Source organism: Macaca fascicularis, chromosome 12, assembly GCF_037993035.2.
Source record: "Macaca fascicularis isolate 582-1 chromosome 12, T2T-MFA8v1.1".
NCBI classification, from domain to species: domain Eukaryota; kingdom Metazoa; phylum Chordata; class Mammalia; order Primates; family Cercopithecidae; genus Macaca; species Macaca fascicularis.
In genome coordinates, this window is record NC_088386.1 from 79,460,224 (window position 1) to 79,526,433 (window position 66,210).

Here is a 66,210-nt window from a genome sequence, read left to right on the forward strand (position 1 = left end):
CTCGGCCTCCCAAAGTGCTGGGATTACAGGCTTGAGCCACCGCGCCCGGCCAAAAGTCTCTGTCTTTTAATTAGAGTGATTATATAATTTGTATTTAATCAAGTTCACTTATGATGGAGTTTAAACCTATCATCTTTCTTTTTGTTTTCTTTCGCTTCTTCTGTTTTTTGGTCCTCTTTTTTCATGTTTTTCACACTTCTATGATGTGAATATTTTGATTTCATTTAACTTTCATTAAAGAAATAGCAACTATACTTCTTTGTTTTAAGCAACAAGTTTAAAAGTTTGTTTAAATAAGTAACATCCATTTTATATTTACTATGTAATTACAATTTCTCATTATCTGTATTCATTTGTTAGAAAATTTTATCCAGCATCATTTTTTCTCTTTAAAATTTTCTTTAGCATTATTTAATACAAGTTTGTTAGAAATGAATGGTTTAACACTGTTTTAAGGTGGTTCATTTTGCCTCTACTTTTAAAATGCTCTGTTGAATGTATGCTTCCAGTTATTTAGTTTTTTCCAGAATTTTAATAATATTGCTCTATTATTTTTCTAAATCTCATAGCTTCTGATAAGAACTCTGCCATCATTCTTATATTTTCTTTTATGTATAATATGTTCTACCAACCTCCTTTGATTGTTTTTCAGATTTTCTTTTTTCTTTTTCTTTTTTTTTTTTTTGAGATGGAGTCTCGCTCTGTCTCCCAGGCTAGAGTGCAGTAGCGCCATCTCGGCTCACTGCAAGCTCCGCCTCCCGGGTTCATGCCATTCTCCTGTCTCAGCCTCCTGAGTAACTGGGACTACAGGCGCCCTCCACCATGCCCAGCTAATGTTTTGTAGTTTTAATGGAGACGGGGTTTCACCATGTTAGCCGGATGGTCTCGATCTCCTGACCTTGTGATCCACCCACCTTGGCCTCCCAAAATTTTGCGATTACAGGCATGAGCCACTGTGCCTTTATTGAGGGTTTTAGAAATATGATTACATATCTTAGTGTGCTTTTTTTTTCTCCTTAGAGTTTTTTGATTGTCTCAGTTTGTGGCTTTGTAGTTTTTTTCTTCAAGATTAGTAGCATTAAAAATTTTTGGCCATTATTTTTTCTGATTATTTTGTGCTCTCTATTCTCTTTCTTCTCCATGTACACTACTGACACATATTTATACTGCGTAATATTATCCTGCAGGTCATTGATGCATTATTCATTTCTTTTGTAGGCTCTTTTACCTCAACATTTCATGTGGATACTTGATAGTCTCTTTTTGTCATGCAAGTTGAGTATTCCTAATCCAAAAATCTGAAATCCAAAATGCTACAAAATCCAAAACACTCCAAATCTGAAACTTTTCAGCACTGAAATGACACTGAAAACAAATGCTTATCCAGGCATTTTGGATTTGGGATTTTCAAATTAGGAATGCTCAACCAGTAAGTATAATGTAAGTATTCCCAAATCTGAAAGAAATCTTAAATCCAAAAACCACTTCTGGGTCCATGCATTTTGCATAAGTGATGCTCACCTGTATTTCTTTTGAATTATATCTCTGCATTTCACTTTGAATATCCTCAAGTTTCCTAACCATCTCTACTTCAGTTTCTAATATGTTATTAATTCCATCTAGTATGATTTTTATCACACATAGTTTTCATCTCTAGAAGTTTAATTTTAGTGTTTTAAAAACTTGTTCTCCCCTCATCATATTCATGGGTTTCTCTATCTTCTTGAAAGATAGTTTATATTTGTAATAGTTGATTTTACTTACTTGCCTACTAATTCTATAATTTATGTCGTTTCTGAGTCAGAAACTATTCACTAATTTTCCTCCTGGTTATGAGTTATATATCGTTTTGTTTTTTGAATGCTTATAAAGTAGTTATTTGATTCCAGAATTATTAATTTTACCTTGCTGGCTGTAAGCTTTCATTTTTTCTATAAATATTGCTGGGCTTTATTCTGTGGTACAATTAAGTTTCTTGCTTTCAGCATAATCTTTTCAGGATTTGTTTTCGAACTTCCTAAGAGTGAGTCTATAATAGCTTTTAGTCTAGTAGTGTTTGGTCTCACAAATGAGGAAAAACAGTTCTGAGGACTCTATTCAATAATGTCTAATCTATTAGGAGAATGTTTTGCTGCAGCTGATGGAATCATGTACATTTACTTTAGCTGATGGGATCTGTGTACATTCCAGTATTTGTATTGTGACATTTTATTGTTGTTCTTTCCCTGGCTTTGGGTCACTTTTTTCACATACATGCACGAAATAGTACTCAGCCAAAGGCTTGAAGGGACCCTTCTGCAACTCCTGGAACACACACTCTCTCTCTGTGTCTCTTTGTGTAACTTTTTCCTCTTGAGTATTTTGTCTCTCTCATGCCAGCCAGGTTGTTCTCTTAGAACCATATTTTTTCTTTATAATTTAAAAGGCTGCTTCTTCCACTCTGTGCTGTGCCCAGAAACACTCTTCAGACAGTAAGATGAGTTAATTGTAGATCTCTCTTCATTTGTTTCTCTTATCTAAGGGATGACTTTGCTGCCAGTTGTCCAATGTCTTAAAACTATTGCTTCCCATATTCTGCCGCATTTTTTAGTTGTTTAAAATGAGACAGTGTCTCATAACTCAATCATAGCTCAGAGTGGAATTTTCTAAGGGTGTATGTTAGACACCATTAATTTAAGTAAGGTCTAGTTTTTCAGTTTCGTTTTTGATGTTAACGTTTTTGTCTCTTATTTTTTTCTTAGAAACTATGTGTAATCTAAGATTCTAAGGGTGTTCTCATATATTTATTTCTATAACTGTATTTTTCACATTTATATTCATGATCTATTTCACATTAATCTTTATAATAGCATTGATGGTGATTTAATATGGGATTATTTTATTTCAACCTATAAAATTACCTAAACTTAATTCTGAACAATCCAATAATTTTTTGACAGTTTATTTGCATTTATTTCTGTCTGTCCTTTAATAGACAGCATTAGAAATTTTCACTCTTGGCTATAATGGAGTAAGACAGATTGCATTTACTCTCCTACTTTACACAACTAGAAAAATATAAATATATATATAAGTTGATTATTTACATTTAAAAAACAGATGATGTTTATTAACTCAATTCCATTCACTCATACTTTGTATAGAGCCAAGAGTTCTCTAGATCTAAGTAAATTATCTACTTTTTTTTTTTTTTCCTCTGAAGCCCAGTCATTCTTTTTCTCAATCTAGTTCAATGAAATTTCATTTGGCTGTATTTTAGTTGACCATATGGATCTTCCAAAAACATTAATTGTTGAAACAAGTCCTATTTATCTTTAGTTGCATTAAAAATTTATATTTATCATAAATTGAGTGGTTTAATATATTTTTATGTGCTTAAGAGCCACTTTATTTCTCTTACTTTTTTTTTTTTTTTTTTTTTTTTGAGACGGAGTCTTGCTCTGTGCCCCAGGCTGGAGTGCAGTGGCGCGATCTCAGCTCACTGCAAGCTCCGCCTCCCCGGGTTCACGCCATTCTCCTGCCTCAGCCTCCCGAGTAGCTGGGACTACAGGCGCCCGCCACCTCGCCCGGCTAATTTTCTTATATTTTTAGTAGAGACGGGGTTTCACCGTGTTAGCCAGGATGGTCTCGATCTCCTGACCTCGTGATCCGCCCGTCTCGGCCTCCCAAAGTGCTGGGATTACAGGCTTGAGCCACCGCGCCCGGCCTATTTCTCTTACTTTTTTGTGTGCCATTTGTTTATAAATTTTGGCAATATTTTTATGTCTTAATTTTTGATATTTTATTTATTAATTTATAGTAGCTCTTCGTATTTCAAAGAAAATAGCCCTTGGCTCTGATATTAGTTGTAGATATTTTAAATTCCTATTTTAAAATAAAATGTTAAATAAAATAACCTCTTTATTATTAGTTGTAGATATTTTAAAATATTATTTATATTGTAACTTTTCTTTAAGTGTGCCTACAATTATTGTAGGAGAAAAATGGAAGTAAATAAAGAAATTTGAGAAATTTGAGGGCAACTATTAAAGATACTGGGAATGAACACTAAAGGATCAGAAAGATGCCTTATGATACTTGCAAAGGTTTTGGAGTCAGACTATGTAGGTTTCAATCTGGGATCTACCTCTTATATTGTAGGTTTAGACAAATTGCTAAATGTTACTTGTCCCAATCTTCTCATCTACAAAATGGAAAAATTATTGCACAAGCCTCATGGAAAAACAACTTTAACATGGATCATTGAATGTGCTTTGTCAGCTATTTATGAGTGCTATTTATGTTAGCTATTTATGAGTGCTTCTTGTATACTGAAATTTCACATAGGGGAAGATGTCAGAGGAATAAAATCTTAGATTTAAAAATTCTTAAAATATCTTTCAGAATAAAAATTTTTGAAGCTGACTTTAAATTGAGTTAAGGCTGCCAAAATACTATTATAAAGGGTATTTTAAAATCTCCCTCAATTGAATAATTGTATGATCTAATTTAAATAGCCTAACTGTTTTATCTCAGGGTTTTATTGGCATAAAAGAGATTCAAATTATTATCACTGTCATTCTTACTGTCATTTGCTTTATCTAAATAGTCATTTCAGACTAGCAGTGTAATAGAGAAACTCTGTTGAGAACCTCATTCCAATTGTAGGCTATTCAAAACTTACTAAAAATGTGTTTCCTTATCTTTTTAATACTTTTTCATAATCAAAACTTTGAAGATTAATTTTAGCCACAATATAATATAAACATTAATTAGTATGTAATACCTTTTACTTTATTTTTCATAGTTTTTTTGTTCACAATTGTGGATTGTAAAGTATGCTAATTACCAGGGTAAATGTCAGATGAATCACAAAAACTGGCTTTAGACACTGATATTATTAATTCGTGTAATTAATTTAGCCATATGATAGCCCCTTCCTACTGTGATAAACACTGAGAATTACATATTTGGCACCCTATTGTAATCTTATTATAATCTTTTTTTAAAAATTAATTTATTATTATTATACTTTAAGTTCTAGGGTACATGTGCATAACGTGCAGGTTTGTTACATATGTATACTTGTGCCATGTTGGTGTGCTGCACCCATCAACTCATCAGCACCCATCAACTCGTCATTTACATCAGGTATAACTCCCATGCAATCCCTCCCCACTCCCCCCTCCCCATGATAGGCCCCAGTGTGTGATGTTCCCCTTCCCGAGTCCACGTGATCTCATTGTTCAGTTCCCACCTATGAGTGAGAACATGCGGTGTTTGGTTTTCTGTTCTTGTGATAGTTTGCTAAGAATGATGGTTTCTAGCTGCATCCATGTCCCTACAAAGGACACAAACTCATCCTTTTTGATGGCTGCATAGTATTCCATGGTGTATATGTGCCACATTTTCTTAATCCAGTCTGTCACTGATGGACATTTAGGTTGATTCCAAGTCTTTGCTATTGTGAATAGTGCCGCAATAAACATACGTGTGCATGTGTCTTTATAGTAGCATGATTTATAATCCTTTGGGTATATACCCAGTAATGGGATGGCTGGGTCATATGGTACATCTAGTTCTAGATCCTTGAGGAATCGCCAAACTGTTTTCCATAATGGTTGAACTAGTTTACAATCCCACCAACAGTGTAAAAGTGTTCCTATTTCTCCACATCCTCTCCAGCACCTGTTGTTTCCTGACTTTTTAATGATTGCCATTCTAACTACCAATGAGTTTCTTCACAGAATTGGAAAAAACTGCTTTAAAGTTCATATGGAACCACAAAAGAGCCCGCATTGCCAAGACAATCCTAAGTCAAAAGAACAAAGCTGGAAGCATCATGCTACCTGACTTCAAACTATACTACAAGGCTACAGTATCCAAAACAGCAAGGTACTGGTACCAAAACAGAGATATAGACCAATGGAACAGAACAGAGTCCTCAGAAATAATACCACACATCTACAGCCATCTGATTTTTGACAAACCTGAGAGAAACAAGAAATGGGGAAAGGATTCCCTATTTAATAAATGGTGCTGGGAAAATTGGCTAGCCATAAGTAGAAAGCTGAAACTGGATCCTTTCCTTACTCCTTATACGAAAATTAATTCAAGATGGATTAGAGACTTAAATGTTAGACCTAATACCATAAAAACCCTAGAAGAAAACCTAGGTAGTACCATTCAGGACATAGGCATGGGCAAAGACTTCATGTCTAAAACACCAAAAGCAACGGCAGCAAAAGCCAAAATTGACAAGTGGGATCTCATTAAACTAAAGAGCTTCTGCACAGCAAAAGAAACTACCTTCAGAGTGAACAGGCAACCTACAGAATGGGAGAAAATTTTTGCAATCTACTCATGTGACAAAGGGCTAATATCGAGAATCTACAAAGAACTCAAACAAATTTACAAGAAAAAAACAAACAACCCCATCAAAAAGTGGGCAAAGGATATGCACAGACATTTCTCAAAAGAAGACATTCATACAGCCAACAGACACATGAAAAAATGCTCATCATCACTGGCCATCAGAGAAATGCAAATCAAAACCACAATGAGATACCATCTCACACCAGTTAGAATCTTATTATAATATTATTGCATGAATATCTCATTCATTTAAAATCATCTTTGTAGATACAATATAGCTACATTTATCTAGGTAGCTACCTATGTATCTATCTATCCATTCATCCAGATGCTGCGAGATATTATAAATTACTGTAAGCTAAATATATTCCATGTCTCTTGTTTCCCCCTTAAGTGTTGACCTAAATGACATTCATGGGACATTTTATCTTTTGGGGCTCAGAAAGTGATGCCCCAAAGTATGGCATTTCAGGATGCTAAGTACTTCAACCTGAAGGACATTGGAGAGATCTCAGAAGAAAAGTTTCTTTCTGACTTCCTTCTCTCCTTCTTTCTTCTGCTTCTCTTTGTTTCCCAAGGCAGGCCATAGGATTCCTCTTCCTCCAAAGTGGGTCATAGAATGTAGAAACATTACTCTAACCTTTTCTCAATTTTCTACTTAGGACTTAGAATAAAGAATTTCTCTGACTTACCCTAGTCTAATAATAAGCCGTACAACCATAATTCCAGAGAGGTCCTGGCCCATTTCTGGGAGAAAGAAATGTTACAAAAGAGAGGCCAAGAAGAATATGATCAGAAAACCATTGCTGGGTTTCCCCACTTAATCTATTTCCATTGGGTTATTCCCTTTTATCTAATCACATTTTGACACAGCTGTCCATGCTTCATCACACTTAAGTATAAAAATAGACAGTTTGAGTGTTTGAGGTTTTCATTTTTGAAGTCTTCTGTGTCATGTAAAACTTTGATTAAACAAGCCTGTTATGGTTTTCTTTTGTTAACCAGTCTTTTTTATAGGAGTGTTGCGTGTAACCCTTATGATGGCTGAGAAGAGTTGTCACACCTTTCTGATCCTACACATTCAACAACAGAAAAATACAACCTATTTTAAATAGAAAAATAGTATTTCTTATGATAGACCACACTGTGGATAATAAGAAATGCCTCAATGCATGTGATAAGGATTCAAATCATGCAAAGCAGCATTGATAACAATAGTGGAATATAAGTATAAATCTATAATAGTCTGAAAATGTCCATCTTAGTCCATCTTCTGTTGCTAGAACAGAATGCAGTCATACATCACTTAAGAGAGTTTTTTTTTCTATGAAATGTGTCTTTAGGTTATTTCATCGTTGTGTAAATAACAGACATAATGTACTTACACAAACCAAGATGGTATAGTCTACTACACACCTAGGCTATATAGTACAGTCTATTGCTTCTAGGCTATACACCTATACAGCATGATATTGTATGGAATCCTGTAGGTGATTGTAACACAATGGTAAGCATTTGTGTGTCTAAATGTAGAAAAGGTGCAATAAAAATACAGTATAAACAATAAAAACTGATACACTTATATAGAATACTTACCACCAATGGAGCTTGCAGGATGAGAAATTGTTCTGGGTGAGTCAGTGAGTGAATAGTGGATGAATGTGAAAGTTTTGGACATTACTGTACACTACTGTAGACTTTATAAACACTGTACACTTAGGCTACACTAAATTTATTTAACTTTTTTTTCTTTAATAGGAAATTAACCTTTGCTTACTGTGACATTTTTACTTTACAAGATTAATTTTAAAAACTTTTTGACTCTTTTTAAATAACACTTAGCTTAAAACACATAAAACAGCTGTAAAAATATTTTCTTTCCTTATATTCTTATTCTATGAACTTTTCTATTGAATATTTTTTAATTTTAAACTTTTTTATTTAAAAGTAAGACACAAACACTCACATTAATCTAGGCCTACACAGGGTCAGGATTATCAATATTCCTCTCTTCCACTTCTATATCTTATTAACACTGGAAGGTCTTCAAGAGCAATATCATGCATGCAGCTGTCATCTTCTATGTTAACAATGCCTTCATTTGGAATACCTCCTGAAAGACCTGCCTGAGGCTACTTTACAGTTAATTGTTTTCTAAGTAGAAAGAGTACACTCTAAAATTATGATAAAATGTATAGTATAGAAAATAGATAAACCAGCAACATAGTTGTTTTTCAACTTTTATCAAGTATTATGTACTGGGTATAATTGTATGTGCTATACTTTTATAAGACTGACAGTACAATAGGTTTGTTTACACTAGCATCACCACAAACACAGGAGTAATGCATTGCACCACAATGTTACAACAGCTATGATGTCACTAGGTGATAGGAATATTTTTAGTTTCATTATAAACTTATGGAATTACCATCAGATATGTGGTCCATTATTGACTGAAACATCCTTATGCGGTGCATGATTGCAACATAGGCTGGGTAATTTACAAAGAAAATAAGATTATTTAGCTCACAGTTCTGGATGCCGGGAAGTCCAAGAGCATTGCATTGACATCTCTTGAGAGTCTTTTTGCTATATCATAAATTGGCAGAGGGCATCAAATGATAAAAAGTCAAGAGCAAGAGGGCCAGAAAGAACTTGATTTTATAACAAATCCACTCTTGTGAAAAGGCACCTATTACCATGATTGTGACATTAATTCATTCATGAGGGCAAAGGAATTAAGTTTCCAATACATAAACTTTTGGAGAACACATTGATATTATATAATTTTCCAAATATTTAGAAGCTAAAACCTACTCATGTATATCTAAATAATTCATGGGTCAAAGAAGAAATTACAACAAAAATATGGAAATATTTTTAATAAATAAAAATTCAAAACAACATTAAATATGTGAGATACAGCTATTGCAGTGCTTAGCAGTAAGGTTTAACACACCCATTAAACACATATTTTAGGAAAGAAGAAAAGTCCAAAATCTATAACTTGGTTTTCTGCCTTAAATGAGAAAAAGATGAGTTAAACATAAGTAAGCAGAAAAGACATAATAATAAAGATTAGAGGAGAATTTTAAAAACAGAAAAAAAAGAACAATAGAGAAACTTAGTGAAAACAAAAACTGGTCTTTGAAGGAATCAATCAAACTGATAAAACAATAGCCAAAACTGATTGGGGTAAAAAGGACACACACTAATGGTCAATATTAGAAATGAGAGAGGGGATATTATCATAGTCCCGGCAGATACTTAAAAGATACTGTGGAAGTATTATTAACAACAAATAAATTCAACCGCTTAGATGAAATTGATGAATTCCTATGAAAGTTCACTTAAGAAAACACGGATTACCTAACATGCTCTACTAAGAAAAATAAATTTGTAGTTAAAAGCTTCACACACACACACACACACACACACACACACACACACACCTCTCTAGGCTCAGATTCCTGTGCTGGTCAGTTCTGCCAAATATTTAAGGAAGAAAGAATATGTGTATTACATAACTTTTCTAGGAAATTGAAGAGAAATAAATACTTTAAAACTCATTCCATGATGCCAGCGTCTCCCTACTACCAAAACTTGAAAAGGACATTAAATAGAGCACTACAGAAAAATATTCTTCATAAACACAGATAAAATGTTTAGACAAAATGTTAACAAATTAAATCTAACAATATAGAAAAATAAAAAAATATGATAAATCTGTCTTAGCAATGAAACATTGTATTCATTTATGTCATTCACCAGATTAACAGGCTTAAAAAATAAAACTCACATAATCTCAGTACACACACACAAAATTGGATATAAGTCAACATATATACATGAAGAAAAACTCTCAGTAAACTAGAGATCCAAGAGAACCTCAATCTCATAAAGGACTTTAAATCTATAGCTCATATGATTCTAGGTAATGAAAGACTGCTTTCTCTCTGATATGGTTTGGCTTTGTGTCACCACTCAAATCTCATCTTGAATTGTAGTCCCCATAATCTTCATGTGTCATGGGAGGGACCTGATGGGAAGTAATTGAATCATGGGGTTGGTGACCCCCATGCTGTTCTTGTGATAGTGAGTGAGTTCTCATGAGATCTGATCATTTTATAAGGAGCTTTTCCCCCTTTGCTGGGCACTTCTCCTTCCTTCCACCATGTAAAGAAGGACGTGTTTGCTTCACCTTCTGTCATGATTGTAAGTTTCCTGAGCCCTCCCCAGCCCTTCCAAACTGTGAGTCAATTGAGCCTCTTTCCTTTATAAATTACAGAGTCTCAGGCAGCTCTTTATAGCAGTGCCAGAATAGACTGAAACAACTCTCTAAGATTGGGAATAGGACACAAATATCTGATCTTGTCCAAATCTTACTGGTAGCCTCTGCAGTACTACCATGAAATAAAAGTAAACTATTTAACATAAAGATAGGAAAGAAGGAAGTAAAATGTCTTTATTCTCAGACAGCATGGTCATCTATGTGGAAAATCTAAGGAAACTACAGAATCTATTAGAAGTAAATATGAGTTACAAGTTTGCAGTATTAAGAAATAATATTCAAAAATATATTTTATTTCTGTATACATCCAACCAGCAATTGGAAAATTAAATGAAAAATAAGGCCAATTACACTAATATAAAGTTACAAAATATTTAGGGATAAATTTGAATGAAAGATGTTCAACACTGATACACCAAATTCTACAACAGAATTGTTGAGAGAAGTTAAATACTACATAAATATATATATATATATTCAATACATTTTTCCCAAATTCATATGAACAGTCAGCATAGTCCCCAAAAAAAATCCAAGCAGAATTTTCTTATAAAAATTAACAAGATGACTCTAAAATTTACATGGAAATGCAAAGCATCTAAAATAGCCAGAAAGTTTGAGATATAATAATAAAGTTTGAGATTTACTCTACTGGTCTTCAAGGCTTAGAATAAAACTACAGTAGTCAGGACAACATAAAATTGATATGCAAGCAGATGATTAGATTAATGAAACAGAATAGAGTACACAAAGAGACCTACAGATATATGGCTAACAAATTTTTAACAAAGGTTTCCAGGGTGATTTTATACCGAAAATGAAATCTCTAAACTAATGATGCTGAAACAATGATAGTCATTAAAAACAAAACCAAGAAAGCTTTAACTTTTTTCTTAAACCACAAACAAAAATTAACTTGATATTGGTATAGACCCAAATGTAAAATTTATAAACTTCCAGAAGAAAACAGAAGAATACCTTGGTGATTTCTGGTATGACAATTTTTTTTTTTCTTTTTGAGACAGGGTCCCACTCTCTTAACCAGACTGGAGTGTAGTGGCCTGATCTTGGCTCACTGCAACCTCTGCCTCCAAGGCTCAAGAGATTCTCCCACCTCAGCCTCTTGAGTAACTACGATTACAGGTGAACGCCCCTACCGTCCAGCTAATTTTCGTATTTTTAGTAGAAACGGGATTTCACCATGTTGCCCAGACTGGTCTCGAACTCCTGACCTCAAACAATCACCCTCCTTGGCCTCCCAAAGTGCTGAGATTAGAGGCGTGAGCCATCACGCCTTACAGACAAATATTTATTAAAAAGAAACAAACAACAAGAAATATAAAAGAAAATAATCAATAAACTGGACTTTACCAAAATTTTAAATATTTCCTCTTCAAAAGACACTGTTAAGAATATAAAAAGCAAGACACACACTGAGACAAAATATTTGCAACATATAACCAATAATTTTTATTTAGAATATAAAAAAGTACTCTTACAACTCAAGAATAAGGACACAAACCAGACTTCAAACTATACTACAAGGTTACAGTAACCAAAACAGCATAGTACTGATACAAAACCAGACACATAGGCCAATGGAACAAAATAGATATCCCAGAAATAAGTCCACACAACTACAACTGTCTGATCTTCAACAAACCTGACAAAAACAAGCAATGGGGAAAGGATTCCCTATTTAATAAATAGTACTGGGAGAACTGGCTAGCCATATGCAGAAAATTGAAACTGGACCTTTACTTATATCTTATACAAAATTTAACTCAAGATGGATTAAAGACTTAAATGTAAAACCCAAAACAATAAAAACCCTAGAAGAAAATCTAAGCAATATCATTCAGGACATAGGCACAGGAAAAGATTTCATGACAAAAATCTCCAAAATCAATCACAACAATCAGTAATTGAAAAATGGCGCGGAGCACAGTGGCTCAAGCCTGTAATCCCAGCACTTTGGGAGGCCGAGACGGGCAGATCACGAGGTCAGGAGATCAAGACCACCCCAGCTAACACAGTGAAACCCCGTGTCTACTAAAAAAAAATTCAAAACACTAGCCAGGCGAGGTGGCAGGCGCCTGTAGTCCCAGATACTCGGGAAGCTGAGGCAGGAGAATGGCATAAACCCAGGAGGCAGAGCTTGCAGTGAACTGCACTCCAGCCTGGGCGACAGAGCGAGACTCTGTCTCAAAAAAAAAAAAAAAAAGAAAAAAGAAAAATGGATCTAATTAAACTGAAGAGCTTCTGCATAGCAAAGGAAGCTATCAATAGAGTGAACAAGCAACATACAGAGTGGTATAAAAATTTTGCAATCTATCTGTCTGACAAAGGTTTAATACCCAGAATCTACCAAGAACTTAAACAAATTTACAAGAAAAAGACAACCCCATTTAAACATGGGCAAAGGATATGAACAGACACTTCTCAAAAGAAAACATTCATGCAAGCAGCAAACATGAAAAAAAAGCTCAACATGACTGATCATTAGAGAAATGCAAATCAAAACCACAACGAGATAGTATCTCATGCCAGTTAGAATGATGATTATTAAAAAGTCAAGAAACAACAGATGCTGGTGAAGTTGTGGAGAAATAGGAACACTTTAAATTCATTGGTGAGAATGTAAATTAGTTCAACCATCGTGGAAGATGCTGTTTCGATTCCTCAAAGATCTAGAACCAGAAATACCATTTGACCCAGCAATCCCATTACTGGGTATATACCCAAATGAATATAAATCATTCTATTACAAAGATACATGCATGTGTATGTTCATTGCAGCACTAGTCACAATAGTAAATACATGGAATCAACCCAAATGGCCATCAATGATAGACTGGGTAAAGAAAATGTGGTGCATACACACCATGAAATACTATGCAGCCATAAAGAGGAATGAGTTCATGTCCTTTGCAGGGACATGGATGAAACTGAAAGCCATTATCCTCAGCAAACTAACACAGGAACAGAAAGCCAAATACCACATGTTCTCACTTATAAGTGGAAGCTGAACAATGAGAACACGTGGACACAGGGAGGGGAACAACACACGCTGAGGCCTGTTGGAGTGTGAGGTGGTGGGAAGGAGAGCAATAGAAAAAATATCTTACGGATGCTGGGCTTAATACATAGGTCATGGGTTGATAGGTGCAGCAAATCACCATAGCACACGTTTACCTATGTAACAAACCCGCACATCCGGCACATGTACCCCAGAACTTAAAATTAAAATAAAAAAGACTCAGACATTTAACCAAAAAAGATATGTGGAAAGATGTTCAGCATCATTAATCTTTAAAGAAATATAAGTTAAAACTATAATTTGTTGTAACTTGTATCTATTAGCATGGTTAAGTTTAAAAAGACTTATCAAACAAGTGTTGATTACGATGAGATGCTACTGGAACTATTATGCATTGGTGATAGGAATATAAAATTATATAATCATTTAAAAAATTTTTGCATCCTCTTAAAATGTTATACATATTCCTACTGTATAGCCTAGCAAAACAATCCTAGACATTTACCTAAGAGATAGAAAGTACATGTCCACATAAACACCTGTACCCAAAGGTTATAGTAGCTTTATTTGTAATGGCCCAAAACCTGGAATTTAAAAAAAGTGTCCACCAGGAAGTAATAGATGAACAATATGTGGTAAACCCATAAAATGGACTATTATGGAATCATTAAAAAAATCAGTTAACACATGCAAAACATGGATGGATCCTGAGGTAATTGTGAGTAAAATAAACTAGAAAAAGAGTTTGACTGAAATCATACTATGTAGACACTTAGAAAATTGTAAAACTCACATAAATTTGTAAAAAATGCATACTAATTGATAGCGTAAAAAGTAAACCAGTCTTTGTTTGGAGGGAGAGAGACTGAAGAGATATGGATTAGGAAGGGACATAAGAAAACTTCTGGGTGTGATGCAAATATGCATCATCAATATTTCAGTGATAGTTTCATGTGTATAAATATTTGTTAAATATCAAGTTGGATATTTTAAATGTATGCAGTTATTACACGTAAATTATATCTTACTAAAGCTGTTCAATTGACGTTGGCCTCTTGTTTGGAGTTACAAAGTATTTATGTGTCAATGTGCAGAAATTGACATCTTTATTCTATTCATCTTTCTACTCATAAACAGGAGATATCTCTTGATTTATTTAGGTTTCCTTAATATCTTCCAGTAAACTATATATATATATATATATATGCATATGTGTGTGTGTGTGTGTGTGTGGTGTGTTTTCATATGGGATATGAAACAGTCTGATAGATTTATTTTAGATGTTATTATTTACAGTGAACACTAAACTGTTATACCAAAGAGTCAAACACTACAATGAATGACATAAAGTACAATGACATTCACTTTTCTTATAGTATATATTTGAGTCATTCATCAGGGAAAGATATTGAAAAGCAGCAAATCAAAGGATTTTAGCAAACAAGCTTGTATTTGATTAATTAATTAATTAATTAAAGCAATTCCCTCAAATAATAGTCTTCTGGGCTACAAGTATTTTTATGGATCATTATCTTGCTTTGTTTATGGGCTTTTCAGCTTGACCTATCCCAGTTGGCCTTATTTTATTGTTGACTACTGTGCTAGAAAATGTTAACTCAGCAGGCCTTGGTTGTGCACACTCTGTACCTTCCCAAGAAAGGTTTTGTGAGGACTGTCCAGCTCTTAGAAATAAGCTCTGTGTCTTTGGAATGTCATGCCTGATAGGAATATTTTTATGTGCCTGAGATTTGCGGCAACACTGTTCCAATTTTATCAGATCGTTTAAGCTAACAATGTTATTTATAATGAGCACCTGCTTTTGTATGCCTGTGGCCTTGGGCCATATGGTGCCAGTTTGATCAGATAGTTTACATCTACAATGTAATATATAATGAGCTCCTGTTTTTGGTCTGAGTAAATGAAGTCAATCACAAGTGCTGCAATGACTATGTGACCCTCAGTAAAAACTGTAGACACCAAGGCTCAAGTAATCTACCCCAGCTGACAACACTTTGCTTGGACTGCCACTCATCACTCATCATTACTGAGAAAATTAAGTTTATTTATGCGACTCCACTGGGAGAGGACACTTGAAAACTTGATCTGGTTTCCCCTGGACTTTACTCCGCAGTTTTCCCTTTGCTCATTTTAATCTGTATCATTTTGCTACGATAAACTATAACCATGAGTATAACAGTCATGTGAGTGCGTATGAGTCATGTGAGTTCTTCTAGCCAATTCTTGAGCCTGGGGGTGGTCTGGGGGACCCCTGACACAGCTACCTTGAAGCCATTTCTAATGATAGGCATATTGGGAAGATGAGGTCTTAGCCCCAAACCTTTTATTGTTGGCTCTGAAGTCTTAATTGACCTTTGAGAAACAATTTGAGCAACACTCATGATTTTTGCAGCTTACAAGGCACTTTAAAGGTTGTTTTTGTTAATGCCTCCAATCTGGCTCTCTGTATTCTCACTGCCTTTTAATTTTTCAGTCTCTTCCCCTTTGACTCTAGCCTCGTTCATGTGTCTTGCTTTGGCCAATGAGGAGTTAGTAAACATAGTACAAAGAAAGACTTTTTTAAAAGTTCTTGTACTTTTCTGTTTTCTCCTTGGAACTCAGAGGGAGAGTCCATGCAGAGCCGAGCTGAGTTGCCCAGCAGAGGTCACTTCAGCCTAGGAAGCCTCCTCCTGACACACTAGCTGTTTATGAATATTTGAAAGACTCCCCACCTGCCCACCAGCTGACTTACAGATGTTTGATTAATAAACACTTCTTGAGGGTTTGCAGATGGCTTGTTAGGCAGCAGCATTATTGTGGTCATAGTTAACAGTAATTGGCCCTAAAAGTGAATTTTTACTATTTCCATTTTTGTCAACCCACACTAATAACCTGACCTTTTCCACCCTCTTCCCTCAGAACTATATGTGCTCAAAGCACATAGTCTGACTTCCAAGCAATCATAGCGTAAGCAAAGCAGGAGATTCTCCAGGGATTATAGGAATTTAATCAACTTTAGCAATCAGCCTGTTTCACAGCCTCCTGTCCTGCAGCCTGTTTTTTCCCATACTCTGTGTGAAATGCAGTTACCTAGTTGGTTGGAACTAGCTTCTGACAGACCTCAGCAAAATAGATAGACCCCAATGAATTTTCCTCATAAGCATACAAAAGTCTCCCCTCCTGCGTGAGAGTTATGGCTTCATTACTATAACACGCAACTTGCGTGCTGGCACAATGACTCACTGAGTCTGCACCACTAGGATGCCTCCTCTGCATACAATGGTGCACCCTCTCCCCTCTCCATTGCCCATAAAACCCTCCTGTCCATTTCCCACCAGGAGATACCACTTTAGATAATACTCCCAGTGTCCTCCTTACCTGTGCCAAGTAATAAAACTCCTATTAATCAAAACCTGCATTCTCATGGAGAGTTGTTTATTACTCACCAGAAGAATTAACCCTGATTTTTTGGGGGGAGGTTAACAAAAGGCTATAGTTTTATCAAATGTTTTTCTATGACATATTCTAGCCTTAAACATACGTTAAAGCCAATTGTGTCTCAACAACTCCTGCTTGTATCCTGCTCTGCATTACTATAATTTCTCAATTCAATAATTTATAATAATTCTATATTTCTTTTTGTTCTTTTCTCTTGTCTTCATAAAGTTATTTTCACCACATAATTTTAGGGTGATTCCTTAAAAATATAATTGTAGTCCTTTGGATGCTATTTTCAGAAAAAAAATCCAAAGCTCTTACATGCTTGGCCTATTAGTCCTGTATGATCTGACCCCCAGCTATCTCTGTGACCTTCTCATCTTTTACCTTTACCCCTTCCCACTCAGGTTCCACCAAGTTTGTGTTCTTGCTGGTCTTCACACTTACCAAGCCAGGAACATCCCTAAGATCTATGCATTTACTGTTTCCTATGCCTGTCTGACTCATGCCCCCAGACATCTACAGGGATCACTCTCACATTTGTTAAACTATTCTTATGCAGGGCTGAAATTCACAAAGCCTGTTAGCAGCAGTCATCATAATTAATTAGGCATCTATCTATATAGTAAATTGAGTATGCCTCAGAAGTTGCTAAATATTTGAACATTGTTAGTGTTAACTTGCTGCCTTACCTGGGCGACTTTCCCTGTCCATCCTGTTGAAAACAGCATCTGCTTTTATTGTGAAAATATTATTGTTTATATCCCTTTTGCCTGTCTTTTTTCTTCACAGCATGACAACAGCTGTATCTCTCAGAATAGAATGTGACCGTATGAGAGCAGTAATCTTCATCTATATTTTAGTTTTGCCTTGAATATAATAGGTCCCCAGTAAATACTTGTTGATCAAATAAAGGAATATCTACTCCCATCCTAAACAAATTGTCTTCAAAATAAGTTAGCTACTTTAGAATAATAAAGCCATACAATAGGTGTTTTATGGTGTTCTTTGTTAGTCCAAGTTCAATGGAACCAGTGGTGGACATGAACCCTAGTAGTCTCATTCATTTTACAACATTTTCCCAGCTCTGTGAGTAGCACACATGCCTCTTTATTTTTCCCAGTATCCATCTCATGACTGTTATATCAAATGTGTGCATACCACACCCACAAACATATACACTCTTACCCTCAAAGCAATAATTCTCCTCAATAGCACATTATAAACCTATAAGGAAGAAGAAAACTGTAGTATTTACTGCCTCTAATTGTGAAACTCATTTCTCACAATGAAATTTGAACTTTATTTACATATGTGGAGTTTTAGTTTCCCTTATCTATCCTTAAATGATTATTAAAGAGACTTTCTTGAGTTCTTTTGCTATACCTCCCATAGCCTTTTGTGATTGGATTCACTCTGCTTTCACACATGGATCCCTTGACCCCAATCTTTGAAAGACGTTTCACGTTCAGCTGCTTTCCTTGGTGTCTCTGTACCCACAGGATAAACTTCTTCGACTAAGTCTTTGGAATGGGGGCTGCCCCCATCCCAAGCATCTCTCTGAGTTTTGCGGATCCAGTCAGCCATGTATTTTTACATGTTTTTCAAAAGGAAGGTGTTGGACTTTAGCTCCTGTGTCCTTCAAATTCCAGGTGGCACATATCAAGTGATTCTCTACTTCTCTTGCTTTCCTTCTCTGGGGATCAGAAATCTCGAGCCACCCATTTAGTATTTAGGCCTAGTGTGGAAATAACATTTAACTATTGTTCTAAGTTCACCACCTAAGAGGACAGGGAACTTATAATTTTATGTCTCATTAAAATAAAATTAAGGACATTTTTAATTTGTAAACCCCTGAGTAATGACTTAGAAACAAATTGTCATTTCGTTATAGCATAGACCTTTAGAATTGATTACAACATGCTCAGAGTAATTGAGTGAACACAAGTTTGTGAAAGATTAATTTCTTTACATTAGTCTTTTATACTTGTCAATGCTTTTAGTTTTTTTCTCTCTTTATTTTATCTCATTTATTTTTTAACTAAAGACTGTTGTACCTTGTTGATGAATGTGATTACAATATGTTAAAAAGATGGGGATTTCTATGTTTTGGGGAACATTATAGGCTTGCATAAATATCCCTTCTAGAGGTAGAGTTTGTTTATGGGAATTTATCACATTGACAGATATTAATTAAAAAATCTATCTTTCAGCAGTCTTAATTATTATGCACACTGCTGATAAAAAATATGTTATGAATATATTATGAATTAAAGACATTTTATTATGTCTCAAATGTAGATAGTAGAAAATCAAAGACACAGATGAGATAAACCACACATGAAAGAATATTATAGAATAACATACAAATAAGAAAGACCATAACGAAAACAAAGTATTTTCTGGTTTAGGGGGAGAGTTAAAAGCAGGAAATTTTACTCAGAAAAACGTCCATCCTATAAATATGAGATTCTGTATGAGTCACGTATAACAAAATAGAAGAAAAGCCAAAAACATTCTTTACTATTTTCTCTATAAGGAAGAGAAAACTACTTTGAACTCACAATGTGGGAGAATGGTAAGTTATGTTGATTTCTGAGTTGGCTTTCAAAAGATCTTATTTTTACAAAGTTCTTCTGAATTAAATTTTAACATTCTCTTCTCTGATTAGGAATTTAAAGATTAAATTTTGTGGCTTAAGAAAACACGAAACATATACCCGTCTTGTTTCCTCAGCAATAAAAAGTAGAAGTAATAACACCAACATTGATACTGTACAAAATAATATTTTCTACTGCTTAATTGTATGAGATGGACATTTAAGGATAGTGTCAAAGAGCAAATCATTATGTTACTGTTTATGTTCTTTTCTAAATATTTAGAAAAAGATTACAGAAAATTTTGCAGCTGCTTTCCATAGTTTAATTCCAATTGAAATCCCATCACTTCTACTTAACTTGTATTTAATATATTGTTGGGAACTATTTTCAAACACTGTAAATTTAGAATGCTTACTAATTCCATAGCTCAGAGAAATTTTTAATGTTTTCCTTGTGTTAATTTTTATGCAAATAAGTACAATCGCATATCATAATTGAACTATTTGAATGTTTTCCTGATACTTTCTTCAGTTGGGACCTTAATCTCTGATTTATGATAAAATGTTGCTATTTTTAACTAGGGGAGAGCATTCCTTTAATTATAGAGTATTTATTTATAGCCATGAATATACAGTAGAATGTTGTTATGTGAATTAGCAAGATTTTAAGTGTAGTCTTCATTTCATTGCTTTAAAACATACAGTGACTTAAAGCCAAGCATAATTTCATGAAAATTAACAGATTTATTTTAAATCCTGACTAGTTTTAAATGTATACAGTTGCTACATGTTGATAAATCTATTGTAAACTTGAAAAACTGTAAGCTGAACCATTAAGTCAATGATCATCTGTAGTCCCATTAGAATCCAATCAGATAAGTGCTTTAGTATAAATTAATGACTTATTTTATGTCACCAGAAACAAAATTCCAGAACAGCAAACATAAAATACTAAATATAAAATACTAAACATAAAATTTCTTATTTTGTTTAAACTTACAAAGAGTGGATAAGAAATATGTAATTTAATAACAAGAAATTTTATAAAGTGTGTTTGCTAAATGCTGTTGTTATCACTGCCATGCTTCAGTTAGTTTGGGTCCTCTGAGCAGCAGACACCAGACAAAAATAACTGTGCAGGTGATGTTCTGGGGAAATTTTATATAAGGATAAATGAGAGAAATTAGAGGAGGGGAAAGCATAAGACTGCAATTTAGAACTAACCCCTGTGGAGGAGATGGGGAAGAAAGGAGGATTGAGGAGGAATCTTGGATTGCAGTACCATTTTAAGAAAAGTCTTACCAGGTTGGTTGAATAACACTCAGGGCAAAGTTGCTCATAGGAATGGTCCTGCCTTAACATACCTGCTAACCTTAGTTACTGACTGGAAGTATCCTACAGGAAGTGGGGCTACGGCACGGAGGTAGGGTAGATGCAGTGTATAGCAGTCAATCATGCTCCCTGAAATAACATATCTCAATAGCACATTTTCATGTCCAAGTTAAGCCATTTTTAGTTTGTCAGAGGATTGAGAGGATCTTCTTAATCTTCTAGGAGATCTCTAAAATTTCTCAAGCATCTGTCTTTCTTCATATTCCTACGGAATGGAATTCAATCTGTGCCGGGACTTCCTGCCTCTGACATAATTTCATTACATAATTTCATAACTAAGAAGGGACGGCATGATAACCCACCATCTAAATCATATTTACTGGAGAAAATAACCAATTTCATAGGAGATAATTTAGTCTGGCATGATATTCAAAGGGCATAAAAGTACCTGAGGGGTGGTAGACTTCACAGACAGATTATGTTAGCAGGTCCAAGAGTCAGACCATAGAAATGAGAAATTCAAGAGTCAGAAGTATGTATGAGTTTAAGGGAAAAATCAAGTAGCAAAATCTCTGCCACTGGACTAGGATTCAAGCACAGGCTCCAGTCCCTTGGAAATTAACAAGTTGGGTAAGGATAGGGAAATACCCCAATCCTAGAGTCTGGGAATTAAGCCATTTCCAATGTAGAGACTGAAGGTTTCAGAAACAGTTAAAAAATGAGAGTCCAATTTTAAAAACTGGGATATAGGATCGACAAAATCTAGAGCAAATTAGAAGTTCAATCAATTATCTAAACAGTCTTGTGAGTAAGAATAGAAACAACAATAAGTTGATAATGTGTTCCATGATGTTGGGCTCTAATTTCTTAAAATTGTCCTGCTTTAAGTTATCAGTAATTTTAGAGAATTGTCCAGAAATGTGCCACATTGGATTTAAAATTGTTTTAGTCATTGTAGAGGCTAAAGCTTAGGAATGAGATAGGACCAGATGCCTGCTTCTTCTAGTTCAGGTGATTGCAACCTTATCATTGTTCCCCTTGCTTTCATCAGAGTCTGTCACAAGAGTGAGGGGAAACTTAAATGGACTTAAGATAAAGATACACTTGCTCCTAGTCTGCATATGATCTCATTGAATTGTCTAGATTGTTTCCAGTAACATTAATATTTAGCATCACTGATTTTCATGCAATGTTACTGCTGTGGTAGCTAGTCTGTTCTGCAGAATGCTACAAAGGGCTATTTAAATTTTATATTTCAGCAGTATTTCATAGGAGCCTTGTCTGAGCTAATCTTGGAAATTTTCAATCAAGATGTTCTTAGCTCTTCTTCATTAGTTATTAATATCTAGAACTACAAGTTTCAATGACTGTACTATATATATTTACATAGGGCTTTCTAGAAGTATTGTTTATCATAATTGGAAAATATTCTTTTTAAAATTATTTATGTTTATGTGAGTTTGTAGGAAGCAATTCAACAACTCTAACAACAGAAAGTTATCAGTATAAGAACATCTGTTTAGCGTATACAATTTCTTATATAGTCCCATCACTTCCATTTGCAAAAAAATGATAATTTGTTATTATAATACTGAGAAATACATTCTATGAATCATCAGCTATTTTGTTGCTTATAAGTTTTAAATTTTCAATTAATGTTTATATTAATTATTCATAACTGTGGTATTGGTTTAAATTATCCTCAAAGAACTCTATTAATCTGGAAAGTCACTTCTGAAATATTTAGTAATTAGTTTATGTAAACATATTCAAAAATAATTTTACATCAAACCCTTGCTTTTTAGTAACTACAATAAAAGTAACATTTTTTCATTTTTACATTTAAAACATTGTGATTTCTGAATTAGCTAATAACTACCTACCTTTTAGACTTTAAAAAGGGGGTGTTCTCTCAAGTGAATTAAAGCTATTTAATTTTCATAATTCTCCTCATTTTACAGTTGACATAATACATTTTTATCTGCAGAGTACCTATGTTTAATAAAACCTCCATTCTTACTGCATTTTTAGGTTAGTAGAAAATGATTTATGTTTTTTCATTTCTAACTTTACACAAAGCACAGAATTTCAATGAAAACGCATTATTCTGAAAATCTTTCTCTACTGGAAAATTTCCAGACCAATATCTCTTCAAAAGAGGAAAGGCTGTTAAATAATGGGCCCCAATGCCATTATGATACAATCCATGTAAGTATTTATTACATGAAGAATATCCCATTGGGTGCAATTGATTATGGAGAATGTACTTAGATTGATTTCTGGGCTCTCAATATGGAAGCCTCTCTTTAATGAGTATGGTGGATAGACTAAGAGGGAGCAGAAAGACAATTTATTAAAGACAGTTACTAGAGTTTGAAACTTTTTTGTAAGTGCATTTATTATCATTTGCTAGCTCCCTAGGAAATAAGAAGTTCTGACAAGATCTTTTACTATAACATGTAAAAACTTACTTAAGACTTGCAAGCAGAAAATGAGACATTAAACAGCTTGGTTGTGAATTATTTTCATTCACTGAGCATTAAACATTAATAGGATAATATTTCTATTTAGAACCAAGAAGCACTATCTAATTAATATGCTAACATATTTATTCATGTGGTTCATATAAATATATTAATAAAATTTTTCTTGATCTCTAAAGAAAATGCTCCATTAGCCATTATTTTCTACGAAAAATGAAACATTTTCATTTGCGTAAGCCTGTGGTATTTCGTTAGGAAATGATTAGTTAGACATTTTTATATCGCCTAATAAAGTCAAGAAGTATATTCTATTAAGGTCTTATTGTATCACCCCTCAAGGTGATGAAAGAGCAGAGAGAATCACCTGTAGGTATCAAGTGCTTAAATTGTTGGGAACCAGCCAATTCTCAGGGCACCAGCCTAGGGAGCTTATGCCTCTCTCTGGTCTTGGTTGGCTCACAGGCATTAATGCCAAAGGAGAGAACAGGTGAGACAACAGAGATAAGTAACTATAGGATTTATTGCTCATGCTGAATTGACGAGTGTCAGGGGAGAAGCAATTAGTCAGCAGTTGCATATACTCTCTAGAGCAGTGCTTCTCATACTATAATGTGCATACAAATCTTCCTGAGATCTTGTTAAATTGTGGATCTTGATTCAGGAGGTCAAGGTGGGGCCTGGAATTCTATGGTACTAGCAGTCTCCTGAGTGATGCTCATCACAGTGATGCATAATCGTAGAGTCTGCACTTGGAGTAGACTGCTCTGGAGCACACCGTCTCAAAGTTACCTGTGCCTGAGGCACAATCACATCCCTACCAGATGCCCCAGATCTTCCCACAAGATGGACATAATCAGAGTCATTCGAAGTGTGTTTTCTCATTGTAACTCTGTGCTTTACAGTGGAAGTTTTTTTGCAAGGGCAAGATGGAGACATTTAACTCTATTTTCTCAGAGAGCTATTTGTTACTTAGTCAACAACTACTATTCTACAGTCTGTATACTGTTTCTCTTTCTCTACCTCTCTTCCTGCCCAAAGTCTGGTCAAATTGTACAACTACTCCAATGTCTTCTATTTCTAACTAGATAATTCTGATGACCTTCCCTTAAGCTATTCAATAGATTCTCCTGCAGATCAATACTTCAAACTCAACTTAATCCATTAAGGATTATGAAAAAAAATTTCATCTGTTTTTAATGTAAACCCTATATATTTATCTGGACAGAGTTTTTTTAAAAAAACATGATAGAAGAGAATAAAACTTCCCCAACACTTCTGAGCAAATATACAGTTACAAAATAAGCTTAAATTGGATATAAACAATACATCATTTTCTAACCCTCTGTACTCTTCCAAAGGCATTTCAAGTTTGTTTTCCTATGCATACCTTCATAGATGCAGAGATGACAACTTAAATTTGTAAAATAATTTTCATATCACAAAGGACCACATAGATTGTTTTTATTTGAAGCAATTGAGGAGAAAAGTGGGCTTTATCCTTGCTCATGTGGTACACTTTGAATGATGTTGGAAGTTATTTCTGCTTCCATACAGTAATCCTTTCTCTTAGACTTGCAGTAGTGCCTAAAATGCCACTTAGGTTATTTGTGTGGGTAAGGAATACAAGTCTTAATATGTTATTATTAAAAGACCAGTGCAAACTAAAAGATATTGTGAGAATTTATCAAGTTTATTCTGGTTACATTCTCCAGCCAGTGTCTTCTGTATCCTATATGTTTATATATTTATCTTATACATTCTCTAAATGTTGCATGTCTCCAGGAATCTCTCTCTTACATTATCTGTTCTGTTTTCCCAGCTACTATTAATGTAGTCTCATTTTCTTCACCTCAACTTTTTTGTTTTCCAGTTATAAAGAGTACACTAAAGACTCTGAATTCTTACTAAGGCTGACATAGTGTTCTCGAGTTCCAGAAACATATTTCTTCTACCTACTTTATATATACAAAAGCTAGATGAGAATTGGGATTTGAGAGTATTACAATTATTAAAGGTTCTAATAGTATGTCAGTATAACCTATTTAGGTTAACATGCTTGTTAGTGTATATCCTATGTTTGTTAGTGATAAGAACATATTTATTACTACCAATTCCTTTATCAAGTGCCCTGATCAACTTGTTTATTATTAATTTTCTCAGAATGTTCTTTCTTACTAAGACTGCAAAATACAACTATAAGGAGTGGTCATAGAGTATATACACTTTTAAAAGGAAAAAAAAATATTTTTATATTTATAATTTCTGAGTGTCTGAATTCATATAATTTCTCATATATAAATTGAATTCTCATTTTATAGCAAAAATGCGTTGCATGATTTAAAAGTAAAATTAATTTTGAAAGTGAATAAATGTTCATTTAATTGATAAAACTCTTGTTTATATTATCTTATTGTGACATATCCTGTTAGCAAATAGTAATGCCTGTTGCTAAACATAAAACAAAATGTTTTCTTGGTAGCTATTGCCCATGTGTGGCTACTGGGAGCCCGAACACAGGCCCACCCTGCCCATTGCGCCTGTGTGCACCATAACCCACCCTACCTGCTGCCAATGCCCACCCATGCCTCCCTGGGACCTGGAGGACAGTTTTCTCAATCTACAGCTACTACCACCACCATTATCCACCTGCATGTATGACCTAGGAGCCTGGGGATTGGACTACCCAGCTGGCCACTGCCACCAGTGACACCCCACACATGTTGCTCAGGGGCCAGCAGGTTGACCTGCTGATGCTACTGCCACTGCCACTGCTATGCACACTTCCCAGGAGTTCAAGGACCTGCTCTTCCACACAGTCCATCGTTGTCACTAGTGACACTTGAGCAAGCTGTCCGGAGGCCCAAGGATTGGCCTGCCCAGATTTTCCACCAACAGAGCCCACTTGAGTCACCTGAAAGCCTAAGGACTAATATGCCTGCCTGCCATAGCCCCTGTTACTTTGTTAAATAAGTTTTCAATGACTTTGCCCGTCTCTTCTTCTTCTGAATCTCTCAAAATTCAAATAGTTGGTCAAAGTATGATGTGTTATATGTCACATAGACTTACCTCATTTTTAATCTTTTTTTGTTGTTGTTTTTGTTTTGGTCTGATTTAGTTATTTCAGAAGACTTGTGTTTAAGTTCAGATATTCTCTCTTCTGCTTTCTCTAGTTCACCTAGCATCCCCAGCAAAGCCTTGCCACAACCTCCATTAAAAACTGCAGCCTGTGCTTCTGAGAAACTCAGATACCACTAAACTGATCACAACCAAACAAATCATACAAAGACTATTGTACTGCACCCACCTAAATTCAAAGCCAAAGCACCCTGCCCAACCAACAATATAGACACAGCTATAGAAAAGTGTATTTCCTATGAAAGTCAATCCATAAAATTGTAAGAAATGTGCAGATATCAGTGTAAGGAAACAAGAAAAGTAAATGTGCAGGTATGTAAGGAAACAGGAAAAGTAAAAAGGCAAGGAAACAAAATAGGAACACAATAATTTTTCAATAACAGATCCAAGTAGAAATGAAATCTGTAAAATAAGTGAAAGTCAAAATAATGATATTAAAGAAAGTCAAATTGATACAAGTAAACACAGATGAATATTACCAAAAAAAAAAAAAAAAAGGAAAACAATTCATGATCTGAATGAGAAATTCAGTGATAGTTGTCATGAAAAAGAACTAAACAGAAATCTTGGAACTGAATAATTCAATGAATGAAACAAAAAATAGAATTGAGAACTTCAATAGTAAACTAGATCAAGCAGAAAAGAGAATGTCTGAACCTGAAGACAGGTTTTTTGTTTTTTTTTTTTTTTTTTGAATAAACCAATCAGACAAAAAAAAATTAAAGAATAAAAGAGAATAAATAAGGACTACATGACATACAGGACTCTATACAGTGAATTAATATTTGACTTTTGAGAGTTGTAGAAGATATGAATGAAGTCACAGAAAATCTAACAAAAAAATACCAGAAAACTTCACCACTCTTGTAAGAGATATAACCATCTAAATACAGGATGTTTAAGCGTTATCAAATAGATTCAATGCAAAAATGTCTTCTTCAAAGCACATTATGGTCGAACTTTCAAAGGCCAAAGTCGAAGAGAGAATTCTAAAAACAGCATAAGTGTCAAGTTACACATGACCCTCCGGAATTCTCGTAAGACTAACAGCATAATTGTCAACAGAAACCATACAGAGCATGAGAGAATGGGATGATATATTCAAAGTATTAAAAGGATCAAAAACTGTCAGCCAAGAATATTATTCACAGCAAAGCTACCCTTAAAACCAAAGGAGAATTAAAGTGTTCTTAAGCAAAAACAGAGAGAATTCCTCACCACTACATTGACTCTACAGGAAATGGGTAAGAGAGTCCTACATTTGGAAGTGAAAAGATGATAACTATTAATACCATCATGAATATACACTTGAGTATAAAATTCACTCATAGAGCAGATACACAAATAGGAAGGAGAATGGAGTTAAACATTACCACTACAGTGAACCACTAAACTGCAATGATAAACAATAAGAGAGGAAGAAAGGAACGAATGATATACTAAACAACCAGGAAACAGCTAACAAAATGACAGGAATATGTTCGTCCCTATTAATCATCTGGAATGCAAACACATTAAATTTCCCAATTAAAAGATACAGACTGGCTGAATAGAAAAATACTGTGAATACGGCCTACAAGAGACCCACTTTACCTGTAAAGACACATATAAACATGAAGAGATGAAAAAACATCCCTTGCAAATGGAACCTAAAAGTGAGCAGGAGTAGCTATACTTATATATAATAGACTTTAAATTTAAAAAACTCTAAAAATAGACAAGGTCATTATGTTATGATAAAAATATCAATTCATCAAGAAGATGTAACAATTCTAGGTATATATGCACTCAACATTGCAGCACTCTGCTATATAAAGCAAACATTTTTAGATAATATTGGGAGAAACAGACTCTAATACAATAATAGTTGGTGGATTCACCATGGCACTCTCAACATTGAACAAATTAGACAGAAAATGAAGGATGAAACACGGATTTAAATTGCATCTTAGATCAAGTAGACCTAACAGACATTTACAGAACATTTCAACTAACAACTATGAAACGCACATTTTCTCATCAGCACATGGAACATTCTTCAGGATAGACTATATATTAGCCTACAAAATAAGTTTCAATAATTTTTTAAAAAATGAAAATTATATCAACTATCTTGTAACACTACAATGGATTAAAAGTAGAAATCAAGAAAAGAGGAAGTTTGAAAATGCACAAATACATGGAAAATAAAAAACATGCTCATGAATGACTGTTGGGTCAACAAAGACATTAAGGACAAAATTTAAAAAAGAAAATGGAAATATAACATACTGAAACCTATGGAATACAGCAAAGACAATGTAAGAGGAAAGTTTGTAGGAATGAAAACTACATACAAATGTAGAAAGATTTGAAGCACTCTAAAGATGTACGTCAGGAAACTAGAAAATTAAGAACAATATAACACAAAATTAGTAGAAGGAAAGAAATAAAAAGAATGGAGCACAACTAAAAAAATAGGGATAAAAATTTTGATCAAAAAATCAAGTTTTTGAAAATAAAAAAATGATAAACTTCTGGATACATTAATAAATGATTAAAGAGAGAAGACCCAAATAAATAAAATAAGAAATGAAAAAGGAGACATTAAAAAGTAAAGTTGCAGGATACAAAATCAATATACAAAAAATCAGTAGTGTTTCTATATACCAATTACAAATTAGCTTAAAATAAGAATGAAATCTCATTTACAACAGCTACGAGAAAAATAAAATACCTTAAAATACATTCAACCAGGCAAGTGGAAGACCTCTATAACAAAAACTGAAAAGCACTGATGAAAGAAATTGAAGAGGACACAGAGGAAAATACATCTCATGCTCATGTATTGGAAGAATTAATATTGTTAAAATGACCATACTACCTAAAATAATTTACAGATTCGATGCAATCCCCACTAAAATACCAATGACATTTATCGTAGAAATAGAAACAACAATCCTCAACTGTGTATGGAACCACAGAAGACTCTGAATAGTTGAAGTAATAATGAACAAAAAGAACAAAATTGGAGGCATCACACTATCAGAGTTCAAAATATACAACAGAACTATAGTAACCAAAGCAACACGGTACTAGCATGAAAACAGACACAAAGACCAATACTGTGGAAGTATAGTAACTAAAGCAGCATGGTACCAGCATAAAAGCACACACACAGACCAATGGAACAGAACAAACAACCCAGAAATGAATCCACGTATTTACAACCAACTGAGTTTTGACAAAGGAGCCAAGAACATTCAGTGGGGAAAGGACAGTTTCTTCAATAAATGCTGATGGGAAAAGTGGATATCCATACACAGGAGAATGAACCTAGACCCCTATATCTCACCATCTGAAAAATCCAACTCAAAATCATTTAAAGAGTTAAATGTAAGACCAAAAACTTAAAAAACACTATAAGAAAACATAGAGGACAACTTTAAAAAATTGGTCTAGGCAAAGATTTTTTTAGCTAAAATATAGGCAATAAAAATTAATGGATGAGACTATATTGAATGAAAAGCTTCTGTACAGCAAAGAAAACAACCAACTGAATGGAGAGATAACCTAAAAATTGGCAGAAAATATTTGCAAACTATTCATTTGACATGGGACTAATATCCAGAATACACAAGGAGCTCAAACAATGAAACAGCAAAAAAAAAAAAAAAAAAAAAAAAAAAAAGAAAAAGAAAAAAAAGAAAAGAAAAAGCATTAAACAGTGTGCAAAGGATCTGAATAAACATTTCTCAAAAAAGAATTTATGGGCTGGGCGTGGTGGCTCATGCCTGTAATCCCAGGACTTTGGGAGGCCGAGGCGGGTGGATCACGAGGTCAGGAGATCGAGACCATCCTGGCTAACACGGTGAAACCCCGTCTCTACCGAAAATACAAAAAATTAGCCGGGCGTGGTGGCGGGCGCCCGTTGTCCCAGCTTCTCCAGCTTCTCTGGAGGCTGAGGCAGGAGAATGGCATGAACCCAGGAGGCGGAGCTTGCAGTGAGCCGAGATAGCACCACTACACTCCAGTCTGGGTGACAGAGCAAGACTCCATCTCAAAAAAAAAAAAAAAAAAAAAAAAAAGAACTTATGGATGGCCAACAGGTACGTGAAAAAATACTCAGTATCACCAATTGTTAAGGAAATGCAAATAAAAACCAGAATGAGGTATCACCTCACTCCTGTTAGAATTATTATGAAAAAGACAAATAACAAATGCTAATAAGAAGGTGGAGAAAAGAAAACCCTAGTACAATGTTGGTGGGAATGTACATTAGTACAGTCATTGTGGAACATAATGTGTGAAGGTTTCTTAAAAAATTAAAAATAATTTTATGCAAACTGGATTTCATGCAATCAGTAATTCCCCTACTGGGTATTTATTCAAAGGAAAAGGAATCAGTGTATCAGAAATACCTGCATCTCCATGTTTACTGAAGCACTATTTACAATAGCTAAGAGATGGAATTAACCTACAACTTCATCAACAGAATAATGAATGAAGAAAATATATGTATACACAAGGAAATACTCTTCTTCCATTAAAAATAAAATAAAATCAAGTCATTTGCAAAAACATGTATGGAACTGTAGAACATTATGTAAAGTGAAATAAGCCAGGCACAGACAAATATTTCATGTTCCGATTCATATATGGAAGCTAAAAAATTTGACCTATTGGAGTAGAGTAGAATGATAGTTACCAGAGGCTAGGAAGGGTTGAGGAGGGGATAAAGAGGGATTGGTTGATGGGTAAACACATACAGTTAGATGGGAGGAATAAATAATATTGTTCGATAGCCCAGTAGTGTAACTATAGCTAACAATAACTTATTGTATATTTAAAAATAGCTAAAAGAGAAGATTTAGAAGTTCCCAACACAATGAAATGATAAATGTTTGAAGAGATGGATACCCTAAATAATCTGCTTTGTAATTACATATTGGTTAATGTATAAAAATATCAAACCTATCCCTTAAATATGGACAATTATGTATACAATTAAAAAAATAAAAAATGTTTTATTCATTTTATTTAGAGATAGGGTCTTGCTTTGTTGCCCAGAATGGAGCACAGTGGTATAATCATAACTCATTGCAGCCTCAAACTACTGGGCTCAAGTGATCCTCCTGCCTCAGATCCCAAGTACCTGGGATTACAGTCCCAGCTAATTAAATTTGTGTGTGTGTGTGTGTGGAGTTGGGGATCTTGTTCTGTTGCCCAGGCTGGTCTCAGTCTCCTGGCCTCAAGCGATCCGCCCACCTCAGCAGCCCAGAGTGTTGGGATTACAGGCATGAGCCATCATGCCCAAACAAAAATGTTTTCCCAGTAGTCTTCAAAGTTTAGCAAAAATATTATTTTTCATTATTATAAATTATTTATAAAGATAGACTCTATTTTGCACATTATTAAGTGCTTGCTTTATCTCCCTTGACAACTTGTTTCATTTAGCATTACAAATGAATTTTTCAGTTTTGTGTGATATTTATTTTTATCGTCACTAATTACCTACTTTTATTAATAAAGTACTTGCCTCAATTGTAGAGCAAGTCTTCTAGAATAATTGAATATTTATCCTGTAAACCTTACCATACTTTTAAAAAATCAGTTTAATTAAATAATGATTAAGGAAATAAAAGAAAAATATTTTTAAACCTGAATTTTTTAAGTAGTTCAAAAGTTTGGAGGTAATTACAATCTACAAGATAAAGAAATGTGACAAGGTAAAGACCAATAATGCCTTAAACATGTCTGAAGTACAACATCAAAGTTAATGGTTCAAGGAATCCTGAACTAACGAGGAATGGTCATTTTATTGGACAAAGGTAAAATATATTTATAGAAACAGAGTAATTTTAAAAATGGTACTTATTAATTAGAATATTATAATAAAGAAACTAAATAAAAACTGAGATTTTGGAAGTTTTGTAACTACATAAAATTGTCATTATATATTACAATATAGGTACTTCTAATTTGCAACTCAGAACATCTTAATATTTTGTTCAGAAACTAGAAGATAGTTAAAATGTTGAAGTCAGGTCTATCAGATGTAGCAGCGAACATACATCATCAGCTAAGGGCCATGAAGCCGTCCTGATATCTTTTCCAAGTAGTAAGCTAACATTCCTCAAGGGGATTCTTTTCAAAGAACAGCCATAATGTAGGCAATTCTTGCTAATTTAATGACCATCTACAAGCTGTATTAAGAGTATAATAATAAGGATGTCTTGAAGATGCCATTGTCATAAAAATACAGGTGTCTGTACATGAGACCTTTAATAAAACCTTTATTTTCTGTGAATGGCTTACTGATTTGCAAATTAGCTGTATTAAAAGTAATAATAGATGATATATTTTTAAAAATACATAAATTGCTACAAATCAGTGAAACTGACTGTACATTAGAAGGCCTTTGTCATATAGAACATATAATAACTAACATATGTTACTTAGTGTTTGCTTTTGCTTTGCCCCTCCACTCACCTACACAAGTCTGCTGCATTGCCAGTTCTTCCTTTGTTAAGAGCCTTCCCATACCATAGAGAGCTGGGCTGTGAAAGCTAAGGTGGGCTCTTGACTACAGATGCTGGCAATCAGAATCAGGACTCTAAAGGTACAGGAATTATACATATTTAAAAAAAAAAAAACAGGAGGGAAAATACTTGGAATTTTCCCAACTCATATTACAATCAAATACTGGAAAAAGAAGAGCTCAATTTTAAAAATTTTAAGATTTTAAACAAATATGTCATATATAATACATATATAATATATATGTATTTAAGTATGTAATATATATTTTATATATAAATATGCAATACCTATTAAATAAATATGTAACATGTCTTTTATATATATATATTTATGGTAATTAACCTATTTCTACTTTAATCTCATATACGACATGCTGTGTCAGAGAAGAAATGCATCTTTCAGATAAAATTCACCAGACCAAAAATAGCCAAGTCCACACCCAGAGAAAGGAATGGTAGACATAAAAATTCTGGTTCAAGAGTTAGATTTAGTGCTCTGATGGAAACAGGAATTTGCCTCCCTAAAAGGGTAGATTATGTATTTATATATAATCTATTAATTAATTAATATATTATTAATATAATATAAAGTTTAGTATAATATATAACATAATATTGGTGTTAATATAATTAATATAGAGATTAGATATCAATTTATATAAATATATTTTATACATTGAATATATAATATGAAATATATTTTAAATTTTTATTTTAATCATTTGTCAACATTTTATCATGAACTTTATGTGATGTTTAGTGTTCTTTTGCACATTAGAAGTTGGTGTCTAAACCCACCACCCCATCTCTCTTCATTCTAGTTTTATTAATATTTTGCCAAAAAATCTAAGCTGTGCTATGCAAACTCTGATCCTGGACATAACCAGCATCCTGAATAGACACATGCCTATACCATTTGCCTGGCATTATATTCTGAATTTGTATATGATTTAATCAAACAGCATTCATGGATTTTGGCAGGAACATGAGACTCCTGAGTCAGAGGTTAAGAATTTTATTACTCATGGCCCAGAATATAATACAAGCATCAGTATACCCTTATCCATTTATTTTACTGTTATTTTAGGAGGTAATGTAGGTAGTCTCACATAGATATCTACACACATATACACAGTAGGATATGTGATTGGGAACCTAGAGTTTAAGAACCTGAATCTTTTTTACTAGGCAATAAGCATTCCTGCACTTTGCTCTGAAGAGAAATGTTATTTCTATTTTCCAGTGCAGAAACTGCTCAGGAATATAGCAGTTAGTGCCTCACTTGGAAGACATGTAGAAATTCAAGAAGTTCTTGGAAAGTTGTTCCCCACCAAGATGAAGAATATATCATTATTTGAAAAAAATATTAAATCCTTGCCAACTTCCTTCCTGTTTCATCGCCATGACCAACCCCCTTCAACTTTTCCATGAACTTCAATGAACAGATTAAGATAAAATGTATTCAGCCAAATAGGCATTACAATGTTATGTGTAAGATTTTGTAGAAATTTCAAAAAAATTGAAAAAATTTGTAACAGGGTTCAAGAAAAATATGGCTGTTATGAAAACACTATAATATTTCTGCTGCTAATGTGATGAAAAACTGCTGGCCAGGGATTCTAGAAGATACACAATTGGTAAAATGTTAACACTTAAAGTTGACTAGTGGTTAGTTGCTAAAATTTATTTTTTAATTGTATGAAATAACATCAATAGAACTACATTTATACATTAATGTTTACTTAAGTAAATATCTTAAAATCTCTCATAATTTCTTCCTATATGTTTAATACTCTAAAACTTAAGTATTCATGCCAAAATTAGAAGTAATGTGCCCATATTTTAAGGGTTGTCATTTGTTTTGTTTTGAAAATTAGAGAAAGTTACTTAATGAATTGTCTACATTATATAAGAAACAAAACAGCACATTGAAAACATTAAAAAGTTAGGTGGTTCAAAACTTAATCCAATATTTATAACAAAGTTATTCTTAATTTTGGTGAGAAAAACATACTTTTGAATAAGTTCCTCATAGTAATTTGACCATTCTACCATAATAGAACCATTATATTATCATTTTTCTTATTCAGTTTTTTAAGGATTTGAAAGCAGTAGCATTAAAATTGAACTGAACTATCATGAAAAATCCTGATGATAATCACAGAAAAATATAATCATACATAGTAGTAAGTAAATGTTTGGGGTTTCTGCATCTCTGAACTCGTATCAATGAAAGTAAATTAGAAATTAAAGATGTTATTTAAACTTGTTAAATAAGTTGGTATGAAAACACAAGCTCTTAAAAACTCTAAAATTTGACATAATATTTTTATACTTTTGAGAGAAAGCAATTGATGCAAAAGCAAGGGCCAAAAGAGAATCAAGCATAATATCATTATTATTAGGCTGCCTCTAAAATAGTCTTCATTAACAAGACAAAATTACAAAATTGGATTTACTTTGTTTCAACAAGTTCTGCCATGAGATAAAGGTATTTTCATTGTTTTGAAGTGTCTTTTCTATCAGTTTACATTAAGTTATCTGAGAAGCTTCAATTACTGAGAAAAAATTGAAGAATGGGAATTAAAAGAAAATTCTACCATATTTTGGCTCTTGTGTCACACACCAACTCATGCACACTCTCCATTCCATATACCGGGTAATCTACCCTTTTAGAGAGACAAATCCCTAATTCCATCAGAGCACTAAATCTAACTCATGAACCAGAATTTCTGTGTTTATCATCCCATTCTTTGGGTGTAGATTAGGTTATTATTGACCCGGTAAATTTTAAGCTAAAAGACACATTTCTTCTCTGACACAGCCAATAGTGTGTGAGAGTGAAGTAGGACTAAGTTAACAACCATAAAAAATCGTATTTGAAAAAGGACAATGAGAAACACATGGGTTTACTGGTGTGTAATTATCATAACCCAATACCGGGAATAATAAAGATCATCTACTCTGAGAGTGGGATAAGTTTCTTCATTAGCCCATCCAGTAAATATTTATTTTGCTTTACAAAAGAAGCTCGTTTCTCGTTTCTCTCCCCATTCTTGGTTCTGAAGTTTAAGAGATTTGATCTTAATCATTTTTTTATTGTTTATTTTTTTCCATGTCCAAACTGAAGTAGTTCATATTCAAGACTCCCCAAGATCCAAGAAAGTCACTGATGCTACAGCTATTTTCTTCACATTTCATATAGGAAGAAAGAGTAAAATTGGGAATTCCAGCGAAGTGACATCTGCTTACATCTGTCGGCCATCTCTAGCTGCCAAGGAAGCTGAAAAATATAGGGTCTTTTTTTGGCCAAGTATGTTGTTTATCAGCACAAAATTATGGTGCTGCAAGAAAGATTGAATGGAAACATAAATATTGGCACGGTAACTAGTAATCTATGAAACAAAGCATAACATCAAATTAATCCTCTTTCTGCAACTGTGGTGTTCTCTTGCCATTTCCTGGTGAAGCCTTGATAGCACCATCAACTCAATGAGCAACAGAAATCTGACAGTAATTTTTGATGTGTATTTTTCTCTCTCACCCCATATCCAATCATGAAAATATTTTCAGAAATCTCTCTCTTTTTATGTCAGCCAGACAATGTGCTGATAGCATAAAAAGGTTTGAAGAAGGCATATCTCACACATGAGTCTGAAAACCTAATCATCACACTTGTAAACTACAAAAAGATGATCTCTCAGGACGCTTAACTACCTTCAACCTGCGTCCTTTAACTGCATGACACTGTAGCTCCAGCTACACGTGTTTTTCCTTGCACTTTCAATCCAAAACATTAAAGCCTATTAGATGTATTCATGGTCAGTTTCTCATTAGTTTCTTGATCCTTTGCAATCTGTTTTCTATTGCTTTTCTCCAATCTGAACATCCTTTAAAAAGGTATTCAAGGACATCGACTTGCTAAATCAAGTAAAACTTCTAATTTTCATTTTATTCATCCTCACTGAAGCTTAAGGCTCTTTTGCTCACCTCCACCATCTTGAACCTCTTTTATTCTTTTAACTCCACTTTTACCATCCATTCTTTCTTCCTTCCTATAACTTTATTGGAACTCCTCTTTCTCTTCTATGTCAATTAACTCTCTTGTATTTAGGATACTATTTATTATTATTGCCTTAGAAACCATAAATAACCATCTCTCTCCTTTATATTTGACCACTTTATATAAAATAGGTTAATCCCAACAATATTCAGATATGCTATATTAAGCAGAGTGGCTCTCAAAAGATGCCCATGCCCTGATCCCTAGAATGTATGTGTACATTAGATGAACTAGAATGGATTTTCCAATATAAATAAGGTTATAGATCTTAAAATAAGATGATTATATTGTATATCTGGTTGGCCCAGTCTAACCACATAAATCCTTAAAGGAAAGGAAGGAGTGTAGTGGAAGAAAACGATGGAGTTTAGAAGTGTAAGAGAGACTTGACCTGGCCAACCTGGAAGGGCTAAATGGAAAGCATGCAAAGAAATGGAGACAACTCCTGGGAGCAAAGATTTGCTCCCAGCTGACAGACAGAAAGGAATTGAGAACCTGAGTCCTACAACCTCAAGGAACAAAATTCAGCCAATACCCTGAATATGCTGAGAAGTGGATATTTCCTTAGAGGCTCCAGCGGGGAAAGCAGCCTTGCAAAAACTTAATTTCTGCCTCTCAGAGTTTTGACCGACAGATACTATGTAATAATAAATTTACGTTGCTTCGAGCTACTCAGTTTGTGGTAATTTGTCATGGCAATAATATAAAATTAATACCCACGCAAAATACCTTATCATCTTAACACAAATAAAGGAAATTCTGGGAATTTGGAGCCTGAACATGGCTCTCCTCCACTCCTCAGCCAGACTTAGGTTATTTGCCTCTCCTGAGCCCGGTGGCTGCTGACACTTGCAGGCTCTTAGGAGGGACTAGGCCTCGAGATTTGTGGAGGTCCCTTTAAAGAGTGATGTGGGGGACAAGAAATTTCCTGCAATAAGGCCAATAAGTCCAGAGGCCTTAATGGAAGAAAGAACCTCCTGCCAGGAGCTGTTTGTGGGGGAATTAGCGAAATCTGGGCATCATGCCATAGCCTTTTGAGAGTGCCGGAATGCCAGAAAGATACTAAAAGTGCAAGCTGGGTCTCTTCAAAATGCCAAGGGGAAAAAAGCATGTTTGTCTTCTTTACATATCAAATAGGAAACTATACAAAGACCCACAAGCGGAAAGATCTACTGCAAGGGCCTTAAGCAGAAGTGAACACTTTGCCCTTAGTTCACAGATGCACAGTGTGCCCAGTCCTTTTGATTTTGTCTAACATTTAGACATGAGTCCCAATATATCCAATAAATCAGTGCATAAATGAATGCATAAAAGTGCATAAATAAACACATAAAAATCTACTCTTTGGATAGTCTTCCCCACATAGATAAAAAGGCTCAGATTGAATAATCAAAACACATACCCATTTTCAGAATTAGTAGGGAGAAGTGACCAAATCTTGGATTTAAAAACAAACAAACAAAACAAACAAACAAAAAAACAAAAAAAACAAAACCCAAACACTCAAGCACTTGAAAGTTATTTATTTTTAATTTTTATTTATTTATTATTTATTTTAGAAACAGGGTTTTCTTTTTCACCCAGGCTGGAGTGCAGTGGCATGATTTTGGCTCACTGTATCTTCAACCTCCTGGGCTCAAGTGAGCCTCCTGCCTCAGCCCTCTGAATAGCTAGGATGACAGATGCATGGCACCATGCCTGGCTATTTTTTAGTTTTTAGTTTTTTGTAGAGATGGGGTCTTGCCATATTGCCTAGGTTGGTCTTGAACTCTTGGCTTTAAGCAATCCTCCTGTCTCGGCCTCCAAAAGTATTGGGATTAAGGGTGTGAGACATTGCACCTGGCCAAAAGTTCTAACTGCAACATTATAAAGTGCTCTGGGAGCATGGCAGCACACGAGTCAAATTCAGAAAATTCAGTTTATGAATTAAAGGGGAGGATGATCAGGACTGAATGCTGAATTAAATAATACAGAAGATCGGATGCAAGAGATATCTCAAAGAACATACACGTAAAGTAAAAAGCTGTAAGACTTGTACAATAGATCCACGAGGCTGAATGTGACTAATACGTTCTGATGGAGAAAAGGGAACAGGAGGAAGAGTAAGCAAACACAAGAAAATTTCTTTGAGCTGGGAAGAGGTCTGAATTTGCAGGTCTAAAGCTTCACATATGTTATAGGCTGCATTAAAAAGAAAAAGATAACAGAAACCTAACTATAGTGACTTAGACAAGTACAGTGTTTATTTTTCTCACTTTGGAAGATGTCAGAGTTTAATCCAGGCCTGGAATGGTGATGCAACCGTGTCATGGGGTATCCAGAATCTTTCTACCTTTCATCTCTCTATCCTTAGTATGTGTCATTTGTCTTCATGCTCCTAAGATGCACTGACCGCATCAGAACTTCCTACCAATAGTGAATAGTGAATGCCAAGAGCTTTCACCACATAAAGTTTTATCTTTAAAATGGGAAGTAGAATATTCTACTAAGACCACATTTACTTCATAATTGTTAGATTAATAAATACTGTTTGTAAATATTCATAGTACTGCCTGCAATAAATAACATAAAACCTGAAATCTCAATAATTTATATCAAAAAACCTTTATTTCTCACTGATATTAACTGTTTGTGTCTGTTTATTTGCTATACATTTCTTGTTCACTTGGTATCAGGCAAGAAGACCAAACCATATTTGGTTTTTAACCAAATGCTGTATCTGAGGCAGAGAGAAAAGATCAGGTGTTGGAAACTTCCAGTGTTCCTTAAAGCTTCTGCTTAGACATAACATACATCACTCATGTTCACAGTCTGTGGATCAAGGCAAGTCACATGGACATGCCTGACAATTAAGAAATAAGTATATTTTGACTGAAAGAAGTTGCTCTCTGTCACATTGCAATGCATACAGATGTCTAATCCTCTCAGAGGAAATGAGATAAACATTTGGAAAATAATTTTTCCCCATCAGTATAAATCAGTAATTAGAAGACAATTTAGTACCGTAAATCATACGATGAGCTTTGAGGTCAAACAGACTTGATTCAATCCTGGCTCTGTTGATTACATGTTGTTTCTAAGACTTCGAGTTTTCACTGGCAAAATACATTAATATCTATGATAAATGCTCTATTATAAAACATTTATGCCTTAAATTCCTTTGAAAATGACTGGCACATAGTTACTACCTAACAATTTCTTATCATATCTTAGACCATATAAACGTAATCTTATTTTTCAAAGGTAATATCAACCAACTTGCTGATAAGTTTGTGATAAATATATACATAAACACAATAATTATCTGGATTTTCATGGTACGTATCATTTAGACAGAAAAGGCTAAAGCTTTGGCATTTGTATGGGGGATTAGATGTTAAATAAACTAAATAGTAGTGTAAACAAGTCATGTTAAATTAAAAAAGCTGAGTATTTTATGCACTCATGTTTGGCCTTATACAACTGTATATATTTTATGAATTTTCATGAAATGACTTTATTTCGAGAATGTAAAGATTGATTGCTATTTTTAAGATTGTGAACAATCAATTAAATATACATACACATATCTAGTCATTCTCTGATCTTGCAGAAGATATCCAAAACATATTTATAAATTTAAGAATAAAAGGTACTATTGATTATTCAGGATTTCAACCCATTTATTCATCTCTATGGTAACAATCTTGTATAGTTTTCCAAATTACTTATAAACAACTATTGACAAAAATGAGATGAGATTAAGTTTTGTGGCTTCTGATTTGGAAAGGAACTAGGCTATTGATTTACACTCTTTTAAGTTTCTTTCTTTATTGATTAGTCCATTTTTCCTTAGCTCAATTTTTTGACGTGGTTTAATTGACAAGGAAGTTTCAAGAAAACATAATGAGATTAAATTAAATCTTTGTTTGGCAATCTTTTCATTATCTTTAATTTTGTACTCCCTGATACAGATTTTTTTTTATTCTCCTATTTTTGCAATGCATTAGACTCCCAAAAGCTTTCCCTATCCTTTATCAGTATTACGGTTTAAAATTCCAGATGTATGCAGTACTAAGTAACTATTTAAGGATATTTAGCTCATCATATCGGCACTGAAGCAAAATATGGCATTTTTTTCTGAAAATGCAAATATTTTGACTATTTAGAGACTAACTTGTGCATGTGTTTATAATATACATTATAGACACTTTAAAAAAATTATTTTGGCACAACAAAGCAGATGTCACATTCTAATGACTGTCCCAAGGATCACAAGGTAGCTATTGCATTTGACTATTAAGCGCATTTTTAAATCCCATTTTCTCTCTTCTAATCAGAGATCCAGCCCTCTGACTATATGTATAGATGTGTGTTTTAGATTCAGACACTTGCAATATCTCATTCTCTGGAAAATAATGAATGCTCTAGAGGTAGGCCTCAGACTCAAGCAAGACCAGAGTCTGTTTCTCTAGGATTGCTATGTAGACATTGGAAAAAGAAACTCTATTTCTGCCATGCTAAGAGATGTGTATCTGAAACCTTTGGTAGCTGACTAGATCCTGGTTCCAGTCTTGAGGCTCTGGAACTTGCAGCACTTACTTAGATCTTGTAGCTACCATGAGATCCTACCAATCAAGAGAACCAATGTATTTCTCTTTATTACATATGTTAAACAAGTCTCTGTCATTTGTAGCCAACATGGTCATTTTTAAAGTAAATACTAGGAGTTCTTACTTTGATAAATTTTTAATTAAATGCAAGTTTCCAGAACATTAAGAACCTTTCATGCCCTTGGTAAATTGAGAGTGATTGTCTCAAAGAAATGGTTCAGGTCAAGAAAAGATGAGTTGATGTTACATGACTCTGTTGTGTTTTACATTGCAAGTGGAGAGGAAGGGAGGCTGCACCTGCATAGTTTCTGAACTTGTTAAAAATATTTTATTTTTCAACCAGAAAGAAGAAAAGTAATACAGTAAATCTGTGTCATAAATTTACTTATATTGACTCAAATACACCTGTCTCTCTGCTCCTTCTTCATATTCAACAATAAATAAGAGAAAGGGAAGGAGGGAGGGAAGGATGAAGAAAGAGAAGATCTTTGTTATTTGTGTGTGAGGCCAAGTAAAATCAAATTCAGAGAGATGAAAGAATATGGTTAATAATGACAATTTTACAAATCTTGAACTTTTTATCCTACTATTATTTCTTTTCTATGTCCTCCCTTTTTGTTTATGTGATTAAAATATAATCTAATGCTTATTTAAAGACTTTACTATGCAAGGCTTTATTATCACTTAAACTGATGTTGCAACATTAAGATATTATAAAGGGCAATAATTCTGACTCCACCTTATGATTTCACTGTAGAATCTAAATCTTATGTAACTATGACTCCCTTACTTTGAAAGCTGTTTCAGCTTCCCAAGTCCATGTTAAAAGAAAGCATGGAGAAGTAAAGAAGTGGGAAGCAAAAAACACGGGAAAAAACATTAGGTTTTGACTGAGTTTAGACACATTTTTAAAAAGCATCGCAAACTCAGTGCCGAAAGCTCGGTGTGAGCTCTTATGTCCCAGAGTAGTAGAAAGACACCTTACAATGAATTCATTGAGGAATACTTAGTTATGATAAACCATTTTAGAGATTCATTATTAATTAATAAGTGTTCACATTAAAGAATAAATTGTTATCCTTGCCCTCAACATGTTTGTTTACCAGAGAATGGGATGAGTGAGTAGCTCTTTTAGGTGTTATACGCTCAAAAGTTTCCGATTAAAAACTTGTTCTGATATGTTAAAAAAAAAATAGCAGAAACAGGTTTGGATAAAGCTTCCAGTAAAATATAAAGACAGTAATAATCTAGTACATTGTTTAACATATTACAGAAAATTTCAAACACTCACTAGAGAAGATAGTAAAACAAACCCTTATGACAACATCATACAACTTCAACAATTATGTGCCTTGAGCCAGGAAAAGGAGAGAGTCAGAAAAATACAGCATCTAACAATTAGGAAGTGTGGTTGGTGTTTTGAACAGAAAGAATAAAACCAAGATTTGACCCCATGATCAGTTCTAGTAGACTTAATGAGAATCATAATAACTAGAGACTGTTTGATCCACATTCAGGACTATTCTTGAGCCAGATAAAGAGTTAAGATCAAGATAAGACTAGAGACTGACCAGGTTTTTAGGCATGATGCTCTATGCTATGGAAAATAGTCAATCAACCATTTAAGACTAAGTGATCTAATTCATATTATTTTGTAACTCTGACTTTAGATGCAAACCATTTCATAGTGAAAGTAACCAGCAGGGAAGAGAGTAAACCAGAAATAGCAACAGGAACTCGGAGAACACCAGTTATTAATTACAGCATATCATAGGAAAGGGATCAGAACAGTAAAAGTTAGAATATCATTTCCATGTTTTTTTTTTCTTTAGTATTCTTTCAGACTTTTTCTTTCTTTTTTTATTCAAGCTTGAATTGCAATTTTGATTTGTATTAGAGAATCTGGGCTATAAAAAGATTTTGCTTAAACTCATTAAACTGTAAAACTGCTTGTATGCTTCTATCTTTGCCAATTTTCTATCTGAAGGACTAAAAGGCATGTTTTTTAGTTATGAAAAATTAGTAAGATTACGGATTGGAATTTGGGCACATCGTTCTTTGACTTAGAAAGAGTCTGCGAATGGCATCAAAATGAAGAATAAATGCCTACCCTAAGGCTTTCTCTGTTCAATACTTCTTGCTCATGACTGTTCTGTTCAAGTTGTAGAATAATAAAGCTTAGAGAATGTTCTGCTTTGAGTAAGCTATGATTCCATAAACAGCTTTATATTGGTATAAAGACACAACCAGGAATTAAATGTACTTAGCCCCCTTGATAGTCCTTTGCTAAATTAGATCTTTTTGTCATTTCTATATTTTATGTTATAATTTAAAAATAATAATGTTTTACCATTTATTAAGGACCTGTATACATACCTAGGCCAGGCACTATTCCAAATGATTTATATTTAATAATTGATTCTTATTCACACCAATCCTTTCAGAAGTAAAACATTATTAGTTTCCTTCTTTGTATTGATAATGAAAGATTTCTGAGGCACAGAAATGTTAAGTAGTTTCCCCAGAGCACAGAATTAGTAAGTAAGTAGCTGAGCACGGATTCAAATTCAGCAAGTCTGTTTCCAGACCCTAATCATTAACCTAGACAAAGAAAAAGCAGCAACATAAAAATAAACAGACAATCAAAAGTTTAAAACGCTTTTTTTAGTTGGTAGATGTTTGTAAATACATCCACTGGCTTCTATTGTTCCCAAATTCAAAGTAGTAAGAAAGGGAGCCAACATTTGCAAATGCAAACATGTATGGCCTTTTCCATTTCAGTGATGATTTCAACACTTTGTTTTAGGGTTTATACAAGATGATTTAAAAAAAAAAAAAAAAACTGTAAGGATAAGACTAGAAAGACAAAAAAAAAAAAAAAAGCATGGATTTAAATAAATAAAAATTCAAACAAATTTTTATTTAATTTCTTCAAAACACATAACTGTTTTTAGATTTTTGAGAACACTTTTTGGTGAAATAAAAGCCCTAGAATCAGAATCAGTGTAGAATATGTTAGCAGAAGGAAGGCAAAGGAAGACCTATACATTTGTATAGAATGGTGGCAGATGCATATGCTGTGCTGTACCTCTTGGGATTCACCAAGTCAGATGTGCTAGAGAATTGACAACCATTGTTCAGCAGTCATCAAACAGTAAGTTGACATGTAAGTATTCCAGCTCTCTCATCCTTCAAGTAGCATAACTTTAAGTTTGACATAATTTCCCAAATTTTTCATATAGGATTAAGTTTCAGTCACTCACAGTGATAGCTGGCTTGATGATATCCTCTTTTTATTTGCTTTTTTTTTTTTTTGGAATATTTATTGACATCTAACAAACTACTCCAAGTATTAGTGGCTTCACCACCATTTTACTGAATTTTTCTATTTTTATAAATTACACCTTTGGGCAAAGCCCAGCTGTACATTTCTTCGGAAACATATCACATCAACTGGGGACACTCAGTGGTATTCAGCTGGTGGCTGCGATGATATTGAGGATTCAAAATAATTTTGCTGATTTTGTTCACATTCCTAGTGCCTCTGTGAGGACACCTGGAAAACTGAGCCCAGCTGGATCTCCTTCCCCATGAACTATTAGGACCTTCCCACTTGGTCTCTCTAACAGCTAATTGGACTTCATACATGGCTGTTTACTGCCCTGATGTCAAGTGTTTCAAGAGACAGAAGGTGAAGCTGCCAGTCTCTTAAGGCTTTGACCTAGAAATTGGCATGGTGCCCCTCTGCCATATTCTATTTGTCAGAGAAATCATGACCCCATCTCCTTTTACCAGGGCATCATGCTCAATTGAAGGGGTAACCTCTCAATCTTAGGGGCTGAAAACTGTGTGGCCATCTCTAATCTGCCACACTCCTTTCTCCTTCCTCTCTTTCACTTGTTTCATCTCCTAGTGTTTTAAATTTGTGTAACTCAAAACCTACCTGCTCTAAATTTACTGTCTCAGTGTTTCTGGTGGAAACCAAACCAAGGAAAGGATATTTGTATTTGGCCAAAAGAAAGATTTTTATAGACAATTATTATTTTGATTCTTATTTATGGTGAAGTGGCTCTTACTGCTTCTTTCTCATTAAATAGATCATGAGTGAGAGATGTTAGCTGATTTGTCTAATAAACACTTGGGACTTGAACGAAGTTTTTCAAACCATAACTACAATGTTTTTGCCACTGTACCTAAGGATGAAATAAGGAGAATAAACCTGAAAAGAGTCATTTAGTTAAGGCTGCAAACACCAAGCAGTTGTTGACTTTATTTTTTAACTCACTTGATTCAATTCAATTTGAGAACTTTTAAAAAAACTGTTTCTTTTCTGACAATTCCTCGAATGATCCTATCAGTTAACATGGAGTCAAAGGGTTGGCTAATTTACTTACTCAAATACAGCATCCCTGATTCTTTGATTTTCCCAGGAAGTAGGAAAGAAGGAGGATTAACTTTTGCTGCACATTTCCACTATTTCAAGCACCGTGCTGTTCACATTCACTGCTCTTTTATTTAATCCTCACATCATAGGTAATATCCACATTTTTTAGATGAAGAAACGCTTCAACCTAGGGTAGCAAGAAGGGATTTTGATGCAGTCTTTCAGGCCACGGAGCCAGACAGATTCAACTATACTTTACTCTTCCCAATAAGAAGAAAATGCTTAGTGGCCATTTCCCTGTAGGGGAAGTGAATTGCAGGCCCTGGGAAACCATGAGATTCTTGTGCACTGCAACTAGTAGTTTTAGTACCCTGCTGGGGAAGTTGAAACAATTTTCTCCTGCATGATAGGTCCATAGATTTTATTATTATTTTTAAACAGCTCCTATTGAGGTGCAGTTTGACCTACTCCTGATATGATTGCGTTTCTGCTTCTCCATGTTTTCTGTGCCTGCCTTTATTCTTGACTGTCCAGTATTACAAATCAGAGGTTTTTATTTTCTAAGTATTCACAAGCTAGTTCTCCTTGCTCTTGCTCTCAAATTTATTATACTTCAAATGTCACTGTAGAATCTTAACACTCCAATTATGCAAAAAATGTGCAAAAAGAAGCCCCTTATACCCTTGCTAACACGATGTTATAAATTTTTAAAATTTGTTCCCAATATTATGGATTTTAAAAGTGGTATATTATTTTTTAAGTGGCATTTACCCGATTACAAATAAAACTAAACAACTTTTCTATCTCCCGATTTTCTTTCTTTTTAGAATTGAATTACTTTATTAATATTCTCAAATTAATTCAAAAACTTTCTATGTATATTAAAGATTTGTATTTTGAATGACATAAAAGTTGCAAATTTTTCTCATAATTTGTAGTTTGTCTTTTAATGCTGTTTACGGTACAGTTTGTCATTGAGATGCTTTGAATTTGTAGGAACTCAAGTTTAGTAGTATTTTCCTTTATGGGTTCTGGCTTTTCTATTTTATTTAAGAATACGTAACACAATGTAATAGAAATATTGTGTTAAATTTTTATTATTACATTTAAATATCTAGTCTTAGATGATGTATTTCTTCTAATATATAGCTAATTATATGTATACTCTATCTTTCCCAATAAAATCAAACTTTATTAAAAATTATATCCTTACTTTCTCTACACGCAAATATAATCCTATGTCCTTTATTCCATTTTTTTTTTTAAGAGAAATGGTCTCACTCTGTCACCCAGGCTGTAGTGCAGTGGCATAATCATAGTACACTGCAACCTAGAACTCCTGTGTTCAAGTGATCCTCCTGCCTCAGTTTTCCAACTAGCTGGGACTACAGACAGAGGCCAACATGCATGACTAATTTATTTTCATTTTTGGAGAGATAGATGGGGTCTCACTCTGTTATCCAGGCTGTTATTGAACTCCTGGGCTCAAGTGATCCCCCTGCTTAAGTTTTCCAAAGTGCTGGAATAACAGGTGTGCACCACCATACCTGGTCCCCTTTCTTTTTAATAGCAATATTTGCAGGTTTAAATTCCTCAATGCACTGCTTCTTCTGATCTCAGAAACTTTGATATTTTGTATTTTCTTATAATTTAGTTTTAAACATTTAAAAAGTTCCACTGTGGTGTCTAATTTGACCCAGGAGTTACTCATAATCATATGTTTTAATCTCCAAATGTTGAATTCCATTTGGTCAGAACAATTATTCTGTATGACTTTAATACTTTTAAATATGTTAAAGCTTGTTTTATGGCTCAGTATGTGCTTTATCTAGTTATGTACACTCATAAAAATTGTGTATTCTAAAAGTCAACCTCACAAAACAGTAGAATGGCTGAGGGGAGGCCATTACCAGGACCTCTGGGCAAGGAGAATTGGGGAGACGTTGATCAAAGGGTACAAAGTTTCAGTCACAAAATGAGTAAGTCCTAGAAATCTACAATACAACATAGTGCCTATAATCAAAAGTACTGTATTGCATGCATTAAGATTTGTTAATAGGGTAGTGCTTATGTTAAATGTTTTTACAACAACAACAAAAAGAAGGTAGAAAACATTTATAGGTGATTGTTATGTTTATGGCATTGCTTATGGTTTCACAGGTATATACCTCATGTTCATTAAAGTATGTACATTAAATATGTACAACTTTTGGTATGTCAATCATACTCAAAATCAAAAAGAGATTATTTTAAAAACTCACAAAATACAACAAGTACTAAGTGTAATAGTAGACTTATGTGTACATTTTAATAGTGTTTGTAGGAGAATATGTGCATTTAGTTTCAACTGTTTACATGCATAGAGAGTCATATATGGAATGATATATACCAAACTTTGATATTTGTTACATTTGAGAACATATAGAATTGAAGAAGAGAAAGAATATTTATATATTTATTTATTTATGTGCTGCCGCATTATTTTATCTTAATGCATTATTTTTGTACTTCAAATTTCAGTAAGTATAAAGCTAAGAACCCGATTATACTCATAAAAATTCAATAAAATAATCATGTGATTATATTATGCTGTTTTTTTCATTTTCATAGTTTCCTCTTTCTAGTTTTTGTAAATACGTGTTTCTAAATAAATCCCAGGTAAACCCAGACTTAGCCAATTTATATAAAGGTTTATATAAATAATATGAGGTGTTGAGAATAACAAGGAATCTGTAGAAGACCATGTTACCTAACAATAGTGTACATTGGGAAATACTGAAAATTCACATAGCCATATTTAAAGTAAAAGCAATATTTATTGAATTTTGAGCTTTTACATTTTTAAATTATTAGCTGCTGATAGTTTCCTAGATGTGATTTAGTATTTGTCCATAGTATTTGTGGAAGGTTTTTACAGTAACCTTCAACTGAATGCAAGTTTAATTTTGAAACATTCCTTATAGATACACAAACGTTCCATCACACTTGACTTAGTTTTGAATGTTACCCAGCCAACATTGGCATTCTGGCTGTTTTTGCAATTAACCTCTAGCCTATTGACAACAGCACTTTTAATTATTATATTCCATAGTTATGAAATAGGCTATGTCAACAGAAATAATAGGCTATTGATTCGAATAGCCATTTTAAATGCAATTGAAAATCCAATCGGTTTTTGTAAAACTACTGAATATTCATTTAGTATACTTTTGTGTGCCATTAATAACCGTCCTTGCTTCATCTTAGAAACGTTTGACAGTATGTTATTTAGTATTCATTAGATAACAAACAAAGGCCTACCATTTTGTTATTTCAACAAGACTTGAAAGAGATTGCCTTTATGGAATATCTTAAACATGTTTTTTGTTCTTTTTGATATAATTCATCAAATTATATTTGAAAGTGTCATCTGATGGTGGAAAATACGTCCACTTTAATGATTAAGATTCTCTATACTCAGTTTGACTCAATGGTTAGGGGATCATACATAAGGTTATTCAAGTTACTTCATGTGCTACATTGGTACATTTTAAATGAGTAATGTAGGAGGTGGCTGTTTGAAGATTAATGCTTTCTTTTATATCTCATCTAAGTTTGTTATATAATTGTTAAAGTAAGGCATCTGATCACATTTTACTTAAAAAGAAGTATTTCTAAATTCAATGACTACTTTAAGAAATTAAAATTTTCAATGTATTGTTTTAGGCAATTGATATCTCTAAACAACATTTTTTGAGAGCTTGTTATGTATTAAAATTTGTGTTAAGCTCTTATAGATTATTTTATTTAATAATAGTTTAAATCTTTTAATTGTAGTAACTAAAAATATGCAGATATTTTTTCTCTTCAATGACTTTAAGTAAATATACATGCTAGTTATAAAAGTCATGTTATTAAACGAAGTATTATTTTAAAGAGTGGCAAACAAAATATACGTTTAGTTATTTGTGACAGTGGAACTGAACCAGATTCAATTTCTTCCTTTCTGTATATTAAAGTCCAGAACATATGACATTTCTCATCCATCTATTTCTCAGACTTTATCCAATAAATATTTTTTTTGCCCTATTATGGCATTTGCAGGCACTGTTTAAATGAAGATGAATTACAATCTATGATCTGAAGGAGCTTATATCCAGTAATATAAATAAAACATTACAATTTATTTTGAGAAATGATATAACAGTAGTATGTGCATGATCACAAAGGAAGGAATAACAATGCGGTATGACCATGTGCAACTATAGTCATTTGTAGTGAATGAATACCTGGGTAAAGAACAGGACAAAAAGGAATATAGACAATGCCACATTGTATGCCAGAACTCAAAGCATGGAGAATTTCTAGCAATTCCATGTGCACCTGTGTATCAGATTCAAGAGCAGGAGCAGCAGACAAAGACTTAGGTTTAATAAATAAAAAGGGTGAGATCCAGAAATGCTCTGAACCTAGGAACTTAGATTTATCTTGTAGTTGTTAAGGAGTTTGAGTGTTCTGCAGTAGTTAAGTGGATGAGCTTTTAGTTTGAAATACATAATTCCAGAAGTTTAATGCATATTAAAGAGGACTGAGAATGGAAACAAGGGGAAAAATAGGACAAAATTTTAGTTGCCCAGATGAGATTAATGAGGTCTGCTATGAAGACTATGTTAATTCACAGAAAGGGATGGGATAAAGAGACACGGGAAGGTAGTGTAAAGTGAGTTTGGTCATAAATAAGATAGAAAAATGGAGTACAAGTGTATGAGCTACAGGGGAAAATCTAAGACAGTTCTTAGGTTTCAAGACTGGGTGCAATTATGCCACATTAAAATGGCAGATGTTGATATCTCATAAATGACATAGGAAATTCAAGAGATGGTTGGAGGATGAAATGAACTTATATTTGGACATGTTAAATTTGAGAGGCTTATGTGAAATAGCAAAAAGATATAGAAAAATAGGAATTTAATCTTGGAATTGAAGACTGATGTGAGTGCATATCTAGATATAGAGGTCATTGAAATATAAGTGATTATTGATAGAAATGTGAGCTCAATTCTCTTGGATGTGTAATAGAGAGGAGATGTAATAACAATGCAGTCATAGCTTTTAATAGACAGGTACAGGGAGTGGAGCCATTGGTAAAGAGTGCTTCATAAAGGTGTGATAAGATCCATGAGCAACACCCGTCCTAGAAATCAATGGGAAGGAAAGTTTCAAATGAGAGGCAGAAGAGCACAGTGAATGAGAATGTGCATCCTAGTAACAAAGAGTTTTATCTCCAATTTCAATTCCCTACCATTGTGATCTTGGGCAAGACTTCATGGAGAGTGATTTTCTCTCTCTGAGTTTCATTTCCTCAGCTGTAAAATTGGAATAATAAAGGTTTCTATCCTTTATAATTGTTTTAAGGATTCATAATATAAAGCACAATGCCCAACATAAGTAACCTAGAAAAACTTCTCAATATTATTTTTAGGAAGAAGTAGTTAATTATTCCAAAATTTCGAACAGGAAAATGAGAGAAGTCTCCATCTAATTTGGCATGCAAGTGGCAATAGGTAGTTATCGTATACTGTGTTTTCAATGACAAAACTCATAATGTAAGATGAAATACAAAATGTGGATCATAGAAATTCATTCTGTTTTATTTTTTTCAAGAGTGGAGGCTAATTCTGCTCACTGTAGATTGTCAGAGATGCAAAGGTCTCTTGCTGTTAACATGAAGATGCAAGAACTTAGGGAGAAAGCACCAGTACCTGAACAGAGAACATTGTCAATATGAATAACCATCCTAAACCATCTAAAGGCCTGTATGAATATATTGATATGGTTTTGATGTAGGAATAACTGACACTGCATTTCACGATGCTCTGAAGGGAATATAAGGGAATGGAGAATGTTTCTCTGATCATTTTGTTGTATTTTTCTATCACTTCTCTTGCCACTTTCCTCCTGGGTTGAAATTACAAAAGGCATAGGGGAAAAAAACAAAACAAAACAAAAAAAAACTAAACAAAGCTGGTTTTATTACTTGACTGCCTCATAAAGGTGATTTTTACTATCAGCAGTGCCCAGGGCTTATTTTCTTCTGGGAAGGTCGAAGCGAGAAAAAGAAGCACAGGGCACAGTTGCATTGCTAACACCATCCCAGATGGGAAATAGAGAAGTGAGCTTATCTCTAGACAGCATTTAATATGTTTGATGAAGATTACCTTTGATGTACATAGATTATCCTTAATGAGTTATGTTTAATACAATTCAGAAAAATATAAAATATGTATTCAGTAATAACGAATTATGATAATCTTTTGCAAACCTGATAAGACATCATTCCAAAATTAGTAGTACTTATCTGTTCGCTCTGTGTACCAGAATTTTGATGGCAAAATTAAACTGGTGTTCTTGAAGTCCAGGTAGCTATATAAAATCATTCCTTTAAGACTTTTCAAATTGACAAAATTATTAATGAAAAATGAATAAATCAACTTTATAAAATGGAAACAAGATGCCATTTATATAAACATGATTATTTGCTTGACAAATTTTAAATAGTATATACATGGCACTCATATTAACTTCAAATTTCTTCTTACTATGTAAATGCTGAAAATACCTGCGCAGATACTGTTAAAAACGTGGTCTTTTTTCTCATTCTCTCATTTATCTCATTGTCTGAGTTTTGATGGCATATTTTTTTTTGTAGCTCATATTCTACAGTGAAACCCTGCCTTCATTGTTTGTTTAGTGATATAAGAACACTAGCTTTGTTGTTAGGCAAATGTGTTCCTAGTACTAGCACCACCAGTGACTGGTGGGCAAGTCACCCACCGATTGTAGCCTTGATTTCTGCAAAAGGGAATATGGTATGCCTTAAATATTTATTTGAGGACTGCATAAAATATTGTCTATAAATTGCCTACCACAATGTTTGATGTATTATAAAAGTTTTATCATTATTATTGTGATCATTATCTTGATCATTTTCCCAGTTGCACAATACTATTAATCTCTATATTAGTACATGTTCAAAGTTCAGATTTTCATATATCAAAGTCTTAATCAACTGTATTATTAATGTTACTTCCTCTAATAATGTTTTCTTACAATGCCTAATGTCAGTAACTTAGGCATAATGTCAATAAATTTTTTCCAAATTAAGATCCTGTTCTTTAGTTTATTGTCTCATTCTTCTGGTCATTCTTTGAATGTTTCCTCTTTCTCAATTTTCTCAGTGTTATGTCCTCTCTGCTGTGATATCTTCTAGTTTACAAACTTTCCTTTCAGATGGAAAGCACAACTTTTAGCCTGTACCTATTCTTAAAGTGAACTTTCTCATGCTGGAGAACTATGGGTATCTCTATATCTTATCTGTGTTTTAGCAATACCAAGTTTTATTGACTAATTATTTCATACTCATAATAAAATAATTTGCACACGTGCATCATATGAAGCACTGTCTTAATATATGTTTTTAATGATTTTAAGGGTTTTTTTTGTTTTGTTTTTCAGAAACACACTAGAGGAAGGAAAATGCAGAGACAAAGAGCAGAGATCATAGTGAGAAGAAGGGCGTATTTGTCATCTAAAAGTGGCTATATTGCTTTACCGGGACAGTGGAATTTTGATTCTGGATTTTTCTGGCAATTACACTACTATACACTCCCTAGAGGGAGAGGGCTATTTTATAAGGATGATGCTTCAACTATTTCAAAGGAAACACTAGAAGCTTGCTCTAGACATGATTGATGATAGTCTTTCAAGAAGTAACCCAAACTATCAGTGAGAAAGACAAAAGTGTGTGACTTTTCTCTAGCTTCTGTAGCTGGACCAGCAATTACTTGACAGGATGCATTATTTTAAGTTGTTCATTTTCATACAGAAAAGAAGGTTACAATTTTTGGCTGTTTCCACATAAAGGAAGTGAAATGGGCATTTGAAAATTTGTAAAATAAAATAGGGATTTTCTGTTGGGAAATGGAGGTTAAATCGAAGGTTGAGTGACCATTTTCTTCAATATTGATAAACTGATAGCATTTTCTTGTGTGGACATAGTTTGTGTTCTACCTACTAGCAGTCTGTACATATGCTTCTTCAAAATAGCATGATAACATTTCTTGTATTTTCCTTGGACAATACTTAATATAGTGCTGAAAAGAAATTTTCATCAAATAAAAGCTTTTGCAGATGCTGCTTCTAAAAATATGCTTTCCTTTGTGACAGTTTTTTCCTTTGATGATTTTTGGTTATCATGAAAATGAACTACCGCAATTACAAAGAATATACTTATATAATTTATACAAACAACACATGCCATTTGAATAATTTATTTAATAGAAACTTTTAAATATATGGACTGTGTAGTGCTATATACTACCGATCCAAGGTCTGCTCTTAATATGTACATTTTTATGTCCATTAACAGTAATCACTTGAACCTATCTTCTATTAATTGTAATTAATATAAGCACATGTTCAATCTTTGCCCTTTTCATAATAGGTGCATAAGAAACACTTTGCAAAAGAGATAATGTCTTGAATAAATTGCATTGTCTCAACAGAAACTGGCTGGAAAAAAATTGTCAGGAAGGTTTAATAAAAGCAACGCTATATGTAAGATTCTTAGATCTAATACATATGTTCATTTTATATATAGTTTTATTTTTAACTCTAGGGATATTTTCATGCATATTTCCTTGAAACTGTAATTAGGATATTAATAGGATATATATTCATTAATAAACATTTTTATAATTCATATCATGTTCCAGATACTAGTCTTTACAAATATATCTTTTAAATATTGGTTAGAATACAAATATTAACTTTTTAAATTAAAATAGAAATCCTAGGAGGCGGTAATTCTTATTTCACAGAGGAGGAAACTGAGACACGCAGTGGTGAAATGATTGCCTGTGATCATACACCTAGTAAGTACAGGAATTCCTCAATATCGTTAATAGGTTCTTGGAAACTGCAACTTTAAGTGAAGCAATGCATAATGAACCAATTTTACTATAGGCTAATTGAGATAAACAAAATTAGATTAGTTCCTATGGCTTATTTCTGGTCATAAAAACATTACCAAACTTTTAGACAAAGATCTAAAACACTTCCAGTATTAAACGTTAAAGAAAATGTGAGCTATACATAAATTTAAGAAAGATTAGTTGAAATAAGTAAGATAATAGTTTACCCGCTTACTTCAGTTCAGGGTCACGGATAGCTGAAGCATCTCTTGGCAGCTCAAGATGCTAGATGGAATCCACCCTGCACAGGATGTACTTCCATTACAGGATGCACGTGTGCACACACACACGCACACACACACAGACTCACTGAGACGGAGGCCATTTAGACATACCGATGAACCTAAGGTGCACATCTTTGGGACACGAGTAGAAACCTGAGTATCTGGAGAAAACCCATGCAGACATGGGAAAATGTGCAAACTTCACATAATTTGTGACTTTTGTGTCCCTTAACTTTCCAGCAGTGTTTATAATTCGGACTTTCTTAACTTAGATGATTTTTCAGTAGCGAAATGTGTTTTGTTGGATCGTTTCTTATTCACTTTAGGGCCTAGGGATATTATCTTTTAAACTCAGATTTGAAGCAGTGTCCCGAACACTGATTCACTATGTGCTTGAGATGTCCTAATAACTCAGGACGTTTTGTTGCTGGATTTCATGATATACAACAACGATTCCCTTTTTTTCAGAAACTGCACAGGACCCTCTCAGACTTCCCATTGACCTTCTCCCAGAACTTGTTCTACCCAGACCTAGTCATCTTCTCCCAGTGACCTTGTGTCCAGATTTTAGCTAAGTGATTGAAAAATGCATTTAAATAGATAATGGAGACTAATGTCTTCTTTTTAACATTTATATGTGATCATTTCTTAAATTAGAAGAACAAGTGAGGCAGCAGAGTAAAGAGAGATAATATGCAAAAATGTAGAACAGTGGTTATCAAAATTTTCAGTGCATTAGAATCACCAGAAGGATCTGTTAAAATAGATGACTGGGGTCCCATTTCCAGAGTTAATTTCTAAAATGTTCCCAGGTGATGCTGATGCTTCCGGTTTGGGGAACTACCCGTTGAAAAACACTGATATAGAGCTTCATACATTATCAAGACATAGAATGGGAGCTGCACCTCCCTGTTATTGCTTTCTTGTAATTTAAGAGGATTAAGAGCTGTACTGTATATCATCTCATTTCTATCTTGTGTTAGCAATGACAAAATTTAAACTTCTTCAAATATGAGTTCCTGTCTGCTAGTTATCTATCATTTTAACCACAGAGGTTTATCAAAAAGAAAAGAAAATTAAGCTTTTGGTGTGGGCAGAGGTGAGTCAGAGGTGAAATGGTGGATAATGATGTCTTACGGGTCTTTAGAAGTTCACTAGATTAAAATGTATTCAGTAAGTAGGAGGTTCGCAGGAAGTGGAAAAGATGACTTCTTAAGGCTGCTCTATTAATATCATTTTCTATAAAAGACAATATAGTAAAAACTAGGAAATATGTATAAGGATTTAAAAAAGGATATTTTGAGAAAAATAAAATGTGAGCAATGATAATATTTAGATAAAATTCTTTTTCTGCTCATAAAATTTTTGCCATATTTTCTACATTGAATAGCTCAGAGGCTGGGCGCGGTGGCTCAAGCCTGTAATCCCAGCACTTTGGGAGGCCGAGGCGGGCGGATCACAAGGTCAGGAGATCGAGACCACAGTGAAACCCCGTCTCTACTAAAAATACAAAAAATTAGCCGGGCGTGGTGGCGGGCGCCTGTAGTCCTAGCTACTCAGGAGGCTGAGGCAGGAGAATGGCATGAACCCAGGAGGCGGAGCTTGCAGTGAGCCGAGATCGGGCCACTGCACTCCAGCCTGGGCAACAGCGTGAGACTCCGTCTCAAAAAAAAAAAAAAAAAAAAAAAAAAAAAAGAATAGCTCAGAAAGTAATTTGCTTTCCCTCTACTGTCTTTAAAGGTATATTATTGTCAAATTTTGATTTGAATTTGTATTACTTATTCAATAAATAATCTTGGATATTCACTCTGTCAGAAAGCATGGTATAGACTAGGCCAATATGCTCACATTATTTAATAAAAGTGTTATAAATTAAGGATCTGAAACAGCGCCTGAACACTGATAGTTGCTTGATAAATATTTTTAAATTAAGTTAAGAATAAATGAATGGAACTAAGTATTTAAGGAAATACCTGGTAAATTTCTTAAAGGCAGTGTGTTAAAGAGAAATATTCTTAAATTGAATGATGTCTTGTCTTGGATGCAAACACACCGTGGTAGCATGATGCCGAGCTGCTTGGCAGGATAAGTAGCCCTCATCACTGGTGTATTTCACAAAAGAAGACCATTCAAAAGAGATATTGCTCAGATATTTCATTCTATCTAGCTTCAGTGAATGTCTACATGAACTCACATAGTTTTGATAGCAGATTCCTAAGCAGAAACTATATTCCTGCTTCTGTGTTGAGGCAGTTGCTTATGTCCCATTTCAAACTGCAAGCTAACCTTTTCAAAATGTCAACACACTTACTTCCCATCTTTACAATCACCAGCAATTTACATTTATTCAGTAGCTTCACAGCTTGAACACTGTGTAAAATTATTTTATTCTCTGAGAACCTATGTTCCAAAGAATAACCTTCCACCTCATATTTAAGATACTTACAGATAACTGGCAAATAAATCTGTACAAACATTTCAGCATACCTTTCAACAAGCTACTCACTTGGGTATAGGAGAATTCTGTCATTTTGTTGATAAGTGAGTGTTTCAAAATGACTGTCTACTCGTAAGTTAATTGCAAGCATATGGAGAGCTGACATTGATTGAAGCTAGTGTGTGTGTCTCTCTCTAAATCCTTATTCTTAAAATGAAGGCTCCCCTGCAAAGATTATTGGAAGAAAGTCAGATGACATAGTTTCTAAAAAACTTTATATAACATGGCTATGTAATTAAATTAATTTCCACTAAATTATGCTAGCTCAGGCATTTGACTTATAATTGTGTAAATGTTGGAAAGCCAAATTACATCAGGTCGCACAGACAGCAAGTTATTAAATAAGACATTACCAGATATCACATGTTAATATCTGTTTCTTAAAATGTTCTGTTTGTAGAAGTTAGTCATCAAAAGTTTTCGTATTACCGAGAATGATGAAATTAACTATATATGAAAATCATCCTTAAGACCTGTCTTCAGGCCGGGCGCGGTGGCTCAAGCCTGTAATCCCAGCACTTTGGGAGGCCGAGACGGGCGGATCACAAGGTCAGCAGATCGAGACCATCCTGGTTAACACGGTGAAACCCCGTCTCTACTAAAAAATACAAAAAACTAGCCGGGCGAGGTGGCCGGCGCCTGTAGTCCCAGCTACTCGGGAGGCTGAGCCAGGAGAATGGCGTAAACCCGGGAGGCGGAGCTTGCAGTGAGCTGAGATCTGGCCACTGCACTCCAGCCTGGGCGACAGAGCTAGACTCCGACTCAAAAAAAAAAAAAAAAAAAAAAAAAAAAAAGACCTGTCTTCAAAAATTGTAGGACATGTTCTAAGAGTGGGATTTCTATTATATGTTTGCCTTTATGTCAACTGAGGAGAAATTTCTTTTGTTATTATTATTACCTTGATTTGAGGACAGAGTTCATTGACCAGTGAGGTTCAGGTCACTTTCATTCCACCTCAATTCAGGATCCTATTAGATTAGATTCCAGATAGACAGTCCTCATCACCAGGCTAATTTATTATCACACTCTGTATTTCTTCAACCCAAAAAACACTTTTCTAGTCCTTAAGGAAATGTAAATGGTAAAGAAAAAGCAAAGTGATGTGTTTTCCAGTATTGTACATCCTCCTGTTCCTGAAGTGGCCATCAGAGCACCACTGTTGGATTTATCACACTGATGACTCCAGCAGCCTGGCAGAGAAAAAATAATCATGGTGCTTTTCTGTACGCTGCTATATTGTTACACACACTTTAATGATAATAGTGATTTATTAGTATTACAAAACTAATACATTTATTTGGATTATTGTTTACCTCCTCATCTGAATTTTAGTATGCCAATTGATGTTTTAAAAAATTTTTTGTATTATACTTTAAGTTCTAGGATACATGTGCAGAACATGCAGGTATGTTACATCGGTGTACACCTACCATGATGGTTTGCTGCATCCATCAATCTGTCATCTACATTAGGTATTTCTCCTAATGCTATCCCTCCCTTAACCCCCCAGCCCCCAACAGGTTCCCAGTGTGGGATGTTCCTCTCCCTGTGTCCATGTATTCTCGTTGTTCAACTCCCACTTATGAGAACATGCTGTGTTTGGTTTTCTGTTCCTGTGTTAGTTTGCTGAGAATGGTGGTTTCCAGCTTCATTCATATCCCTGCAAAGGACATGAAATCATCCTTTTTTTATGTCTGTATTCCATGGTGTACATGTGCCAGATTTTTTTTAATCCAATCTATCATTGATGGGCATTTGGGTTGTCTCCAAGTCTTTGCTATTGTGAACAGTGCCTCAATAAACATACATGTGCATGTGTCTTTATGATAGAATGATTTATAATCATTTGGGTATATACTCAGTAATGAGATTGCTGGGTCAAATGGCACTTCTGGTTCTAGGTCCTTAAGGAATGGCCACACTGTCTTCCGCAATGGGTGAACTAATTTACACTCCCACCAATGGTGTAAAAGTGCTCCTATTTCTCCACATCCTCTCTAGCATCTGTTGTTTCCTGACTTTTTAATGATCGCCATTCTAACTGGCATGAGATGGTATCTCATTGTGGCTTTGATTTGTATTTCTCTAATGACCAGTGATGATGAGCTTTTTTCACTATGTTTGTTGGCTGTATAAATGTCTTCTCTTGAGAAGTGTCTGTTCATATCCTTCACCCACTCTTGATAGGGTTGTTCTTTTCTTGTAAATTTGTTTAAGTTTTTGTAGATTCAGGATATTAGCCCTTTGTCAGATGGATAGATTACAAAAAAATTCTCCCTTTCTTCAGGTTGCCTGTTCACTCTAATGATAGTTTCTTTTGCTGTACAGAAGCTCTTTAGTTTAATTAGATCCCATTGGTCAATTTTGGCTTTTGTTGCCATTGCTTTTGCTGTTTTGGTCATGAAGTATTTGCCCATGCATATGTCCTGAATGGTATTGTCTAGGTTTTCTTCTAGGGTTTTTATGGTTTTAATTCTTTCATTTAAGTCTTTAATCCGTCTTGAGTTAACTTTTGTATAAGGTGTAAGGAAGAGGGTCTAGTTTCAGTTTTCTGCATACGGCTAGCCAGTTTTCCCAACAACATTTATTTAATAAAGGATCCTTTCCCAATTGCTTGTTTTTGTCAGGTTTGTCAAAGATCAGATGGTTATAGATGTGTGGTGTTATTTCTGAGGCCCCTGTTCTGTTCCATTGGTCTATATATCTGTTTTAGTACTAGTTCCGTGCTCTTTTGGTTACTGAGCCTTGTAGTATAAAGTCAGGTCACATGACGCCTCCAGCTTTATTCTTTTTATTTAGGATTGTCTTGGCTATGTGGGCTCTTTTTTGGTTCCATATGAAATTTATAGTATTTTTTTCTAATTCTGTGAAGAAAGTTAATGGTAGCTTGATGGGGATAGCATTCAATCTATAAATTACTTTGGGCAGCATGGTCATGTTCTGTGAATATTGTATATTGATTCTCCCTATCCATGAGCATGGAATGTTTTTCCATTTTGTTTGTGTCCTCTCTTATTTCTTTGATTAGTGGTTTGTAGTTCTCCTTGAAGAGGTCCTTTGCATCCCTTGTAAGTTGGAATCCTGGGTATTCTCTTTGTAGCAATTGTAAATGGATGTCACTCATGATTTGGCTCTCTTTTAGTCTGTTAGGACAAACAAATGCTTATAGGAATGCTTGTGATTTTTGCACACTGATTTTGTATCCTAAGACTTTGCCCAAGTTGCTTATCAGTTTATGGATATTTTGGGCTGAGATGACGAGGTTTTATAAATATACACTCATGTCATCTGCAAACAGAGGCAATTTGACTTCCTCTGTTCCTATTTGAATACCCTTTATTTCTTCCTCTTGCCTTATTGCCCTGGCCAGAACTTCCAATACTATGTTGAACAGGCATAGTGAGAGAGGACGTACTTGTCTTGTGCTGGTTCTCAAAGGGAATGCTTCCAGTTTTTGCCCTTTCAGTATGAGGTTGGCTGTGAGTTTGTCATAAATAGCTCTTATTATTTTGAGATACGTTCCATCAATACCTAGTATATTTAGAATTTTTAGCATGAAGGGCTGTTGAATGGTATCAGAGGCTTTTTCTGCATCTATTGAGATAATCATGTGGTTTTTGTCCTTGATTCTGTTTATGTGATGGATGATGTTTATTGATTTACATATGTTGAACCAGCCTTGCATCCCAGGGATGAAGTCAACTTGATCATGGTGGATAAGCTTTTTGATGTGCTGCTGGATTCAGTATGCCGGTAATTTATTGAAGATTTTCACATTGATGTTCATCAGGGATATTGGCCTGAAATTTTCTTTTTTTGTTGTGTTTCTGCCAGATTTTGGTATCAGGATGATGCTGACCTCATAAAATGAGTTAGGGAGCATTCCCACTTTTTCTGTTGTTTGGAATAGTTTCAGAAGGAATGGGACCAGCTCCTCCGTGCACCTCAGGCAAAATTTGTCTGTGAATCCATCTTGCCTAGACTTTTTGTTGTTGTTGTTGGTAGGCTAGTAGTTACTGTCTCAATTTCAGAACTTGTTTTCTGTCTATTCAGGGATTCAACTTCTTCCTGGTTTAGACTTGGAAGAGTTTACGTGTCCAGGAATTTACCCATTTCTTCTAGATTTTCTAGTTTATTTGCGTAGAGGTATTTAATCTTCTCTGATGGTAGTTTATATTTCTGTGGGATCAGTGGTGATATACCCTTTATCATTTTTTATTGTATCTATTTGATTCTTCTCTCTTTTCTTGCTTATTATTCTGACTAGCAGTCTATTCATTTTGTTAATCTTTACAAAAACCAGTTTCTGGATTCATTGATTTTTTGAAGGGCTTTTCGTGTCTCTATCTCCTTCTGTTCTGCTCTGATCTTAGTTATGTCTTGTCTTCTGCTACCTTTTTAATGTGTTTACTCTTGCTTCTCTAGTTCTTTTAATTGTGATGTTAAGGTTCCGATTTTAGATCTTTCCTGCTTTCTCTTATGGGCATTTAGTGCTATAAATTTCCCTCTAAACATTGCTTAACTGTGTCCCAGAGATTCTGGTATGTTGTCTCTTTGTTCTCATTGGTTTCAAAGAACTTCTTTATTTCTTCCTTAATTTTGTTATTTACTCAATAGTCATTCAGGAGCACGTTGTTCAGTTTCCATGTAGTTGTGCAGTTTTTAGTGAGTTTCATAATCCTAAATTCTAATTTGATTGCACTGTGGTCTGAGAGACTGTTTCTTATGATTTCCTTCCTTTTGCATTTGCTGAGGGGTGTTTTACTTCCAATTATGTGCTCAATTTTAGAATATGTGGGTTGTGGTGCTGAAAATATTTTATATTCTGTCGATTTGGGGTGGAGAGTTCTGTAGATGTCTATTAGGTCCACTTGGTCAAGAGCTGAGTTCAATTCCAGGATATCCTTGTTAACTTTCTGTCTCATTGATCTGTCTAATATTGACAGTGACGTGTTAAAGTCTCCCACTATTATTGTGTGGGTATCTAAGTCTCTTTGTAGGTCTCTAAGAACTTGCTTTATGAATCTGGGTGTTCCTATATTGGATGCATATATATTTAGGATATTAACTCTTCTTGTTGCATTGATCCCTTTATCATTATATAATGCCCTTCTTTGTCTCTCTTGATCTTTGTTGGTTTAAATTCTGTTTTATCAGAGACTAGGATTGCAACCCTTGCTTTTTGTTGTTGTTATTTTCCATTTGCTTGGTAAATATTCCTTCATCCCTTTATTTTGAGACTATGTGTGTCTTTGCACATCAGATGGGGCTCCTGTATACAGCACACCAATTGTTGTTGACTCTTTATCCAAGATAGTTACTTACATGATGATACATTCCATAAGGCACTCTACAAAATGTGTAATCATTCAGATTTGCTTAAAGAATAACAGACAAAGATACTCTTTAACCATTTTGAAAGCTAATTAACTAAAGGAGAATAATTTGGTTATTTGTACATTTTGCATAAACTGAAAAAAGGAAGTGAAAATCATTACATAATATCCAGCCCAGGAGAATATCAGTCTGGCTCCTATGAGCAGACATTGCTATAAATCGAAGCATGAAACACAGTCATGTTTCCAAAGGACCTGCAACCGGTAACCTTGAAGATTTTATTACATTGATTGTTTTTCTAATTTGTGCAAAGTAAAATTTATCTTTAATTACTTACTGAGTTTTCACAGGAAATATTCTGGTCCTATCTTCAGTAGCCCTAATAACTCACATGCTTAAAAAAAATCAGCCTCCTTGATCTCACAGACATTTGCCTTTACTTAAATTAATTATTTAAGATTCTTTATTTTCTAAATCTAGTGAGTATTTGAAGTCAAATTCTTTATGATTGGTCTTATATAGATCAATATTATTACAATATTAAAATAATGTAAAACAACTACCTATTTAACTAAAACACATGGGAATAGAATGTTAGATGGTACTAAAGTTAGCCACTTCCTCATATCTACTATAATCAAATTTTAGGATGATAATTTTGACTGGATAAAAAGTAATCAGCTTTCCTTCCTCTCAATACATGGCATAGATGTCACAGTTGTTTCTAGAGCAGATTAGTATCCCTTTGACCTTATAGTGTGAGATAGAGGGAAGAGACTCTAGAAAATGTTATTAATCTCTGAGAAGCTGCCTCTTGAGGAATCTTGAGATGCACATACACATAGAGGGGTCAGGGGAGGGAGACACTAGAAGACAGTAGAGAGCCAGGAGGACGAGTTCCTCCCTGTTTTAGAGAAAACTGTCCCTAAGCTATCTGTATTTATTTTTTATTTTTTTGAGACAGAGTCTCACTGTGTCACAGTCCAGGCTGGAGTACAGTGGTGCAATCTTGGCTTACTGCAACCTCTGCCTCCCGGGTTCAAGGGACCCTCCTGCCTCAGCCTACCAAGCAGCTAGGACTACAGGTTCTTTCCACCACACCTGTCTCATTTTTATATTTTTAGTAGAGACCAGGTTTCACCATGTTGCCCAGGCTGGTTTCGAAGTCCTGACCTCAAGTGATCCACTGGCCTCAGCATCCCAGAGTGCTGGGATTACAGGCATAAGCCATCATGCCTGTCCCCTAAGCTACTTTTAAATGATAGTTGTCTCATATACTTTAAAACTGATACCAGATCAAAACCTACTTTTAGTGTTAGATTAATTCACTTTACAAATCAATAAAGTAGCATAGAAGAAAAACTCTTATAACTTACTTGGAGGAAGTTGCAACATGTATCAATTTTTATCTGATATTCAGAAAGTAACTACATCCTCTCCCCTTGAGGTTAGCACAGAGGAACTTTAGAATGTTGGATGACGGTCCTTTTTCAATCACAACTCCTCAGAAAGGTACTGAACAAGACTTTGATTTCACCTGATTTGCTTTCACTGTTTCAAAAGTGAATACATGAATAGTAGTAATTTCTGTAAAAGTCATATAAGCTTGTGTAAAGACCAGTGCATTTACACTAGAGGGCCTCATGGGCAATTTTTTGCAATATATACATCTGTATGTCTGACTGTCAAATGTATTACTTTTAATAGCAAACCAACTTAGGGATGATACTGCTATCATCTTTGGGCTCAGTATGAAAGTTTAGAACTTGAAGAAAAATTCAAGGTCCTATTTTAGTTGGCCATTACTGATATTTCCTTTCCTTGTTCATCTACCTCAAGAGATACCAAATGGATAATTCTCAAGATAAGAATTTCTCCCTTTAAAGATGTATAAAGAAAATATTTGGAATGTTGTTATACTTGTAGTCATCTTATTGCCAGAATTCTTATCGAAACGATGTTTGGGCATGTAATATATGCCTCTTGTATAAACTATTATTGCTCTGGCAGCCTAGCTTTCACTTGAATGGAGACTATTCCCCATTGACAGGGGGCCATGCCCTTTAGCATTAACAAGTCATTCCTCTCAATGAGAACAGAATGTGCTGAACAATAATTAGAAAAAAATTGAGTTATCCAGAATTGTTTTTTTCTGTGATTAAATAGAACTTCTTTCTAAAAAACTGGTATCAGTAAGCATTAATATCATATTCTCATTAGGTTTACAACCTATTTTATGACTAGAATTCATTATTTAGTAAATGATATCATTGGCTTTTAATCAAAAAAAAGTTTGAAAACTTTTAAGAAGACCAGTAAAAGAAATCAGCAAGTATATTAAAACAGCGACAATCAAAGGGAAGAGTCTTTTTATTGTTATTATTATTATTTTTTTTTGAGACAGTCTCGCTCCAGGCTGGAGTGCAGTGGCCTGATCTCAGCTCACTGCAAGCTCTGCCTCCCAGGTTCATGCCATTCTCCTGCCTCAGCCTCCCGAGTAGCTGGGACTACAGGAGCCCGCCACCATGCCCAGCTAATTTTTTTGTATTTTTAGTAGAGACGGGGTTTCACCATGTTAGCCAGGATGGTCTCGATCTCCTGACCTTGTGTGATCCACCCGCCTCAGCCTCCCAAAGTGCTGGGATTACAGGTGTCAGCCCATTGTGCCCAGCCACCCCCACCACCTTTTTTTTTTTTTTTTTTTTTTTTTTTTAATTGGGAAGTGATTCTAATCGTCAGCTTGAACTCCAGGCCCAAATTTCAAAATGACTCTTCTTGGTGTATACGTACCTTAAACATCCCCACCTGAGTGTTGAATGTAAATTCCGAAACAAAACACCTGTTACACAGAAAATCACTTAAGTACAGACAAATGAATGATTTCAGGTACATTGTGCCACAAAGCTCTA

The 66,210-nt window shown here is 34.3% G+C and overlaps 1 non-coding gene across 1 annotated transcript; it reads right to left on the reverse strand.

The window, feature by feature from the left end:
- Positions 1-36,783: 36,783 nt before the first annotated feature.
- LOC123568194 (small nucleolar RNA U13) lies at positions 36,784-36,887 on the reverse strand. The gene has a single exon (XR_006691411.1). It is a non-coding gene; the product is annotated as a small nucleolar RNA U13 (small nucleolar RNA).
- Between the last annotated feature and the right edge of the window lie 29,323 nt (positions 36,888-66,210).